The sequence below is a fragment of the Alexandromys fortis genome, unplaced genomic scaffold, assembly GCF_014885135.2.
Source record: "Alexandromys fortis isolate MF-2015 unplaced genomic scaffold, M_Fortis_MF-2015_v1.1 scaffold_31, whole genome shotgun sequence".
Taxonomy (NCBI): Eukaryota; Metazoa; Chordata; class Mammalia; order Rodentia; family Cricetidae; genus Alexandromys; species Alexandromys fortis.
The window spans coordinates 11,406,344-11,477,421 of record NW_026067974.1 but is presented as its reverse complement, the minus strand read 5'-3'; the positions used below and the strand labels follow the sequence as shown (position 1 = coordinate 11,477,421).

Below are 71,078 nucleotides of genomic sequence, written 5' to 3'. Positions count from 1 at the left end.
AGAGATAAATTGTCATGTGATATTAGGAGTAGCATTTTTAGATACTGTACATTTGTAATCCTGTTTCTATTATAAACTGTTAAGAAGGAAAAGCAGAGTTATGTAACAAAGTAAAACAAAAATTTATACTTTGAATATTTTGGTGCTAATAATAGCTAGGAATTATAGATGCACACCTTAGCATGCATCAGGAATTTTATAAATTTATTGTTTAACTCTTCCCTGTCTCACAATAACTCTCTGGGGAAGAGAACAATATTATTACAGTCATTTTTCAGATGAAGAAACTGAGTCACTTGAATCTAGCACGGAGAGTGGGCTTGAGAAATGGCCCAGCAGTTAAGGCTGCTTCTTGCTCTTCCAGGGGACCCAAGATTAGTACCCAGCACTCATAACTGTCCCCAACTCCAGCTCCATGTGGCAACAGACATAGACATGTAAATTTTAAAACTCTTCCTTAAACAGAAGTAATCAAAAGAGATTCAACCAAGAGAATCTGAGCCAAAACTGCCCAGACTGTTACCCCCGTGCCAAAAATCAAAATAGGATTGCTATTTTTTTTTTATCAAATTGACATCACACACACACACACACACACACACACACACACACACACCACTCTGGCATTCTTTACCCCATTTCCACTCTCAGGAGGTCAACGTGCTTCGTGAGCAGCTTGGAGATCGGCTCAGCGTGGAGCTGGACACTGCCCCCACCATGGACCTCAACAAGGTCCTGGATGAGATGCGATGTCAGTATGAGACCGTGCTGGCCAACAACCGCAGGGATGCGGAGGAGTGGTTCGCGGCTCAGGTCAGTGCTCACCGGAAAGGGCGGACTTCCTGAAAGGAACTGCGGGCTTCCGGTAAGGAGCACCCTAACCCCACTGTGTTTCAGACTGAAGAGCTGAACCAGCAGCAGATGTCCAGCGCCGAGCAGCTGCAGGGATGCCAGACTGAGGTGCTGGAGCTGAAGCGCAAGGCCAACACTCTGGAAATTGAGCTCCAGGCGCAGCAAACCCTGGTGTGTGGGACAAAACATGGCATCCCGTGTCATCAGCATGCCCAGAAAAGTCCAGGGAGATGCCCCCAGTTCACACAGCAACTCTGAGTGTCCAGCTAGCCAGGGTGGCAGTTCCCTGCCTTTCTCCACATACATTGATAGTGCATATTGGAAGCAGAGTGACAGATCAACAGCTTTCTTGGTCTCCCCAGGGTGTCTTGCTGGTGCCCCAGGTCTAAGTATGTCCCCAATACCACCCACTAGAAACAAAAAGAGTCTCAGAACACGGTGGAAGCAGAGAGTTGAGCGGAAGGCACTTAAACTTAACAACAGATTTTAATTTCCTTTTATCAATGGGCAATTTTCCAGTTTCATCGTCGTGTCTAAAACACACACACACACACAAATCATTTCCCCAGTGTTCATACTACAGCTGAGATCTACACATTACCACACCCCTCCCCACCCAAGCAACAAGAACGCACCATGCAGTGAAAGTCACATACACCAGGTTCCATCAGGCATTCGCTGGGTTAGGTCCAAGGAGTATACCTACCTAGATAAGCCACACCTGAGCTTTCGGCACGGTTTAATCTAAGGCAGAAGACACCTTCCCTAGCCTCACTGGACAGGGTGAGGGGGAAGCTAGAGTCAAGAGAAGTGAGTTCCAGAATGTTCTGCTGTTCTCAGTGGCAATGGAATCCAGGTGGTTGAACCCCCAATCTGCTGTCATTGCAATGACACTGTGCTGCTCGTCTCTGCCAGGGGCTCGGACCCAGAGTGGCTTCCCAGATGCTGTCAACCCTCCTTAAGCCACACAAATAAGTCCTAGGGGACAGCAGTCATAAAGATAGAGGTGACACATTTAAAGGCCTTGAGTAGTTTTCAGGGACAGTAAGTGTTCCCAACTCATTTCGCCCTCCCAGCCTCCCCATGACATGGCTATAGAATAAAACCGAGTCTCTGAGAAGTTAAGTAACTGAGTCTCAGAGCTGGAAAAGGGGTACTGCAAAGGTCTGACACAGGGTCCTTCTGAGAAGGTCTTCCTCTCCGCAGACAGAATCTCTGGAATGTACCGTGGCAGAGACCGAAGCCCAGTACAGCACACAGCTGGCCCAGATGCAGTGTCTGATTGACAGCGTGGAGCACCAGCTGGCTGAGATCCGCTGCGACCTGGAGCGGCAGAACCAGGAGTACCAGGTGCTGCTGGATGTCCGGGCCCGGCTGGAGTGTGAGATCAACACGTACAGGGGCCTGCTGGAGAAGGAGGATTGCAGGTAAGTGCCACGGTTCTGCAGTCCCCCGAGTCCTAAAGGAGAATCCTGTTTCCATGAGGTCTGACCATGGTCAACCCCCACTAACAGATTTGGGGGGTTCTTTTTTAAAAAAAAAAAAAAAAGAAAAAGAAAAGAAAAAGTGAAGAAAAGGCTTGGCTAGGTGGCTCAGTGCGTGTTTTAGTTACTTCTCTGCTTCTGTGACCAAATACAAGTTAAAGACGAGAGTTGATTTTGGCTATGCGTTACCAGTGAGCAAGAGTCTGTCGTGGCAGGGCAAGATGGCAGCAAGCCTCAGGCCAGATAGCAGGATAAGGAAGTTTAGAGATCATATCTTCAACTACAAATGCAAAGCAGGGGACATAAACTGGAAGTGGTGCAAGGCTAAAAACTCTCAAAGCCTACCCCCAGTGACGTACTTCCTCCAGTAAGCTGCAACCTCCTCCCCACCACCACCAGAAAGCCACACCAATCGGGAACCACCTTTTTAAATATCCGAATCTATAGGGGACATTTCTCATTCAAACTACCACAGTGGGTAAATGTCCTTACTGCCAAGCCTGATAATTGGTGGTCGGTGGTCGATCCCTGAAACCTACGTGATAGAAGAAGAGAACTGACTGACTCTATGTGACCTACACACACACACACACACACACATCTCTCTCTCTCTCTCTCTCTCTCTCTCTCTCTCTCTCTCTCTCTCTCTCTCCCTAAAAAGAAAAGGCTGAGGCTGAGTCTATGATAGTGGAAAAGCCCAAAAATATCCTCAAGTTCTGAAACAATAATTTTCATAGATGACATTCCCACAAGAGGAAATTGGGACGGTGCGTGATATAACATTTGACAAACTACAGACAGGGGGTTGCACAGCAATCCCTACTGCAGAACGTGTAGCAGTACTGGAGGTGGAAGTAATGACTGTCCTGGGTCCAAAGATAGCACAGGAGAGAGACAAATCCCAGGCCTCTCCCAAGCACCATTTGTAAGGCAAGTTGTGTTCCTGAGACAGCATGCTGCCAAGATCCTCTTGCTAAACTTAGTTTGAATTGGTCTTCCCCAGGCTCCCCTGCAATCCATGTTCTACAGTGCCCACAGCCAGCAGCACATGTGAGCCATGTTCAGCCTATGTGATTTGCACAGTTGAAAACTGTTGTGCGTGAATATTCCATCTCCAGCAAGGTGGGTGGAGAATTGCTGTTGGTGCTCAAGAAAGAAGTCCAACCTCAGCCAGGCCTCACTCAGTAGGGACACGTGGATCCTCCTCGGAGTCAAAACCTCAGCCTGGCACACCCAGTGCAGAAACAGGGATCCGCCCAGTTTATAGTGCCTGACAATCAGCCCTGAGCGTCTGGGTCTGTTGATGATGTCTTCTAGCTTAAGCAGGAGTGTGGTATTCTGAAAGCCCATAAAGCATTCTTGCAAAATCTCCAAATAAAACTTGTTTCTTTTCTTTAGGATGGTTAAGTGTAGTTTAGTAACTCATTGCCATTGGTCATAATGGCCTTTTAACAGAAGAGAATTTGTCTAAACCCATGACTCTGGTTTGAATTTGCATAAATTCAAACTGAAAGTATCTTCAGCCCTCAGATTAGATAATCCATGAGAAATGTTGCATATCTATCTAAAAAAAAGGTATTTGTATGTATCTTTCTCAGAAATAAAATAACATTTATTTTACTTTTAATTCTAAATGTGCAAGGTTTTCCTATTTTATCTTTTGCATATTAAACAAAAATACTCTTATTTCCATCCCATGAATGGCCAGTATTTAGTCAGGACTTCCAGTTTTCTTCTTATAATTGGTTTTTCCACATAGGGGCAATTATACTTAACAGTTCATATGGTTATATAATTTTCCCCTTGTGTTATCTAAGCATTTTCATCCTAATTTAAAAGAAAACATTTTTTGTGTTTATCATTTTAGTGGTTGGGTTGCTTAATATATGAAATGTTACACCTAGGTATGAAAACAACTATTTTAATGCATTTTAAAAGCAAAGTAGAGCCAGGTATGATCTACTCCGATTCACATCTGCAATCTTAGCAATCAGAGGGGAAAAAGCAGCATCAGCAAGATTGCTTCCATTCAAGACCAGGTTGGTGTAGTATGAAACTAAATCTGGTGTCCATAGTTTCAAGACTGTAGAGCAAGGAATACATAATGGGCTTCGAGACTATAGAAAAAAGCTATGCAGAAAGAAAGAAAGAAAGAAAGAAAGAAAGAAAGAAAGAAAGAAAGAAAGAAAGAAAGAAGGAAGGAAATGTCCAGAAAGATTAAATACATGTTCATTTCTTTATTCTTCCTTCTAAGAGAAATCCCCAGGATTCTTTTAATGTAATGTTTTATTAATTCTTGGAGAATCATACATGAATGTGATCATATACGTCCCCACCCCTAACTCCACACAGACCCTTCCCACCTTAGTGTCCTCTATTTTCTTTTAACCCACTTAGTCCAGTTGCTGCTGTCTGAATATTCACGAGTGTGGGGCCATCTACTGGAGCATAGTCTGCCTACCAAGGACCACACCCTTAAATAAAACTGACTCTCCCTCCTGAAGAAGCCATCAACTGTCCATAGCTCCTTGGCTAGGGGTGGGGAATTGTGGGTCCCTCCTCACTCCATGGTGCAATGTTGACTGACATCCACAGCTGGAGCAAGCTCACGAGTGCAGCCATCCTTCCACGCTCAGATGATGCTTTTGGCTTCTGGACCTCGGGCTCTTACAATCTTTCTACTGTCTCTTTCATGGTAGCCCCCGAGTCTTGGGGGCAAGTTCATGTTGTAGATGTCTCATTTGTGACCACACATTTCCCTGACACATATTCTTTGCACTTTGCCTAGCTGTGAGTTTCTGTGTTGACCACTATGCACTACATAAAGAAACGTCTCTGATGAGGCCTGATAGCTGCACTCGTCTATGGGCACAGAGATGTGAATTTAGAGGGCAGGCTGATAACACATCCATTTAGCAAAATAGTGGCAGGAGATACGCAAATTAACTAACAAATCTTCTGGTTAGTACCAACACGATTTCTCTATGACCTGTGACCATAGGGTCTTAGTGTCTTTGGCAATAGGATTTTATCATTAAGTCCGGAGAACCCCTGCAATTCTACAAGAAACAACTGTAATACGCTGAAAAGTGGAAGAAGTTAAACCCTCTGAAAATTAGAGGTTCAAAAGATGACTTTGAGGTGGGACTCCCAGATTTCCTTTTAGCCTCTTATATCCCAAAGCAGGAGCTGGGGGTGTGAGGTAAACATCCCAGTAACATCAATAAGTATAAACCAGAAAATGATGTATCAATGGAGACCTTGAGCTCTCGGGATAAAGAACCAGAAAGGGACCACCTAGAAAGATATAAAACCTTTAGATACTCAGATATAAAACTTTAGATACTCAGCCCAAACAAATGCCACAGGGACAGATCATTTTGTCTGTCACCATGCCCACCAGGAAAGGCCAAGTGAAAAATTCAGACTTCTGTCTTTTCCAGGCCACTAAGGCCACTGGAGTGAAGTCAGAGAAGGCTAAGGAAGGGGCCCAGGGCTTTCATTTTCACTGGGTAATACTGAGAAGACTATATGGTGAGCTTGGACATGATGCCTCATTCTAGCTGTGAGAAATCTTCAGGGGTGATATCCAAGGAAGTCTAGAGATAAGGAACAAGAAGGGCACACAGGAAGCAATAATGAGGCGCTATCCCACCCAGCCAGGTAGTACCTGGAAAGGAGCCTGAAATCTCAGCCTTCTGGCACTAAGGAAGAGACTTCCCATTGGGTGTTAAAATAGGAAGTGGAGAACCCAGGACTCCATGCCTCTTTGGCAGCATGAGATAGTATCTCCCATTGCTTTTGAAATGATGTCAGGGAGACCTGTTTGAACAAGATTGAAATGACAGCCAGAGTCTCACAATAAAATATCCCAATGTTCCTGTGTCTATCAAAATTTATTCGTCATTTCAGAAGCCAGGAAAATGTCAACTCAAGTGAAAAGGTGCAAACAATAGATTCCAAGGTGCCCCTGGAGATGCTAGAATAGCCCAATGAGGGATTCAATGACGTCATCATAGAAATGCTTCCATGACTGTGTTCTGACTAGCTTCTTCAACCAATGGAACACACAGCAGTGGCTCCGTGAAGACATCAGGAAGAGCAAGAGAAAATTTCAGAACTGAAAAATGCCATCAGTCCAACATGTGACTCTCTGGATAGGCTTAGCAACAGAACTTCGTTAGTGTGCCAAAAAGAAAAGAGAAGAAAAATCTTATCACAGAACAGGGAAACACCAACCAGCCTGAGCAACAAAGAGAAATTAATCCAGAAACCATGGAGCAATCTGGGGAGCTTTGGGACCAGATCCGAAGGGCTAAGCTTCATATCCCCCATCTCAGGGAGGGGAAGGAAAGTGTATTTGAAGAAATAAAGGCTGAAACTGTCCCACATTTTACAAAAGTCAAACAGATAGACTTGGGAAGATACACCAACATCCTAAAGGATAGATTTAGAAGCAAGAGTTCACGCATGATATACGATGACAAACTTCTGAATACCAAAGAGCAAGCGTTAAAATAAGGATGAGAGAGAAATAAAACTTCACCTACTGGAAGAAAAACTGTTTAAATGATGGTAGATTTGACACCATAAACCATTGTGCAAGTTTTTGTCATGGATATGAACACCTGAGAGTCAACAGCTTAAAGTAGGAGAGATTTATTTCTGATCATGGTTTCAGGGTTTCAGACCATGGCCAGCTGGGTCCATTGGGCCGGTAAGACATGCTGAGTGTGCAGCAGAGAATGGTCAACTCATAGTGACTAGGGAGTGGAGAGACAGACAAACAGGAAGATGCACACCACCTCCAGTGACTTCCTGCAACCCGACCCTTCCTACCTCTTCAAGCTTCCCCCACTCCTCAAAATCTTGGCACCGCATGGAGACCAAGCCCTCAACACCTGAGTCTCTCCAAATCAACACAACCATGGAGGCCAGTAGGAAGAGGCACAATTTTTTTTCAGATGCTAAAAGAAAAGAAATTATCAACACTTATGTATCTCTATGTTTATGTGCTTATATATTCGGTCAGAAGATGACCGCTTTAGAGGCTGGGAATGGAGCATGGTGGATAGAGAAATTGACTTGCATCCCCAAAGCTCTGGATTTGATGACAATACTGGACTTGGTGGTGCATGCCTAGAATCCTGACACTCCAGAAGTGGACAAAGGAAGGCTCCAGAGATCACATCTACTGTAACTACAGAGCAAGTATAAAGCCAGCCTGTATATCCAGTTGTAGCAACATATATGTGTGTCTGTCTGTATGTATGTATACATATATATGTGTTATTAATTTACATTAAGTGTACAAATTGGTGGGTCTCCTTGTAACATTTTCACACATATAGACAATGTATTTTGATCACACTCAACACCCTTACTGACCCTTACACCCTCCCCCAGGTCCCTTTCCTCTTCCCAGATTGCTCTCTGTTGACTTTCATGTCTATTTATTTCTAGATTCCACACACTATGAAAGAAACACGATCCGATCCACCCCCCAACCCCAGTCTGACTTATTTTGCTACCATGGTGATCTCTAACTCCACCCCTTTTCCTGCAAATGACAGCATTTAGGAGATTGCACAGAACTAAGATGGCCCAATGCTTTGATGTTAATTTCCTGATTTTACATCTGTAGTCTAATTAAATAAGATGTAAGTACTGAGGCAGCAGAGTTCCCAGGTCCTTGGCATGTTTTCCTCCTAACTTCCTGTGCATATGGAATTAATTATTTCAAAATCTAATTTTTAAAAAAAAACTCAGTAGACAGCTAAAAGATAATTCCTCATTTTTTTCTAGTTCTCTTTTGAACACTCATAAAAAATATACTAATAGTAGTTAACATAGGTTTAAAGTAAAATCAAATTTCAGACCTAAAACTTTATATCAAACTTATTTAGACAACACATCTCTTCTAACAATAAAAAGTTGTGAAAATACTTAAAATACTTTCCAGACAAATTCACATCCCAACTCTAGTATTGCTCCGATGATAAAACTGGTAAGAAACACAAAGCGCAATGCTAGAAAATCGCAAACTACAGCCATTTGGAAAGTTCCAGCAGATAAGCGTCTTCACAGGTTGTTTGGCTATCGCCCGCCTGTTCTCTGTCTTCACCATACTTTTGTTTCAGCTGTAAGATTATAATATATAGAGTATTATTTATATGTAGTTAATTTCAATATATCTTATATAATGTATTTTTATTTATCATAAATGTCTATTTCTGTATGTTTGTTTAACATTTTTCTCAGTACCTATAAACACTTCTTGGAGAACTGTATGAGTTTCCCATCAGAAAGCTAGTCACAGCTAAAAATCTGTTTGTCTTTGGAAAGTTAGAGGCTGTCTGTAGCTGGGCGCATGTAAACTCAAAGCAGGAAAGTCTTTCTCATGGGTGGTCACTTGGGGGACCCCACCCAGTTGCCTTTAGGAACTCACAGCCCTTTGCATAGTATTAAACTGGCATTATTCTAATGGTTAGCCCCAAATCTAACCTGTTTTTGAATGCCCCACCCACCCCACCATTTACAAATGATGTTAAGCTTGGAGAGTCGAGCTTTTTTGGCGATAGCCCACTTGCAGAGGCCGAATGGCCATGCCTTTCTATCTCCCCACAGTGATTTAAAATCTCTAAAATTGTAAGACCTTTTTTATCTTACCTCACAGACATATAATTACATTTGTACTGCAACTCAAATACGCTTTTTTAATACTGGAAACTTATAAGCCAATATTTATGACTGACACAAATCTAGATCACTATGCACTGTCCAGCTCACCCGACACCCCACAACAAATTAATTGATGCCAATGATGCTGAGGCTGCTGACGATGTTGCTGCTGCTGCTGCTGCTGCTGCTGCTGCTGATAATGATGGTGATAAACCAAGAGCAAATTCTACACAAAGGGCAGGGATGCCTGTCAGTCCTGGGTGCCTTCACATCTCAAAACAGTGCTGAGGGGCCTTTCTCCACCGCATTTCAGCACTGCGCACGTGCACATTACACAGTAGGTGTTCTGGATTGTCAATTAGCTAATTGACAATTAATAAAAATTTACCCAGTGGAAATGTAAAAGGTTTCTCATTTTTGTTAAGAATATAATGTTTCCATAGTATTCGTAATTTATTTAACAGACTGCCTGGAATTTTAATACTTAGTGTTACATAAAAATTATGGCAACCTCTCATCTGTAAGCACTCACACACACACACACACACACACACACACACACACACACACACACACACACTTGCATTCTATGGTCCATGGCAGCACACCAGAAGGACTCTAATGAAGAACAGTGGCCTTGAACCTCAGCTCTAAGAAGTATTCATGACTTGTGGAGAACTCATGACTGAGTTCCTCTCAGCGTGTATTTAGGACAGTCAGGTCTTACTTCACAGCGGGAGTTATGTTTGAATAATACGTTGCTAGGCAATATTTTTCATTTTGTGAACATCAGAGTGTAGTTATGCAAACTTGGGTGACTGGCCAGTCAGGCCTCTTGAGGTAATAAAAAATGTGGGAAACATGAGCTAAACGAGGCTGCTGCTGTGTAACACAACATCCTACTTGATGGGAGTTTCACAGTTGTTCTGCCCTTGAGACAGGGTATAGCCATGTAGCCCTGGCTCTCGTCAGACTCACAATCCTCCTACCTTAGCCACCCAAGTGATGGAATTACAAGCACGCACCATCATTCCTGGCGAGCATAAGGCTTTATAGTAAGCTGTTCTATAAATAGAAAGAATGTATTCTAAAACGATCATTAAAGAAACAGGATAGTAAATCGGTGAACCAGTGAATAGTTTATAATCATGCCCTACACAGAATTGAGTATGCTATAATGTTGATAACACCGTCTGCTTGCACCAGCGTCAGCACAAACACTGCACAGGACATCCCAGTGGCCACGGTGTCACGGGGTGATGGGAATTTTTTAGTTCCAATGTACTATGATCCCATCTTCGTCTGTACAGTCCATTGATAACTGATAATATTTTTTATGGAAGACACGATGTGTTTGCCATTCGAGGAGCCCTTACTTGGCTCTACAGAAGGAGCGAGGCCCTGCTGAGCCCTCAGCTACCCACCACAGGCTGACTGTTAAGCCATGTTCCTCTGCCCTGCACAGCCCCACACCCGGAGGTCTCTGCGCAGGGCACGGCTGTGAAGACAATGCCTGCCATTTCTCTCAACTGTGCTCTTACAGGAGAGACATTGGACTTAAACTTTACTACTTTAAAACCCCAAAATTATAAGACTGAAAGAAGAGAAAATACATAGAAGCCCAGAACTTGGAACATACTTCAGGATCTTGAATTCGGGTCTGGAAAGATGACTCAGTGGTTAAGAGCACTTGTTGCTCTTTCTGAGGACGGGGGCTTGGCTTCCAGCACCCACATGGAGTTACAACCACCTGTAACTCCAATTCCAGGGGATCTAATGCCCTCTTCTGTCCTCTGTGGGCACCAGGCACATGCACCTTGCACAGACCTGCAGGCAGGCAGAGTACTTGTGATTTTAAAAAATCAAAGATTTGATAACATTTTATCTAACTGTCATAGGACAGGAATGTCCATCTTCCCTTGTGCCCCATAGAAGAGAAAAGGTAAGCTTCTCTTTGGGATAAATGGAATATTTAAGTGCGATATTAACAAGCCAAAGCTTTAATAATAGGCAAAGACTGCTCGGCACAAGAGAACACTATTAAATGTAGATTGGACTCCATTGCCCTTAAAACATTTTATGGATGAAAACAAATAGCTAAGAAAATTAAGAAGTCTTAGACTGAGTGAAAACACTCCCTCCTTGTTCATTTCTTATTAAATATAAAGTACAATTTATTACATTTTAAATATATAATACATAAACATATTTATATATGTTCTGAATTTCTCATTTAGTGTGTTTATAATGAAATTCTATTCTTCCTAGAAGTGAAACAAAGACTTAATATAGTAACATTATATATAAACACATATTTGTATTTTGAATTTGTACATATATCAGTATCTTTCTGGCAAAATTCCTGTCCTAGGACATCTAGCTAGGCTCCCAAGAGAAATGAATAAATGCACACACAGAGAAGTCTTGTTCAAAACATCTCACAAAGGCTATATTCTTAATAGAAGAAAAATAGAAATATTCCAGCTGTTTACACAGAGCACCATCTAAGCTGAGGCAGGAGAATAGTAGGCAGCAGCAATAATGAATTATCAGAGCATGGATGAATCTCGGATACCTGATGAGAGGAAGTTCTCAGGGACAAGGAAGTACAAACAATATGATTATATTTATATAAGCCTCAAGAACACACAAGGCTTGCCTACAGTGTTGAGCATCTGATGTAGGGGCCACTGTGAGGGGGGTGGTTTAGCTGGAAAAAAATACAGAAAGGAAGTTACAAGGCTGGTGTCTGCTGTTTTATCTCTTAATCTGGGTGATGATTTTGTGTGTGTGTGTGTGTGTGTGTGTGTGTGTGTGTGTGTGTTTAAACCTCTGTGGGCTGTAAAATTATAATCTGTGTTGCAACTGTACATATGAACCTTCACTACTTTTCTCATATATTCAAATTCCAAATAGATCAAAATTTCAGATGTGAAACGTAAATCACAAACAGGCTAAAAAGAAAATGAAGAATTCACCTAACACTTCAGAACAAGGAAGGACTTTGTAACAGCAACTCAATATTAAGAACCTATAAAATATTGATAAGCTTGACTTTAACATTTGAGTCATTTCATAATCTCAAAGTTGTGTAAAGTCCAGAAGGAGACACATAGCAGTGCTAACAGTAGCTTTCTTTCGCAATCTGTAGATCTGCACGATAGCTTCTTTCTTTCAATGTACTTTTATATAAAGTCCACAAATTGATTTATTACTTTCAGGACCAAAATAGGAAAGTCCGGAAGTTAGTGCTTCTCTTCCTCTTACTGCTTCTCTCCTTGCAAGCTGATTCTCTCATGACTCACTTCCTTATTTTGCACAATCAGACGGATTCCCCTTTGATTCCTGCAAAGCCGCAATCCATCCATTAACTCCTAGTCTGGACTCTTCCATATCTTAGTTATTAAGTGGTCAGTTTTCCTTTCCCTGTAAGCACGTGTGTTTCCCACCCATGATATCCCTCTTCCTCATAGTTCTGAAGCTCTTCTTCCAGAGAGGCGCCAGCTGCCCTCTTTTCATTGTCAAAGAAGAGTGGAGATTTGCCACTATCAATTTTCCACCACCTGCTCATTTTTGTTCATTTTCAGCATTCTGGCTATGCTGTGGCTCGTCTTCATAATCTATCTTGATGCGTTTCTTTATCAGTCTTGAGACAGTCAACAAGCAAAATTTTGGGGACTCTTAAGATAGCCAACAAACACAATAGTTGAACATGCAGAACTTTTTAATGATTCCTGTGGAACAAATTCAAGTTTTTGGTTGCCTGGCAATGGTTGCCAGCATGCCCTTGACCTGGCCAGCCTTGTCCTGTAGTTCCTCTTCATTCTGCCTAGGCTGGATCCTCAGTCACCTTCCATGCTCTTCCTGCCTAGTCCCTCCACTGAGTTTTACTGTTGGAGATTTCTGCCATTTTCCCTTATCTGTGTGTTTCATGTCTGCTCCAAGGGAGACTGCATTCATTGTCTCTGCGTGGTGATCCAGAATTGTCCCCAGAGTGTGGCTGACTCTAAGTGACTTCAGCATTTTCCCCATTGGTTTTAAACATTCTGTTTATCACACACTAAATCCAAATCTGCTTGGGACTCTTTTCACAGGATGTCCAGTCTATTGTATTGGTCTGACTATTCACACGTCAATAACATGCTATTTTAATTACTAAAGTTTTGAGTTTTATTGTAATATCTTGAAAGGGCTATTTCTATTTCCATGACTGATGTCTCTCATAAATCTTCAAAATATCATATCTGGTTGAGAAAAAAAAACATTTATTTTTGAGAGGATCTGAATACATTTTTGGTATGTGAATTAAACTAACACAGACACAGTTGAGAGTTTATTTAATGATGTAAACTCTGTTTTTCATCCAAGAGCATGACATGCCTTTCTATTTATTCCGGTTTTCTGTCCTTAGGTGAAGCTAAACATGCTGTTCATGCAAATATTGTACCTTTGAAACAAAATGGATTACTATAATTTTTTGTTTGCTGCTACTATTCAGAATTATGGGGTTCCTTGCAAATATGGCCATGACCTAATCTCGGAGCCTGTTATATATTATGCTATGTGGCAAAAGGGACATAAAGTTGCTAATTATCTGATTATGCTGAATTGTTTGGATGACCCCACTGTATCAGAGAGGTGGGTCAGAGAGGCGGAAGCTGTGCCAGAGTGGTGTGATGCTAGCAAAACTCAAGGGTCCCTTTTGGTTTTGAAGCTGGAAGAGGACCACAAACCAAGGATGTTATAGTCATCAAATTTCCATCACTGTAGGGAGAAAAATACTATGTGAACCACCTTGAAGGAGGAAACGTTTGTTTTGCCTCATTCTTATACAGGTTGCAGTACATAGTGAGTTGTCTCGCTGTGGAGCACGTCAGAATGGAAGTGTTTGGTGGAGGAAGCTGCCTGATTCATGGCAGCCAGGAGGAAGGGGCGTGTGCTGGTTCATTTTGGACACCCAAACAGCTATTGTCATCTAAAAAGAGAGAACCTCAACCGAAGTGCCTCTGTCAGATAGACCTGTAGGCATGTCTGGCGCTCATTTTCTTGATTAGTGATTGATATGGAAGGGTCCATCCTTCTGTGGGCAGTGCCTCTCCTGGGCAGGTGATCCCGAGAGGTATAAAAAGACAGCTTACTGTAAACCTAGAGAACACGACAGTAAGCAGTGTTCCTCTGTGGCCTCTGTTTCAGTTCAGGCCTCCAGGTTCTGGCTTGAGTTCCTGGCCTGACTTCCCTTCATGATAGACTGTAAGATGTAGGATGAAGCCAGGCATGGTGGAGCACACCTTTAATCCCAGCATTCAGGAGGCAGAGGCAGGCGGATCTTTGTGAGTTCGAGGCCAGCCTGGTCTACAAGAGCTAGTTCCAGGGCAGGCTCCAAAGCTACAGAGAAACCCTGCCTCAAAAAAAAAAAAAAAATGTAAGATGAACCTTTTCTTCATCACCTTTGCTTTTGGTTGCAGTGTTTCCCACAGCGATAGGAAGCAGAAAGGACAGCGCTAGGGCCCAAGATCTCCTCCACATACATGCCCTCATTGATCTAACTTCCTCCCTACCTCCTAAAGATTTACCATCTCCCCATAGCAACCACATTGATTGACCAAGCCAATGACACATGGACCTTTAAGTGACATTAATCCAAGCATAGCAGGTGTGGATCACCTCTAGAAGATGGGAAAAGTAAGAAAACCATTCTCTCTTATAGCCTCCATGAAACACGGGAATCAAGTAACTTCTGAGAAATGATGAAATGCTGTTTTCCTCAGGAAGAGCACGCCTGCCTTCAACATCAAATCAAGCCCAACAGAATTTATGTAATGTGTAAACACTGAGCAATAAAACTGCTATAAAATATGGGCTGTGGGCAATCAAAAAATTCTCAGTGTCTTTCCTAAGAAGCACCTTGTTAGACTTGAAGCTTATCAGGAAAGATCTAACATAATCCCAGCAACTGGACCTGCAGAGCCCTGATTGAACATTTTAATCCATATTCACCATGTCTGAATTATAAAAGTAGAGAACTGAGTTGGTCAGATCAAAATCAAAGTGAAATGCTGGTTTCCGAGTTCTCCGATAATTATCCGATATTAATAGTTTCCCTTTTCTAAAGAAGAAAGGAAAAGAGGGTTGGACTCATTCCTGGTGAAGCTGAATGTCAGCTAGAGAGGTCAGCAAGGATTTAAAGATCGTAACACACTCACGTCTGCTTCATAAGGGCTGCTGGGAAGAGCGTGAGGGCAGCTCCTTTTGAAGACCCGGATGACAGGCAGTAGTTGCAATGGGTAATAACTTAGTAACCACCTAAACGCACATTTTAATGAGACAAGTAACTCTTCCCAGGTGAGTAAAAAGCAGATTAATGAGACGTTCCTGTGGGGTTCGACATAAACATTAGAAAGGAAAACACCCCACCTCCTGTGTCACCTCCTAGAAGGAAGGCTATATAAGCACTTCAAAGAAGAAAAGCCACAGGCTTGGCATTTAGGACCAGTTGAGGGTGCTTCGGGTGGTGACCACAAACTCTGAGACAACCCAAAGCTGGACACACACCATGGATACCACGGGCTCCACAGTCTTGATTTCTTCTTCAGCTGACCCCCAAAACTGCCCTGGGAATACAAATTTTCTGACCAGCTCTTCTGACAACAGCTGTCGCCATGGTGGCCAATCAACTGGCCGCGCTCAAAGAACTCCCCAGGGCCAGGGCTGTCGACGCACCCCTTGCCTTTATCGCACCCCTAACTACTTGACAAGAGTCTACGACTTCCATCCCTGTCTGGAAGACTACGGTTGGTGCGGGGACGGCATTAACAGCCACGAGAAAGAGACCATGCAGATTCTGAACGAACGCCTCGCTAGCTACCTGGAAAAGGTGCGGATGCTGGAAGGGGAGAACTCGGAACTAGAAGAGAAGATCCAGGAGGAGTGTGGCAAGGCCCTCCCTGTCCTGTGCCCTGACTACCTGTCCTACTACACCACCATCGAGGGCCTGCAGGAGAAGGTAAGAACTCGGCAGAGTGCTGAATCAAACTATGAGTAAATGGTCTCTAAACCGTGGTTATCTGTTAGATTTTAGTCCTTCTAGAAACTTCTATGCTGATATGTTTTTAAGAATGGAAAAAAAAAAGAGGTTAGCTGTTGTGGTACATGCCTTCAATCCCAGCACTTGGGAGGCAGAGGCAGGTGGTTCTCTGAGTTCAAAGTCAACCTGGTCTAAAGAGTGAGTTTCAGGATAGTCAGAGCTTCACAGAGAAACCCCTGTCTGGAAAAAAAATAAAATAAATGAAGAAGGAAAGAAGGAAGGAGGGAGGGAGAGAGAGAGAAAGAGAGGGTGAGAAGAAGGGAAGGGAAGGAAGGAGGGAGGGAGGGAAGGAAGGAAGGAGGGAGGGAGAGAAGAAGAGAGGGTGGGAAGGAGGGAAGGAAGGAAGGAGGGAATCAGGGAGGGAGGGAGGGAGGGAGGAAGGGAGGGAGGGAGGGAAAAAAGGAATTCCTTCAGTGAAATTCATCTTGAGATAATACGTATGTGTTCTATATCTTTTTTTATTGTGTGTTCTGCCATTTTATAACTCAGGATTGAAAGCTAATAAGATTTCAATGGCCATATCTTAAACAAAAATAAGAGAACAGGTCTCTGAGAAGTTATTTTGCTTTTTAAAGTCTCCAAATAGTTTTAGCTCTTTATCTGTTACTGCTTTACTGGAACCTTTAATATCCATCTTGTCATCTTCACGGTATTTAAATAGTGTGTCTCTATACCAGACCTCAGTTTCCTGCCCAGTGCTTGCTGCTACACACACGGGTTTATTCAATTCTTATTTTTTTCAACAAATATTTACTGAACACCAACAAAAATGTTCCAGCCACCATTCTAGACTCTGAGAAAATATGCCTCGACTCTTTGCTTTTTAGTATGTTATAGTAATGGGGAAAAATCAGAAAAGAGGCAATATTTTCATAGGAAAAAAAAACAACATACACAGTATTTTTCACGTCTCTTCAGTATCTCTCTGAAGATTCAGGAGAATTCTAACTAGTCTTCTGCTAACTGGAACACACTGTTCTTAAAGTGGGGCATCTTGGTGTTCGTCTCATTTGTGTGTTCAATCTCTTAATTCTAGATCTTGTGTACCAAGGCTGAGAATTCCAGACTGGTCTCACAAATTGACAACACCAAACTGGCTGCAGATGACTTGAGAGCCAAGTAAGCCTGCCCAGCACTGTCGCCGGTGACAGGGTTCACCCCCGAGTCTGACGTAAACATTCCCCGTGAGGCTGTCCCTGCATCCGCTAAGCCATAGCCTATCAGCGCCAACCCAGAAAAGACCTTCAGATTCAACCGTTTGAGATTAACAGCCCTCACACTGCACACAGCACCTGCAGGCATGGCACGCAGCCCCATAAGATTGCCCTCAGGGAGGCAGGTAGGGCCAATAGCTCGCAACCTTGATCCAGGCAAGAAAACCTAGGTATAATGAGGAAGGAACTTACACAAAAGTTTGCAATATGAGACAAAGCCAAAAATACAAACCAAGTTTCGTGAACCCAAGCCCAGTGGTTTTCTTATGCTGTGTCGCCTTTGGGAGCAAAGGAAGGAAAATAAACTCCCTCTGTCTCAAATGGCAGCAAGGTGGCACCAATCTGGCAGACTAAGTCATGATATGGATCAAATGGTTTCACTTCTAAAAAGGAACAAAGTCTCCCATAGAGACACACTCAGTGAGCGTCCCAGAGGAGAATGAAGCCGGAAGTTCTGCTGAGCTTGTACGTCTGCTTTCTAATGCCTTTTTTTGTCTTTCTGGCCTTTAAAGCTACGAAGCTGAGTTATCCATCCGCCAGCTCGTGGAAGCCGATGCCAAGAGCCTGAAGCAGATCTTGGATACGCTGACTCTGAGCAAGGCTGACCTGGAGGCGCGAGTCCAGTCTCTGACAGAGGAACTTCTGTGTCTCAAAACCAACCATGAAGAGGTGAGAAAAAGGCCAAGAGTTAGCACAGGTTAGCCCCTACATTTAACATCAGTTTCTCTGAGTTGTGTATAACAAAGTGTATCCCCACTAGACACGCCTCCATTTCTTAGCCACGATTATACTGCTGCAGCCCATACCATCAGCTTACTATGCTACATCTAATGCCATGTGGGTAGAATATTCTCCATCCTCCCAATTTTCTCATCTTCACTAGCTTTTGTAGAGATCCTTGAACAGACTTCTGCCACCTCCTTTTAGAAAAAAGCTCATTCTGGCACAAGCCAGTTCTGGCACAAGTTCATAGGGCACCCTGGAGATGGTGGTCTTTCCATACAAAGCCCACCTCCATGTTATTGTCCCCATTTTTCATCCCTAGCAATGATCTTAAAATTTGTGAAACTCCGATCTTGTTAGTCACAAGATCTTTTTCTGTGCATATTTGTGCACAGAGTCATACCTGAAATCATCGCAGGGTCCCTCAATAACACCTATAAATCATGTACCCCTTTGTTGTGAGCTGTTTTCCAGACCCAATTAAACTAAATTATTTCTATCAGATTGAAACAAGAACACAGTGGGTAAGGGTCATCAGTTCACTAAACAACTTCACATTCTTTCTCTCTCCATAGGAAATCAATTCCTTACAATGCCAGCTCGGGGACAGAGTCAACATTGAAGTAACAGCTGCCCCTGCTGTTGACCTGAATCAGATTCTACAAGAAATGAGATGTCGGTATGAGTCCATTGTGGAGACAAACCGTAGAGACGTAGAAGAGTGGTTCAACGCACAGGTAAGGGGAGATCAAACAAGTCAAAAACAATACGCTGACATTTCTAGGAGTCTGTCTGCATGTCCTGCTTCCTTGCAAAACGCCTGGAATCTTTGTGTTTCAGATGGAGGAACTGAACCAGCAAGTAGTGACCAGCTCTCAACAACAGCAATGCTGCCAGAAGGACATCATAGAACTGAGACGTACCATGAGTGCCCTCGAGGTTGAACTGCAGGCCCAGCACCGAATGGTACCCAGGAGGTTTTACCAAGCCTAACCTTACACTGGTGGTGACAGTCCCTGATGTCTGAGTGTTCCACTATTTCTCAGGCTGTGTCCTTGTCGGTTAAAGGGTCTGTAGCTAGAAAAGACCTGCATGGTCAAGTCAGTCTTGGAAATGTTGGGTGAAACAAAGGTTAGGTTCTCCACAAGCTAGCCTGCAAGGTGGCTCACGCCATGGATCTCCAAGGAGATATGCAACACTCGGCATTCCAGAACTTATTTGACTGTGAAAGCTCTTTCTCCCCCAGGGGTGTGTCGTAGTGATCATGACCCACAGAGCACCCATTTGGAAACACCAGGAGAGCACTGGATTTATTTTACGTGAGGCATTACTATAAAGTATCATATTGGAATTCTGAAACAAAGTTCTGAAAGAGATGGTATAAATCACTATCCAACTTTATTGATGAGGTCCCAAGAACGTGGGGGACTTTCCCAAGCCAGCTCCACACCTAGTTCACGGATAGAGACGCTGAGGTCGAAAAGCAGTGAGTGACCTTCTCAAAGCCACCAAAAAACTGAGTTCTGCTCAGATCCCAGAGCCAGCACCACCTCTGCTTCCTGAGACTGCGTCTCTGAAACAAGATAGAGCTCAGTTGTCCTCTAGGAGGGGCATTGAGAAAACCTTGCCCCGGGTTTCATCCCCTATTAGTCCGGTGATGTTGTCCAACTCATTGCACGTCATGTTTCTCATCTATAAAAACTCAGATAATCATATGAATAACCAGGGTTATTAAAACCTAAAATCGCACCATTATCTTACAAGAAAGAACTTGACACATTCGAATTCCAACATTCATGTTTTATTTATAATGGAACTGACCCACTGAGGGAAATGCCTGTAGTTAAACATTGCTCACTTCCTTTGAAAGACTCAGATACTGGCTGAATGACGTGTCCTGGTATGGTTTTAATGCCTGAGCTTCAGTAAAGTGAGGCAGATTTTTTTTCCTCTCTCACCAGACTGATTAAGTGGCAAAGTGGAGGGGGGGGGTGGCTAACCAGAGAGATAAAATGAGAAGGGATAAAGGAAAGCAATATTATCATTTTTATCTTGGAGGTATTTGGCTAGGATGTGATTGATAAAGGACTCAGAGAGCCACTAACATGGTCACAAAGTAACTATTGTTTAAAATGGCCTTAACAATGACCTTAAGGGAATTTGAAGAGCATCATCTTTTAAATTTATCTTCCACCCCTCCCATAGAGAGATTCCCAGGAGTGCATCCTCACTGAGACTGAGGCTCGCTACACAACCCTGCTGGCTCAGATCCAGGGTCTGATCCATAACTTGGAAGCTCAGGTGGCAGATATCCGGGGTGCCCTGGAAAGACAGAACCAGGAATATGAAGTTCTGCTGGACACCAAATCCCGGCTGGAGTGTGAGATTGCCACCTACCGAAGCCTTCTGGAGAGCTTTGATGGCAGGTATGTAAAATTAAAACAATATACATGAGCAAGCTACACACACACACACACACTCGCAAACATGCACACACACACACACACACACACACACACAGGAGGGGATAGGGGCTGGGCTTGAGAGAACAATGCTTTGATCTCCTTGTCAATGATGGGAAAATCTGGAAGGTGATTATCAAATATTCTCTAAAGACCTACAGTTGTAACCTAGTCCCAGTTTAAGATGGAGATGGAACCAAACTGGTCTGAAAAGCAGCATACCGAATTAGTTCCTTACAGGTTGCATCCCACTAAGACAGCAGTTCTTAACCTCTGGGTGGGCTGTGATCTCTTGGGGGCCAAGCAACCTTTTCACAGGGGTCTCCCAAGAACTCAGAAATATCAAATATTTACAATAAGATTCATAACAGTAACAAAATTACAGTTATGAAACAGCAATAAAACCAATTTTATGGTTGGGGGTCACCACAAGAGGAGGAACTGTACTAAAGAGTCACGACACTAGGAAGGTTAGAACCATTAGTCAAAGATGAACATGGTTCTTTACTGAAATGAGAAAGAACAACCCCTGGGGCTGGAGAGATGGCTCGGTGGTTAAGAGCATTGCCTGCTCTTCCAAAGGTCCTGAGTTCAATTCCCAGCAACCACATGGTGGCTCACAACCATCTGTAATGAGGTCTGGCGCCCTCTTCTGGCCTGCAAGCATANAGCAACCACATGGTGGCTCACAACCATCTGTAATGAGGTCTGGCGCCCTCTTCTGGCCTGCAAGCATACACACAGAAAGAATATTGTATAAATAATAAATAAATATTAAAAAAAAAAAAGAAAGTACAAGCCTAGTCCCATATGAGACCACAGAGCTCAGGCTGAAACCCCCAACTCTGTCTAGATGTTACCCTTCACCCCAACAGGAGCATGCTGACATGTGTGTTTCAGGATCCTTTCTTTTACAAATAAACTTTTTGTTTTGTTTTAATGATAAATAAGCCAACCTACCGACTCATAAAGAACTCAGCTAGCCCCGAGTTCTTTGAAGTAATACAGGCCAAACGAACCCCGCAAAAGCTTCATTAAAATTGCAAAGGACACGACAACCCCAAAAGAACCCGTTGCCTCTGCCCACTATACTCTCATTATGGGCATGCGCACACCACACAAGTGCAAACGCTAACTGGTGCTTTTCCTTTAAGGAACTACAGTATGCCAAAAGGCCACCAGTTGTCCAATAAAAATCACCTATTGTAAGAGTGTACTGCAAACTGCTGGCCACTCCAGTTTTCTAAAATCAAACAGACAAACAACAACAACTTAGAGACACTCAATGGGTACTTTGACACTTTCTGGTGATGTACTCAAGACTCCCCCATAAGTGGGATCCAGATCACCACTAACTGTATGAAAACTTTCCCCACCCAAGAAAATTATCTGGCTCATCTCCATTTTCCAGATAGCAAGCCCCTCCACTTGCTGCGCGCCCGTGTTGATCTGCGAGTTTAGTTCCCATTATGTCCACTCTGCCCGCGCAAAACTAAAGTTCAGGAGGGCTGACTGGTTCGCCCAACATCTCCCACTAGCAAACAAGAGAGCAGAGCCCCGCCCCTGCCTTTGACTGCTGGTGCGGTGCGGTTGCCATGGGGCTAGCGTATAAGCTTATCCCAGGTGATACTTCTCAAGCCAGGAGGCTGTCTTCCAAGAGATCTGCTCCGATTCTGGTTCTTCTACTAACCACAGCACGAAATGAATGAATAGGCATTTAGCAGTGCTTATTTTGAGTGACAAGTATCGAAAGCTTAGCCACTCCCATCTTCTCCATAGCTAGCATTGCCCTTCCTTAATCGTTGCTGAAATTCTGTTGTTGTTGTTGTTGTTGCTGCTGCTGTTGCTGTTGCTGTTGCTGTTTCTCCTTAGGCTTCCCTGTAACCCATGTGCCACCAAATGCGAGCCATCCCGTCAAGCCAGAGCTATGGAGTGTTTCGCCCCAGTTTACACATCGTCTTCACTCCCTGGGATGCACAAGCCCTGCAAGGCCTCTGGACCCCCATCCCGGATCCTGGTTAAGATATGCACCCTCACCAAGGAGATCAAAGACGGGAAGGTCATTTCTTCTCACGAGCATGTGCAGCCTTGTTATATCACCAGGCTCGCCAAAGTCTAACATCCCAAGGTGATGAGAGTGACCCACATACATGAAAGAGAGGCCAGTGTATGCTCCTGTCCGAAAGGTTTAAGAAACCCCCAGTCCCTTAAGGTACTTAGTTTCTTACTACTACAGTGGGTCCCCATCTTTTATTGTTCTCCTTCCCTGAGTCGCTGCTACCACCATGATAATAAGGCACATTTCTCTGGAAGGATATTTTGCATTATCGTTGGGATGGGAACTGATTTAGCGAGTGCCCACAAAGACATCCTACCTTGCTTGCCTAGCCACGTGATGGACGGACGGGCAGGTTTTTCTTTTGTTTACTCAAGCCTTGTTTATCTCTGTGCCTCCGTAGAGCCAGTCAGACAAGTTCTGGGATTGGTTTTGGCAATTGGCACGTGAAGGTAAAAAGCCACAGCCTTGCCTTCTAGATTCCTTCTTTGGATATAGCATGAAGCCAACACAGGAGCAGAACAAATAAGGAAGACTCAAGAAGTCTTGTTTCCGGGAATGATGCAATGACAAGCCTGGACCCTGCTGACCTTTGCTACCTCAACCATTGTGTATCTGTACTAGTACATATCCCCTCCACCAAAAGTAACTTTGGGGGTACTGGGGGCTTTCCTGCATGCTCTATGCTCTTCCCCCACCCTTATTTGTTTCATCCCAGGTGGGACTTAAACGTGCAATCTCTCTGCCTCGGCCTCTGGCATATTTGAGATTACGGGTCTATGCCTTCACGTATGGCAGATACCCATAGTCTCTGAAGCTGTGGGAGCCACAAGGCTCTTCTCCAAATAGCTTTAAGAATCAAGACTGATTGTATGGGATGAATCTAGAGCTCTCTCTGTGGAGTCGTTTTGAAGCAATAGCCTGGGTCCTTTCATTAAATGTTGGCTATTTCTCTTTCTATCCCATAGGGTATGGGAGTTTGAGCCGCTTGCTTGACAAGGGGACTAGAGCTGGATTTCTCAAGACATAAGGCCTGATGGGTAACAATGACAAAGTAGCTTAGATCCCTGCTTCAATCTGTCTATCAGAGAAAGATGGAAGTATCATCCACAGACTTCCCCAAAGAGCATTAGTGAGTAGTCTCGGCTTGCAAGCAAGCTCCAAACGCCGGCAGCCACTGTTCTACACCAGCCAGCCTCGCAACTTATAGAACATGACCACAGAGTAGGGAAGACACTCTTTGAAAAAGATTATTGAAGCTTTTCAGAGGTTTTAGGAAAAAAAATCTAAAGCAAACACAAAATGCTGAGTCCAAAGACCCGACATCCTAAATCTACCCATTTCCTATCGTGACCCTGCACAGAGCATTCAGCCTTCAGTCTTCGACAAATTGACTCCCTTGTTTGCTCAATGAGAACCGTGCCTACTTCACAGGGCTGTTGTGAAGACCACATGGAACCCCCTCTGTGCATGATCGGTGTGTGTGTTTGCCCTTAGCTACAGCCTAGACTCAAGTTTCTTTTGTCAATTTAAAATTGTTTCATTTTTAAATTCTTTCTCTGTGACTTTAGTTATCCAGTCATGATTTGGATATTTTAACAATGTTCAGTGCTGGGGGGAGGACGACAAAAAAGAGAACATTTCCTGTGATTATACCCACAATTATATTAATAAAGCATTTGAATTCTTTTTTTTTTGTTTTTGTTTTTCTTTTTTATTTATTTTATTGAGAATAAGAAAAAAAAGTATCCGCCTCCTCCCAGCCTCCCATTTCCCTCCCCCTCCCCCACTCTTCTCCCCCTCCCCCCACTCTTCTCCCCCTCCCCCCTCTCTTCTCCCCCTCCCCCCACTCCTCTCCCCCTCCCTCTCCTATCCAAAGAGCAGTCATGGTTCCCTGCCCTGTGGAAAGTCCAAGGTCCTCCCCCCTCTTTTCATGTCTAGGAAGGTGAACATCCAAACTGGCTAGGCTCCCATCAAGCCTGAACATGAAGTAGGATCAAAACCCCTTGCCATTGACCTTGGCTTCTCATCAGTCCTCATTGTTCGCCATGATCAGAGTCCGGTTTTATCCCAAGGCATTTGAATTCTTAAGAGTATGTATCGGATACCAGTTGACGCTCACACCAAAGACGCTTGCCTTGTTGAGCTCAAGGTTCAGCCATGTACTTCCTCCAGACAAGCAACAGCTTACACAAAGCAGGCATAATGCAAAACTCCCAGGACGATCTCTTCTGCTGTGAATTTTTCAGTGAAATACACAGAGTAGCTGCTGCCTGCATCTCCCTGCATAGTAGCTCAGCCTGCAAGATGGAAATCTGGAAAGAGTAAAGAACTGGAGCTCAGAAACCCAGGAGCACTCTCCACCCAGTCTGTGTGTGACCTTGAGTAAAAGTGATTTAACCACACTGGCCTTGCCTGGCATACAATGGAAGGGTTCAGTGGGCTAATGATGGTGACCAGGTTCTGTAAATGGTGTGTAGTGCTAGGCAGAAATGAGTTCGCAATCCCTAAGATAGAGCCTAGACATGTGTCATTTCCATCCATGGTGCTTTCCTTTTGGTTTGACTCAGTGCTGGGCCAGGTAGATCCTGTCTGGTATACACCATCAACACTAACTGGAAAACCTTTGGGCAAGAGGTGAGAGAGAGCTACTCACCTTACTCTGGGAATTTGATTCTATTCGAACCCAGGGCTTAGGAATCACTAACCTTGAGCTGATGGGTTAATGACATTCTCTGTTTATGCCAAAAAAAAAGACATCTTTCTCCTACTCCAACCAAAATACCCTCCATGCCACCCATGCTAAAAATAAAATATTATGACCTGCATAATAAAGAGAGAATCTGGCACCTCAAAGGCCTATAATTTTTAGTTGTCTCCTTAGTATAAAAGCGTGTTTAAAAAAATCTTCAGGATTTTGTAGACCTATGACAGGAAAAAGGCAGTACAAAGTCCAGATTTTTTGAGAAAATTAAATAATTATCCTATATACAGTCAAGGTGGGGGGAGTAAAGAACTCTTTGTGTGCCTGTTGTCTGTTTTTTACATACTTCAGTAATAGGTCAGCAGTGTGAGAACCTGAGTTGGGATCCACGGAACCAACATACAAAGCCAGGTGCTGCTATCTGCACCTGTAATCCCAGTTCTGGAAAGGCAAAGACGGGAGGATCGCTGGAGCTTGTGGCTAGCCGGCCTAGCCAATCGGTGAGCTACAGGTCCAGTGAGAGACAGGTCTTCTAAAAAACTGAAATAGATAGAGATAAAAGAAGACTTGACATCTACCACTGCTCTTCCCATGCACTCATGCATATGCAGGAATGCACACACACACATGCATGCCTTTCCCCGTCTTTTTAAGTGAGCACAATAATTGTGCAGTAATGAGGATCCACTGTGATCTTTCTATATGTGCAGACATCATGAACTAATCATCTCCATGTGATCTCTCCACATATGCAGACAACATGCACTGAACATCTCCATGTGATCTCTACATACGCAGACAACATACACCAATCATCACCATGTGATCTCTCCACATACGCAGACAGCATGCATGTATCATCTCCACATGATCTCTCTATATATGCAAACGGTACACACTGAGCATCTCCACCCACCCTTTTTCCTTTTTTTTTTTTAACCCTCTCTTTTAGACTCTGACATTTGCCTGATAGATGACCACTCTCACAGACCTCTTCCACATGTCTGTCTACTTGACTCTAAGCCAAGGTTAACCAATAATAGTCAACACATTATCAAGTGCTTGAACTCAAGTGATGATCACACAACCACCATAAAGTAGCTACTAATAAAAATCTCATTTAACCCCCGAAGAAACCACAGGTTACAGAAGTTAGCGCTCAATGCCACACAATGGGGAGACTTAGTTCTAAGTACTTTAAATTCCCTTGGTGAATTATATATTATGTAATCTCATCTAGCAGAAGTACACCATAGCGTTGATGCAATTTCAGTTCTTCAGCGTTCCGTTCCCAACACTTGCTGCCTCTAATGCAAAACCATTTAGGAGCCTCGTGTCATCAGCACCAACCATTCTCTTTATCCAAGCTCGTGGGCTAGGTGACCTTTAACATTAGGAAGGTATTTTGTTAGCAGCTAGTTGCCTTTTTCATATCACAGATAGAGAGTCTAGGGACTGGATGAAAAAACAGTTGGTCAATGAGAAATCCAACTCTTTCTTCTACTTCACATCCTAACACATCTGCCTCCGACAGCAGTAAAACCCAAACAGGGGATCTAAAGGAACAACCATGGACCAACTCTAAGACACCGACCCCTGGGTTCAGTCCCAGAGGCACCATTTGCCTTCTCTCCATTTATTCTTGAGTGCTCACCATAGACTCTTCAAATCTAATGTCCTTGCTTGGTTTTTCTCACAAAATATCACAGTCGCATGTTGCTGTGATGTGACTCACCCAGCTGTGTCTAGTCATTTATCTATAAACAGGACATGATGCCAGAAATAACATCCTCAAACCCCTCCTCCAAGTATCTTTTAAAGAATAGAAATGACATCGGTGCTCTCTAGATGATTCTAGCAACTAGCTACTGTAGCGTCTTACTAGGAACTCCCATGATTCCCATGTAGCAAACAAGGAGAACTGTATCTTACTCTGGGCAGAAATGAGCCATTTCTTGGCTATGTTTATCCTTATGTACTCGTTTTATTTAAAGAGAAAGTTTTTATAACAAAAAGGCATTTTAAAAGCAAACGACCTCTTCAAATAAGAGGGAATGAAGAGAACAAAGTCCAGAAACAAAGGAAAGTGTGTCACACACACACACACTCACTCACATACTAATTTTAGGAAGAATTCATAGGCTGAGTCAATCAGCATCTACAACACAGAGCCCTGGGTTAGCATCATCACAGGCAAGCCTAGAATGTGTGCGTTGTTTCAACACTGTAATCAAGAGTCTTTTATAGGAAATGAATCCTTCGCCTATTTGGCTGGCTAGAAATACCTGGTCAATGTGTTCATGCAGGATTCACAGCTTCGTGGGAACTACCCACGCACCCAGCCAAATGGGAGCAACCCTGTTTGGCAACATTGGAAAGGCTTGTTTTAATTGGAAAGATCCTTTCAGGTTGAGCATCATGCGTGGAGGGTTTTGCTTAGGCAATGCCTTGAAGCTATAGGTTACCATTTCCAGGCATATAAGGATAACATGGAAAAGGCCAATTTTCTAACCATCTCAATAAGATGTCACAGAAGCAGAGTTTCTGAACAAGTTTTCCTTATTGTCCTTTCTCAGAGTCCGTTCCTTTTCCTTTTCCCTCTCCATCTTTTCCACTCCCTAACCTTCTCCTGCTTCTCTGTCTGACACCATGAAGCAACCGAGGCAGATATACCGGTATTGCCTGAAGAAACTCTCTAAGGTTGCGAGTTCCGATATTTCTAGGGTGAAAGCAGGTCAGGGGTTCCTCTCCCTGTGTCCTTCTTAGAAGAAAAAAAAAAGTCAAGAGGACCTTCCCTCTAAATCAGAAGCAAAAGTCTGATATCATAGCTCTGTATGGTGGCCTAGTGGGACCAGCAGGTGCCTTGGGAGTCACCCTGGAGAATGTTATTCTACATTTGGTATCTAAGGCCTTTGGAGAAGCCACTTAACATACTGACCTAGAAAATTTGGGAAGAGACGGAGTTTCTCAGAAGGTGTGTCCTTGGTCATAGAGAACTATCTACCCCAACAGTAGGTAAGTGTACAAGACTCCTAGCTGCACATCAGTGAGGACTGTCAATTGGCCTATGTTTCCACTGACCCACTAAAACAACATGACTATGCCCTCCCCCTTTACTGTCACCACCCAAGAAAAACCTGCCCTACATTCCAGCATGATCTTGGTTGAAGAGGGAAGTCTCACGGTGGAAGGCAAATACAACTATAGCCTATCCTAGAGGAATCTGTAACCTGAAGAAGCAAAAGAGACTAAGATGAAGATCCAGAACAAGTGCTCTAGAAAAAAAAATCCAGAAGTGGGGCATTAGCAAAAGCTAGTAGAGAACTTGGGCATGTCTGGTCAAGAAGCAAAATTGTGAACTGATTAAGAAAAATATTAGCCAGTCATGGTGGCACAAGCCTTTGATTCCAGCACTCAGGAGGCCAAGGCAGGCAGATCTCTAAATTCAAGACCATCCTGGTCTACACAGGGGGACATTGCCTCAAACACCAAACGACAAGGAAACAGAGACCAAATACTTGAACCTAGACCAAGCTGGATCTGATTACCCAGCTGTGAGATCCCACAGGAGCTATTTAACTTCTCTCATGCCACTTCCTGGTCTGTATAATGGGGTTAGTAATGGCATGTACTTCATAGTGTTGAGATGATGACATTAATTAGTGCATGCAAAACACTTAGAGCATCATAGGCACCCCATAACTTTGTGGGTAAGCTGCCCTTATGATGTTTTGAGGAACTTACATTCAATTGGTAAAACAATCACACTAATACTAACAAGTTATCTCACTTAAGCAAATGAACAATAGAACAGCTGTCCAAAGTCATCCCAACCACCTCCTTTCAAGAGAAAGTGGAACCATGGAGTGGCCCATAGTAAAATGGAGCATAGGTCCAACTCTTCCAGAATGCGTGGAATTCAATTAGAAAGGCCTATGTCTGTAATAACTAGCCCTCATATTTCCTATCAATCAACAGTAAGAAGATGTCCCTTGGTCAGAGAAAAGAGGGAGACAAGCATGTAGTCAACCTTGTACTTACAAGATCAGAGTTGTAGAAGCGGGAAACAGAAGGGCAGTTCATATGAGTCTGTCATATGAACTCTTCCCCTAGCACAGTACCTAGTGTCCTTGTTCTTCATGGTCTCAGTGTTCCCCAAAACCAGGTTATATGGTTAGGGGGAAATTAGTAGAAAAAATTCTGCAAAAACTTCAGAGTTAACAAAGAACAACTAACCTATAACTAAAATCATTACCTGTGTGCAAAAGCCACGGTGCCTCTTAAAGCCAAAAATAGAAAGAGTGGGGCAATTATAACTTGACATTGTTCTAAGTACTTTGCATGTATTTTCTCACTAAATTCCCATGATTACCCTGCAATGCTATCAGTATTTGCACAACTAACAGCTGAATCAGGACTTAGAGAAGTCAACGTCTCCATGTCTTGTTACTAGGGCATTGTAAAACCAAGATTTAAGCCAACTCACATCTTCTATACTCCATATGCCTAGTTGTGGGAATTGATGAAGTCCTGGGTGAATGTGTATTGCTGACAGGAGCACAGCCATGTCAAGGACCCCAGTGTCTCAGACCCACGGGAATGACAAGTCCTTGGTCCAGAAAAGGATGTTCACAGTTTGTGCAAAAAGTATCAGCTAGCTTCCTCCTCCTTGATGTTCCCCTACAAAGACCCCACCCCACCCTACGGAGATTAGCTGACCCTCCTCCCGTTCAGCTGTATATATCAAATGTGCTCAGTGTGTCCCTCCATCAGAGCGAGCAACCCACCTGATCCCAGCCTTCCATATGTGTGTCTTTCTTCATTCCCCCCTTGTCCTAGTCAGGCCAATCCCAAAGTGTGGAGGTCACGGCATCAAATGATTATTCAAGCTACTGTAATATTTGTCAATTAATCAAAGGCAGGAAGGTTTCAGAAATGTTTTCCATTAAAATCTAAGAAAGTGAGCCCTCCACACGTGTCAGCATGTGGTTCATTCCAGGAAAGAATAAGGCAGAAGAAAGAACACTGAAACTTAAGAGTTGGCGCAGCACTTTAGACCTCGTGCCTTAAGATCTGGGATCTCTCTTATGGCTCCATCTTTGCCAATTAATTAATTAATCTATTCTCAGTTGTGATTTAAAAAAAAAAAAAAAGGTACTCCGAACTTCAGGTGAAAACTATTAGGCGCAGATACTTTGCCTCCAAGTGGTATTGATCTGGCATTCTGGCTCACGTGACATTCAAAAGGCATTATTGTGAGTTGGCTTCTGGGGATGCCTTTGGTTCTTGGACACTAACACAGATAGTACGCTGAACTCACCAGCCTGAGAGCAGATACAGGCTACTGTAAACCGAACAAAGGGCTATGCGCTGGAGACCAGAAGCCTGCACTAGACAGCATGCATCCCACCTCGTTCCCAATGTAGAAGTCGGGTTGTTGGACTCAGGCAGTTTATTGCTTGAATACTGGCTCTCTCCTCTCCTAGCTACAAAGCTGAGATCTCTTCGTTGGAAAAACAAGAAGAAAAGAGAAGATTCATCTCCAAGCTCCTTCATGACAAGTGCAGGGTTAAAAGAGTAGCTTCCAGACATCCATGTTTCCAACACACAACTCGTGGTTTCCCCAGCGATGTGGCTTTTCGGATCTGTAGAGGACTTGCCGGTTCAGTCTTATATCACAATTAACAGGACACGGAGTAATAGGATGGACAGGCCCGGGATCTAATTGTGCTCGCTTCGGCAGCACATATACTATAATTGGAACGATACAGAGAAGATTAGCATGGCCCCTGCGCAAGGATGACACGCAAATTCGTGAAGCGTTCCATAAAAAAAAAAGATACAAATTGGATGACAGGGACAGGTGACAGCAATGAGGAAACACAAAATTGCATGCCCTACGGCCACTGAGTAAGGAAAGCCGAGAAGTCATCTGGGGCTCACCCAGTCAGGACAGCAGCTCTAGGTCACAGACACGATGGCCATTGTTCCAACTACAGCACCATCTCTTCATATTAATGTTAAGCCTGTGTAGTAAACAGCAATTAGTGATGAAGAAACGCAGGGCCCAGATGGCCCTGTCTGAGAGGAAGGTCCATAAAGGATTTTGAGAGCTGTGAACCAAGGATGAGACTGGGAGAGAATGGGCTTTAGTCATAACGAAAAGATAACATATTCACTCAAGTCCTAATTGCGGTGCCTGGGCTGTCCAGGATATTCAGAAACAGCTACGACTCTGCGTAATTCCAACCTTTCCTATAAGGATGAATTAAATATAAATGGAAATTCCACATCTGTGTGATATCTTTTTTTTTTTTTTTTTTTTTTTTTTTTTTTTCTTTTTCGAGACAAGATTTCTCTGTGGTTTTGGAGCCTGTCCTGGAACTAGCTCTTGTAGACCAGGCTGGTCTCGAACTCACAGAGATCCGCCTGCCTCTGCCTCCCAAGTGCTGGGATTAAAGGCGTGTGCCACCACCGCCCGGCATCTGTGTGATATCTTATAGAAGTGCATGTTCTAATTTTTTAAATGCCTATAATTTGGGTAACTCTGGATTCGGAAAGTAAAGCCGCTATGAGCATCTATGCTATTACATCAATAAAGATTCATACTAGACACATGTATTGAAACTTTTATTTTAATAAAACAGAAAATTCTAAACACTTTAGTTGACTTCTCGAAAAAATAATCACTGGGGTTCCTTTTATATGCATGTAGACACACGTGCACACACACACGCACACAAGTTACCACGGACTTAGTGATTCAAACCCACACTGACTTTTTATCTTACAGCTGTCTGTTTTGAGCCCAGCATGGGCCTCCAGGCTCTAAGACCAAGAAATCAGCAGAGCTAGGTTCTATCTTGAAGGACCCCAATGAGAACTGGGTCCCTTACCTTTTCCACCTCCTAGTTGCTGGGAGCTGTCCTTGGCTTGTGATCTCCTTCTGATGTCAAGGTGGAAGAGCGCATCACTCTGAACACCACCTTTCTCTCTTCTCCTTCTCCAACACCGAGTGGCAATTCTTTCTCCCTTCGGCATCAGAGATGACATGGGACCTTCCTAGATGACTGAAGACGATCTCCTGACTCTGAGGCCGGTTGATTAAGAACTTGAATTCTAGCTACAACTCCGATTACCCTTTGCCACGTAACACAGCCTGTTGGCAGGATCTGGGTGCTAGGATGTGGACATCTGGGAGTGGGTCATATTCTGCCTACTGCACTTACACTTGCTAATCATAACCCAAATGAGGGGAAGGGGAGGAGGAAGAGAGTAGATGAAAGGAGGGGAGAAGCACAGAGAGGGGAGGGTTAGGAAGGGAAGGGATGGGAAAAGAAGGGAAGGGAACAGAATGGAACGGAATGGAAAGGAAGTGAAGGGGAACTGAGACCCCATTGTTATCTCTCAAAACCAACACCTAAACTGGATACTATATATACGGTGATGAAGATATGTGTGTTTAAATCCTCTGGCCAATCAAGTTTCCGTGCAGTCCTTCAAGCCTCGGGGAACACAGCCAATACAAGGATAAAACATGTTTAAGGACATATTGTAACTAATAGTTTGCAGGTGTAAACATATTCCATAACCTTCAGAGGGCACCTTGTTATGGCAACAACAATAACAATTAACATTTATGGAGCCTTTATGGTGTGTCAAAAGGTTAAGTGCTCTCTGTGTGCTTTTTCCAACAACTACTCATTTTACAGACAAAGAGCAGGAGGCAGTAGAGGCTCATAACTCCTGGGAGTCGTTGGGACAGTGGCGGAGCTAAGATTCAATTCTAGGACTCTGTGACTCCAGGCTGTGCACTTCCAAGCACTGTGCAAAAACAGTCTCTTTCTTTTAGGTCACAATATATATTTCAAAATAATTGATTCTCTAACAGACTTTGTAATCTTGGGGCAAAAGCAAAGGTCTGAATTGCTGATCTGAGTCTCTCTTGTGACCACTTTTGGCTTTTATCCCTGACCTATCATAATTCTGTGGGAGAAAGAAAAGAAAAGGTCAAGACCATTTAGGGATGACAAAGACGAGAGACTATAGGGAAAGTAATGAGCTAACAAAAGCATGTCTGAATGGCTGTCACTTGCTCGAAAGATGTATGGAAGACCCAAGTTCCCAAGGAAAGGCTGTAAGACAGGTTTATTATGCGCCACCCTGTCCTAATACCTAGTTGTTGTAATACAAGATAACACACAGAATGTTCTGGCAAGCTGAATTTTATTTTAACGTCTTCTTTGTCATAGCAGGAACGTGGTTGATGTTAAGGATTCCAGTCTACCATCTCTGCCTATTTCACTAAATCATTCTGCTGCCAAAGGTCACAGGTCAGTCACCAAGTGCCCTTCTTACTGTCCCCACATGCTTCTTCCTGCTCTCGGTCCCTTTCCACATGGCACAGGAGCTAGCCATGTGGCCACAGCTCAGCACTGCTTCCTGAGAGCTTCCTGTGATTTCCCATGACACTGACGCTGAAGAACAAAACACACCACAGAGCCGGAAGAGCCTGGGATCACCCCTCATAGGTGTCTTTTGTTCTTTAGGTACTTCCTATGAATACAGGGGCCGCAGTAGGCAGTACGCCAAAACAGCATCTTGAGGCATCCCTGGTTTCGTCCAGCTCTGCCTTCTTCTCTGTTCTCTCTGCTCCAGTAACTCAGCACAGGTGTCTGGGTGACATTTGCGGAATGAATGAATGAATGAATGAATGAATGAATGAATAAAGTAATGAAGCCTCGCCCCCTCCCCTTTTTTAGAAGCAAAGTTTTAAAGAGTCGACCAGATAAATGTCTGGTCCCAAAGTGTCAAGTAGGGATGGACTCCGGTACAAAGAGTAAAGCAGGGACTCTCCCCAGGTCGCACTGGCCCTGATACCACAAGTACCTCTGGGCTAAAGGTAAAACCTACAAGAACAAGAGTTTAGGCAGATTTCATGAGGTAATGCCCCAGCCAACCAACACCAGGGATACTCAGGACGTCACATGAGGATGTGGCAACAGAAAAGGAAAGTAATACCCAAGGAGCGTCGACGCTAACGTGCTGGCTAGCTCAGGGATTATTCCTGACAGCAGCCTTTGTAGACAAGATTTGTGTGATTAGCTGCCATGCCTGCTGGATTAAGGAGAAAAGAGAGGATTGAAACCACTCTGGTCTTGCGATGGCACACCCCACCCACTGGTGGGCATCTGCCGGTCTTACTTCACCTGCAATGAACACAATCACCTCAGCAGGCCTGGCGCCATGTCAAAGTGGTGCAAAGGGACTCTGCGTTTCTAAAGCCAGGCTTATGGCATGGCGTCTGGCCACTCCTCTCCAAAAACTTACACGGCTGCAACTTCTGCTGTCTTCTCTGAAAGGTTCGGTGTCAGCAGGATGGTATAGACCTTCTTTTATGGGGTGAAAAGGACAAAGGACGCACAGTTACATCTGGTAGGCCAGGCCACTCCTCCTTGGCGTAGACCCAGGTATAGAGTGACAAATATATTGCCCAGAAGATGGTGACAAAGTCAGTTGGTAACTAAAGGACAATGTCGGGGAGAGAACTCTAAAAGCTTTGCATGGATGGATTCTAACTTCTTCGTGGCATCTTTTCCTTTGGAGAATCAAAGTCACGGTGGACCATGCTGTGATCCCAGCCCCTGGGAGGTTGTGGAAGGAGGACCTCTGGGTTCAAGGACACAGTTAGATCCTGTTTAATAAATAGAAACAAAAGGCAGATGTCAGTGAACACTCCAGCACCTCTGAGGTGAAGTGGGGGAGGAGAATAAAAATAAGGGAAGAAAAAAAAATCGCATACAGTTTCACATGTATCATATGCAAGTGACATGGGCGTTTTGTTCCCCTGTGAACAACAGGAAATACACAACACTCTCAGTGAGGTATGCTCGCCAGAAAAGCCAAACCTAAATCTACTAAGACTACTCGAGCTATTTGCCAGCTTACAGAATCACAAGGGTCTGATGCTTTTTTAAACTAATCCAAAATTTGGAGAGATTCCGCTGAATTTGAGTTTCCAGCTATTCTTTCTGGACACTGAAGAGAGCTTCCCACTCCTTCCCAAGTGGATCTCAGTCTCAGACCAACTGTCAGCAGGTCATAGGGCAGCGTGTTCCCTTGTAACCGCGCCTGCCCACAATCGGCCTCCTTTTCTGCTCATTTCGTCTCACAAAGACTTCTTCACACTCTCTAGCACTGCTTGAGCTCCTTCTCAGCGGCAGCCTCAGCAACCCTTCCTGCCACAGGCTGGAGATATTGGGGAATTAAAGATGAGTCAGACAGTGCCTTGCTAAGCGGTGGGATAACCAGGCAGCGGTTTGCCGTGTGGCATGTGCAGCAGACATGCCTTTCAGTCATGTTTTCATGTGTCCAGATTGCCTGGAACACAATGCTTCTGGTCTGGATGTTGCACGTACCATCCCACTGCATTAAGGTTTACGTTCTCTTCCTGGATTCTGGTGTCTTTACCGCTCCCAGATTCTTATTGTTCCTCTTAAGTGCCTAGATGCTATTTGTTGGTGGTTGATGGAGAAGGGTCATCTTTCTCTCTGTTGTTTCATTGGTTAAGTAATAAAGAAAACTGCTTGGCCCTAATAGAACAGAAAATTAGGTAGGCGGAGTAGACAGAACAGAATGCTGGGGGAAAAAAAAGCTGAGTCAGGGAGTCGCCATGATTCTCCCACTCCAGACAGATGCAGGTTAAGATCTTCCTGGTAAGCCTCCTCATGGGCTACAGAGATTATTAGAAATGGGTTAGATCAATATGTAAGAGTTAGCCAATAAGAGGCTGGAACTAATGGGCCAAGCAGTGTTTAAAAGGATACAGTTTCCATGTAATTATTTCGGGGCATAAGCCATGCAGGCGGCCGGGTGCCAGGGACGCAGCCCCGCTGCTTGTATTACAACAGGTGGTTACTTGTAAGGCCCTGCCCACTCCGTAATCTATGAGTATCAATATCCTATAAGTAAGTTTCAAGTTATTTCTTGCTTTTGAAGATAAAATTGAGGGGCTGGGGGATGGTTCACTGGGTGAAGCCCTTTCCACACAAGCACGAGGACCTAAGTTCAATCCCCAGCATCCATGTAAATGGCAAGAGGGCGTGACAAACCTGACTGTGATCCCAACACTCAAAAGGCAAAGACAGGAGTTCTCTGGGGCAAGCTGGCTAGGTAGAGAAGCCACATCAGAGATCTGGGGATTAACTGAAGATTCTGCCTCAATATATAAGAGGGAAAGTGGTCAGAAAATGTATCTGATGTCAACCTTTGGTCTTCATATGCACACACATGCAAATACGCATATATACACGCATACATATGTAAAAATCAAAGTAAGGCTAGTTCCCAGCACTGACAGTTTACCGCTTTATAAAACTTCCTTCTGTGCTCTTAAAACCCTTTTGCTCATGCACGGTTGGGGAATTTTTCTTTTGTTTTTGTTTGTTTGTTCTCGTCCACTCACCACTACGCACCGAAACAATTCGGAAGCAACTCTGACCCAACGCTGTCCGCCCCAGTCTGACATAGCATCCTGAATGCTTCACTGCTCCTATTGTCTCCTTCTACTAGACAAACAGAAGTCGATGGGGATCAGTTTCACTTGGCCCTAGTTTAAGAATCGCAATGTCTAGTCTGTTATCACCATCACCATGGTTACTAGGCTTACCTGTACCTTTTTTTTTTTTTAATGTAGCCCTTTCAAGCATAGGATAATGGCATAGGAATTTTGTCTGGAGTTCTATTGCCATTTGTCCTTAAATATCACACACAGTAAAAAATATGTTTGATGATTACTGTGGCCATTCTGCCACTAAAAGGAGAAGAGTATCCTGAAATGTTTCGATGGTGGAATGATTGTCTTTAAGAGGCACAGACAAGCTGTGCTCTGGGTCAGGGCAGCTCCCTGCTGGCTTCTGAGATGCCCACATGCAACCCCTCCCATTCCCTCACCACCTAGCCTCTCCAACAAAACACTCTGTGCCTCTACGTGACGGTGTCTTAGTCCATCAGAAAGACAAAACAAAGTCACGCCGAGGTGGTAAAGTCACGAACAACTAGAACTACACAGAAGACCTTGAAGTCATATTGCAGGTGCAGGTTTGTCCCCTGAACAAAATGAAAAAATAATGGACACCTGCTGGAAAGGCAGGAAGAAGTTCATTCTGGATTATTATATGTCATTTTTCCCAAAATTATTCTAGTCATCCATGTCTTCCAGATGACACAGCTAGAGGGTGTCTGAAAGGGGTTGGTCAGGATTTACCAAGAGTTGCCTCTGTGTAGTGAAATTGGAGTGCTTCCAATCTTCTGTCTTGTACTTTCATACAGTAACTGAATTTTCGTATTGGGCACATAGCACTTTTACACACCCAACGCCAAAGCCATCGTTTCTTTTCAGACCCAATAGGTTCTCTGTGGAAGTTATAAGGAAATTCGCTGCATGGTAAATGACAAAAGACTGCCTGCCTCTCCTCAGGCCTTTCAAATTACGCCATCATGTTTCCCCACCCTGTTCCGGCTACGCAATACAAAAAAAATTTTTTTTGTTTTGTTCAAGGTTAATTCTTATAAATCAAAACCCACACATACTGATGTAAAATGAGACAGGAGCCAGATATATGGGTTAGTAAGTCATGACTTCTCAGACACGCCTGGAACTATTGAGGATGGGATCAATTCCACGTAGATTCTTGTGAAAGAATTTCGGGGTGCAGCCTGGACCTTGTACTCACTGGAGGCAGGGTTGTTCTCCTTTTATTTCTCCTTCCTGAGGCTGGCTCCACGTCAACAAAACCCATATGTAACCACAAACCTGAGTCAAAGCCAGTGATCAAGAACTTTCTGTGTCCACCAGAGCACACAATCTCTGGAGTTCACGACCGAGTACGTCACAAAACCAACATGTGAAAAGAAAGATCTTTTTTGGCTCATGGTATCAGACAATCCAGTCCATCAAGGTGAGAAAGGTGTAATAGGAGTCATGGTGTTGGGAGCTTATGGCACAGACTCCACGGTAGATCAAGTGGAGGAGTGGCCAAACTGGGGGCGAGGTTACCTCTCTAATGCTTTCTCACAGCAATGGCCTTCCACCAGCTTTCCCCTCCTCCTGAAGGTCTCCCAGCCATCCAGAGCAGCACCCCCAGTTGGGAATAGTCAGCCCTTGAGCCTTCCAGGGACCTTTCAAGTTCAAACAAAACCACTTCCTCTATTTTAATTGTCTCTCTGTATCTCTCTTAGTCTTTTTTCTATATACAGAATAGCTGAGAGGGTCATTTCTTACAATTCTCAAGGCTGTGAAGTTCAAGGCTGAGAGTCCACATTTGGTGAGGGTCTCTTTGCCTGCAGAGTCCTGATGCAGAATGGGTTATCATGTGATGAGGGGAGCCAGAGACAGAGACAGCAGAGGCAGGCTGCATTTTACAACAAATTCACTCTTAAGAGAACCTGCTAACCAACCAACCCATTAATATGTAGAGATTAATCCATCCATGAAGGCAGAGTGGTCACTATCTAACCATCTCTGAGATGGCTTGCCTGGTCCCGCCTCCCCCTACTTCACAGTACAGATCAAATTCCAGTGTGTGTTTTGAAGGGGACATTGGAAGCAAAAGCATTGCCTTGGTTCTTTCTTCTCATTGGAGACCTACGTGGTCCCAAGATCTCCTTCTAGGAACCATCGAGCTTTCTTTAGTCACAATTTCAGCTTTCCAGTATTTCTATGGTCAAATAAGGAAAATGCAGTGAACATTCTTGGCTCCGTTTTTGATGCAGGGCAGAAGGAACAGAGCTGATGTGTTTCAATGGTTTTACTTATAATTGAAACTCAGGTACTCAGGTTCTGTGGCTTAACACCAAAGGGATGGGAAATAACGGCATGGGAGGGCCTGAGCTAAAATTCTTACTCTAGAAAACCTCAGTACTGAACTTATGAAAAGGCACCATTTACGAAACCCTTCATTGTTTCAGTGCTCCAACCAGACTGGGTACTTAGAAGGCAGAAGACCTAATCCTACTTTCTAGAAGACTGCATTCTCAGAGACATGTAACCAGTGTGTTAAGCAGTGAAGTCAATAGTGAGAGGGCTGGGACCAGCGTGGCTGGCGCAGTGTTTGTCTACTGTCTAAGAAGCTCTGAGAGTGATTCCCAGTACCATCCGTATAAAGAGAGTAGCAGGTCCCATGACTATAGCGCCAGCACTCAAGAGGTGGAAACAGGAGACTCAGAAGTACAAGTTCAAGGCTCTCCTCAGCTACATAGAAAATTTAAGGCCAGCTTTAGCTACATGAGACCCGGCTTCAAGTTCGGAAAGAGTTAAGAATGAACTTCACTTACCACAGGAAACAGCTGGATCCTGTGGGTGCTTCCAACATCTGTAGAAGAGCAGGGATACCGAGTGGCCCATTCTCCTGGAAGACCTTGGATCTAGAGGAGGTCATTCCCTCCCAGCAGAGCATCAAATTCAGTCCAGAGAATTCAGAAAATGATGAAGGAAGGAAGTAACCCTTGAACCCACCTTTCCAAGGAAAAGCCAAAGTCATGCAGTCAATTACACTGAACCTGCATATAACTCTGAGTCACTCACCTCTACAAACACCTGATCCTTTGTCTACAAAGTGTGTTAGACCTGGGCATTGCACTGGGAAATAGAGGTCAGTAGTAAAGCATTTGTCTACCACTGGTCCTGGGTTCCATATTCAGTACACACACACCCTACACACACACACACAGAGAGAGAGAGAGAGAGAGAGAGAGAGAGAGAGAGAGAGAGAGAGAGAGAGAAAAAATAATAACAAATTATAACCTTTCCCTGGAAACAATCAATTGCTGTTATAAATGTTAAGTTGGGAGCATAGCCCCCAGCCCCCAGGCCTGAGAGTTGTATTGGTCTGGACTCCAAATCCCAGCATGCCAGGTCCTGACCCCTCCCTGGGTATTTAAGTGAACTCCCAAAAGATGAACACATGGTCTCTTTTCCTTCCTCCTGGTGGTCGCGTTCATGGCCTCCTGGTTCCCCCTCAGGGCCACCCGACATCACAGGAATCCTATTAAACCTGTATATTTTTTAATTTGGCTTGTTTTGATTTGGATTGATTGGGATTTTGAGTCGGCAGAGAGCTCGTGTTAGGAAAAATTCCTAACAATAAGGATCAACAAGGTCTGTGAGGCTGAGCAGGCCCACTACCATTATGGGAGAAGACCTGCACAGGACCTCTTCATGCCTGACAACAGCGCTCTGTGGCAGGGAGAATCCTGCTGTAGCTTCACTAACTCCAAGTTCATCCTCCCCACGCCCCCTTTGGGCTCATTTCCCCTTATCTGTGCAATTAGTAGCATTGCATAGTAACACTAAAGTCTCTTCTGATAACTGATACTTTATTTTTTGTTTTGTGTGTATGTGTGGCATATGGTACATGATTGCCTGTGTGGCGAGAGGTTGAACACACCAAAATACAGTGAAGGACACTGGGCGTCTTCCTCTGTCACTCCACCTTATTCCACTGAGACAGTCTCTGCTGAACCTCAAAATGGACTGGTGGCCACCAAGCCCCAGAGATCTTTTTGTCTCTCTTCCCACTCCAACAATGGCGAGGTTACAACAGCAATATCCCACCTGGCTTCTCACATAGGTTCTGGGGATTTGAACTCTTGTCCTCATGCTGGCACAGGAAGGGCCCTTAACCCACTGAACCATCTCCAGAGACCCTGACATTTTGTTTCTCAGTCTTCTTTAAATCAGGTCACCAATAAGGGCAGCACACAGCCTGTGCTCCAAACTATATCCTTTTCATTCCCAACCTTTACCTTGGCAGAAAGATTCATCCATCTCATCAAACAATCATGGCAGGCTTCCTGTTTCCACAGTTTGTGCTGTAGGCTGTAGGTCACATACAAGCCAATGGTCTGCAGATTCAAGGAGAGAGAGAGAGAGAGAGAGAGAGAGAGAGAGAGAGAGAGAGAGAGAAAGGAGTGCTGAGCAATTAGCAAAGCAAAGCTGTATTTCTCCTTGGAGCCCAGGGACATTCTAGGGACAGGCTGGGTTGTTTGGTTTTGTTTGAGGTGTGCTGGGATGAAAGACATCCTGGAAGCGGAAGGCCAGTCATTCATTAATTAATTACAACTGTAATTGAGGGTTTGTTCTGAAGAGCGATTCCTTTGAAATTACTTTCCATCAAACAGCAAGAGCCACAAAGGAATCAGATATTCTGTGCTCTCTCTATTTCCTCCTGCACAGGAGCAGTTTCTTCTAGGACCTGAGATTCTGGTTTGTTCTGGCTCTACCCTTCCTTATATGTCTTTCTTACTCTGGCTGTAGAGAGTTTATCTGGAGAGAGAGAGAGAGAGAGAGAGAGAGAGAGAGAGAGAGAGAGAGAGAGACCGCATGCGCGCGCTCACGCACGCGCACTTGATTAATGTTTAGTTTTTAAAAAGAAAATCTGTACTACACAAGATAGTCTTAACTGTGGACTTTAATCTGACCTTTTTTGGGTGAGTGTACATTGGAAAAATTCCACTGCAAGATTAGAAAGACACCTGAGATGGCAGGTTACCCACCTGATGTCGTGGGCCACGCCTCCGGGTTACCACTGGGAGGGAGGAGGTAACCGGCATATTCATGTGGTTCTAAACAACAACAGCAAAGTGTGTTGGCCCAGGGGCACCTCGGGATTGACCAAGAGGAAACACACATTGCACAATGATAGGATCTTGTCGGTACAGTTGTCAGAGGAGGAAACTCCCACAGCAAAGGGCATAAAACCATCCCAGGCAGTCTGGAGCAGCTCAGTCCTGTGGTGTCAGAGAGTCTAGCCCTGCTCCATACACAGATGGAACCATGAACTCCAGCCAGGGCTTTAGCCAGACCTACTCGGCCTCTGTCCACGGCCTTGGAAGCAGCTGGAGTCAGTCTGGGAGCTTCCACAGGACACCTAGCGTCCATGGAGGCGCAGGGGGTGTCCGCATCTCCCTTTCCTTCACTACACCAGGCTGCCTGCCTCCTGGAGGATCATGGGGGTCTGAACGAGGCAGTCCCCTGCTAGGTGGAAATGGCAAGGCCACCATGCAAAACCTCAACAATCGCCTGGCCACCTACCTGGAGAAGGTACGGGCTCTGGAGGAGGCCAATTCAAAGCTGGAAAGTCACATCCTACAATGGCATCAGGAGAGAGAACCTGGCAATAGAAAAGATTATTCCCAATATGAGGAAAACATCAGCCACCTTCAGGAGCAGGTAAGACACTGAGAGACTCTGAAGCTGACCATGGAGGATGGGGGAGGAAAAAAAAAACCAGCTCACATGACAGTTCCAGGGGAAAAGAGCAAAAGAATTCAAGTCTCAAGTATTGCTCGTGTAAATCCTACTGTCATATCTTAACCATAGACTTGGGGAAACTCGTTTGTAAAATTAGTTTTCTCTCTATAAATAATATAGAAAGTAAAGACAGCAAACATTTCGGAATTATTATCGAGTGTCTTTTAAAAAGCAAAACTGCCTGGGTTTCTGCATGCTTTGAAACATAAAAAAAAAAGTCTCTAAGCCTTAGAAATGCCAGGCAGCCGGGCACCGTGCAGTATCACTTTAGATCCAGCAACGTCAGGGAGATGATAAGGGCTGGTATGCAGGGTGCACCCTCGGTACACAAGGCACAGGAGAGAATTTACTTTCTCACGACATCCGTCTACTCCACCTCAGCGTCCTGGCGACAGTGTGCCTCTCTAGCCACAAAAGACTGAGTTACACTGTGGTGCAGATCATGCCCAAAAAGCTGTCACACTCCACCGGAAGATATGCCACCGTGGCATCCTTGGCTATTTTTCTAGAAGTTGCTAGAAGTTAAAGTTGCTCACACTTCTGAGAATGACATATTCCTGTGGGGGTGGGGGGGAGTGATAAAATGAGAGTCAATTTAACTATGGAGATATGCTTCAAGAAACAGCATGCTTCTCAACCAAGCATCTCAAAAGCTAAGGTCCCACCTTCTGGGGTGTCGGGATGCAAGTAGAGAGAGGCATCTCACAGTTACGCACCTCCCCTTTGTAGGAAGGAGTTCCAGGAAAACCCCTGTGAACTCACGATGTAGCCTACCCTGGAAAGGCCATCGCAGGCTTCCAATATGAATACCATGTTATTTCACAACACTCAGCCATCTTTGCTTGGATGTAGGAAGGACCAATCAAGATAACATAAATCTGTCCTTGTAATGACCCCTAATTATTGAATAATCAGCCTAATAACTGAGTGTGTAATTGCCTTAACTACAGAGTGCACGGCTGTCTTTGTGAAGAAAACAAGGTGACTCAACGTCCACACAGGGCTTTTCGTTTAACGAAGCTGCTTTGGCTTTAGAACGGAGGGAAAAGATGATGTTTGCCAGTGGTCAGCCGGGAGCGTGGATCCCGAAGAAATGCCAGGCTACAGCTGACCCAAAAGCATGGATCCCAATAGCAGAGACAAGTAGGGAGAGGGAGGAAGGAGAAGGAAACCAATAGTGGGCACTTCCTGTATGCCAAGCCCGGGGGGGGGGGGGGGGGGACAAAAGCATGGATCCCAATAGCAGAGACAAGTAGGGAGAGGGAGGAAGGAGAAGGAAACCAATAGTGGGCACTTCCTGTATGCCAAGCCCGGGGGGGGGGGGGGTCAAACATACATGTTGGTGAGAAGGGCTTTCTGCAACGGTGGAACTGATCTGTATTACCTGGCTTACTTCTCACACCAATTGTTAGGAAATTCAAGTTCAAAAAATGTGAACTAACCCCCGAAGGCACCAGCAAAAGGCAGAGGTGGGACTTTCACTCGGGTCTCTTTCAAATGATCCGGCCTCCACTTCAACATGGTGCCAACTTGCCAGCCTAGTAGAAGAACGAAAAGTGTGTATTGTTCTCAAGAATGAGGCAGCAGGTTGGCAGAACTATTCTTGCCACCCGTGTGGTTCTGAACGTATCGTTCAGTTCTTATATATCTCTGCGGAACAAATATTTTTATCCCCAGCTTCCACACCAGGAGACTGAAACTGGATACTTCCTTTCGGCTTGCTTTTCTAAATCCCTTAGAACAGAAATGAGAGGGGGGAAATGAGTGGATTCAGCTGTGAGGATGGGCAGCCAGCTCACTCCCTGCCAGGACAGAACTCTGGATTCTGAAGCCAAACAGGTCAAGGTTCAAGTTTTTCTAGACCGTACTTTGGATGTTTCACTTTCTCTGCTTTGGAAGAGTGTCACTCTTGAAGGTTGAGGTTGTCTGTCATACCTGACTTCCCCTGTTTGCAACTGAGGTCCTAAAAGGTGCCTCAGTCCCCTGGGGGCTTGCTCTCCCTGGGTCCTGCTGAAATAATTCTGAGTAAATACAACATTTTCCCCTCATTTTGTAATGTCAAGTGCTACTCCAAAAGTCCGGGAGAAATGCAGTTCAAAAGTGATTCCAAACCTTTCAAAACACAGAATTGGACATAGCCATAGAAATATCATTTATAAAACTCCCTGGTGATTCTCAGCATGTGACATTTGGGAGCATGGTCAAATTGTCTACTTTCCTCTACTGAGTAGGAGATTACATGCCTTGGGGCAAGGATACTATGCTAACACACTAACTAGATTTTTTTCAAAGAATGAACTCAGAACCTTGGGGAGAATCTAGACAATTATTACAACATACAGTTTAAAAATCTATGCCTCATATACTATTTCTCAATCCATCCCAATCCATTTATGACTATGAAGGAAGTCTCAGAAATAATGGCTGCATTATAATACCATATTAAGTAAACCCAAACAGTGAGAAGTTTCAAATATGAGATGTGGGTGCTGGAGAGATGGCTCCGTGGTTAAGAGGATTTACAGTTCTTGCAGAGGACCTAAGTTTAGTTTCCAGACCTCACAAGATGGCTCACAACCACCTGTAACCCCAGTTCCAGGGGATCCAATGGCCTCTCTGTTCTCTTTAGGCTTCTGTGTGCACACATATATACACTCAGCCACACGCACATAAATACACAAAGATAGATAGATAGATAGATAGATAGATAGATAGATAGATAGATAGATAGATAGAAGAAAGGAGAGAGAGAGAGAGAGAGAGAGAGAGAGAGAGAGAGAGAATTGGTTCCATGTAGCCCAGATTGGCCTTGAACTCACTGTGTATCTGAGGATGATCTTGAACTCCTGATCCTCCTGTCTTCACCTCTCCTGTACTGGGATTTTAAGAATGTGCCATCATGTTTCATTTATGCAGTGCTGGGTATTGAGCCCATGCTAGGCAAGCATTCTGCAAACTGAGCTACATCATCCACCCTACATGTGCTTTATGCCACGTACACTCCAAGGCCTCACTCACATGGACTGCAAGAATGCTGGCTGGGGAGGAAGTACATACCTGATGTTGGCTTCTCAATGGAGAAGTGATCACTTTAACTTGGAAAAGTCAAAAAGTCAAATAAGTGAGTTTTTACTCCTCTGGTTTTGATGTGTGCACTGTGGGGCTGCTAACCAGCCCAGTAGTGTGGATGACTACAGTCACTCAGTGCACGAGGAAGAAGGTGCTCAGGGTACTGAGCTTTGGGGATGGAGCTACTTTTACTTTGCATGAGTAAATAATACCAGGAATAAGAAGCCTAGAAGGCAGAATTCTGGTACTGTGGGCAATCAGCCAGGATGGACCTGCAGTTTTCACTTTCAGGGCAAAATTCAATGAACCTTCCAGAATCCCTGGAGTATGACAAGTATGTGTGCAATATTATCTCATTTACCGTCTCCTAACACTCACAATGCATGGGTGAGTGGCCATTATTACCGTTCTCACCATTTTACGGATGCAGAAACTGAGACTCTGATGGGCTCAGCCAGCCCTGCTCTCTGAGCGCCAAGCCCAGTGTTCCCCTGACTTGTGAAGGCTGCATTGTGCATTCACAGGAGCAAATTCCAAGTCCGTGGTGAAGCTTTAAATAGGACCAGAGTTTTAAAAGACACCTTTGTATTAAGGAAGAGCTTTGCCTTAAGAAAAATTCTCTCTAAATAAAAGGATTAGCTGTACAAATACAATGGGAATGCCACAGGGTTCTATGACTCCAGCTGCTTTGCAAAAGCTTAAAGCAAGGATCTCCTGTTTAAAATTAATACAAGTCCCTTATTGAACAAATGGTGGGACGGAAGCACAAGGATGGGATGTAGCCTGATGGGGAAGGAAGTCAGGCCAAAGAAATGCTACAGTTTCTACTCTGTCACAATGCTTCGTATAAAAGATAGAAACTTTCAGACAGTGAGAAATTGATGTGGGTCCTTTCTCCAATCATAATGTCCTGTATAACCAATTGCTCAGACAAACAGTTCCAATGGGTGTTTTTTTTAATGTAAATAAAAATTATGGGGATATCTAGTGACCAGTTTTAGCTGGAGGCTTTAATACTGTAGAAACTTGTTAAGTAGCATCACTTGATGGTAGAGAATTCACTCAGTTCTTGTTTCAATAGCTTCAATAGAGGCAATCTCAACACAAATATATTACAAATGCATTCATCTTCCTGAAGTTTACATATGTGGATCTTGTCACTTTGGGCAAAATTATAATGATTGTTTTATATGACGACTATCTGAAGTATACTTCAGATTAGCAATCATGGAGGAAGGGTGACTATGTCAAGTGTAAGAATCACACACATTGAAGCTAACACCTGTACTTTAAGAAATCTTTTTTTAAATATTTATTTATTATTTATTATGTATATAATGGTCTGTCTGTGTGTATGCCGAGGGCCAGAAGAGGGCACCAGACTTTATTACAGATGGTTGTGAGCCACCATGTGGTTGCTGGGAATTGAACTCAGTACCTTTGGAAGAGCAGGCAATTCTCTTAACCACTGAGCCATCTCTCCAGCCCAAGAAATCTTACCCTATAGTCACAACCAGAAAAAACTCAGAAGCTGGGGGATGGTTCAGTGGGAGAGGGCAACTGCTGTGCAAGCCTGAAGACCTGGGTTTGGATCCTCAACCTTAATGTCAAAAGCCAGTAATAACTACACATACCTGTAGCCCCAGGACTAGTCGGGAGAAGTGGGAGACAGGAGGATTGCTGAGGGTGCTGGTCACCGCCCGAACTCCAGGTTCGGTAAGAAACCCTGGCTCAAAGGAATAAGGAAAGAAGTGACAGAGAGGGACACTTGAGGTCCTCCTCTGTCCTTCTGAAGCCCATGCATGAGCACATGCATGCAAACACACCACACACACACACACACACACACACACACACACACACACACTACTTTCTTTCGAAACAAAAAGTCTCATAACCCAAACTCTAACACTTTCAGATTGTAAGCAAAACACTAAGTCATTTTCACATCACTAGACAACTGGAAGGCATTACCAAGAGATGCAGCCCATAAGTTTTATTTACATTTAAAAAAAAAACACCCATTGGAGCTGTTTGTCTGAGCAATTGGTTATACAGGACATTATGAATGGGAAAAGGGCCCACATTTGATGTAAGGAAACGGGGTCAATTCCTCACTGTCTGAAAGTTTCTGTCTTTTACCCCACTTCACTCCTCCAGTGGTCACATCAATCCCAGCCTGTCAAAGAGCTATATAAACTTGTGCTGTTCTCTGTCTCGTAAGAGAAGCTTCTTACCACAATGGATAGCAGCTAGCATAGACTCCGAACAAACAACTGTGGGTGCCCAGATAGAGACGGGGCATCTATTTCTGTCTGCCCTGCTCCCCGAGGCACAGGGAACTGAAAGGGAGGGCAGAGAGAATGCAAAAGGCAGAGGATGGGGAGGAGAGTTGCGAAACGCTCCACATTTGAGAAACATGACCACTGCTTCAGCACACAGGAACTCACAGCAGCCATGGTACCTTCGCGAGACCGGCACGAGACCAAGCCAGTTAAAACTTCCGGCACAGGTGAAATGGGATCATGAGGCCCCACCCCTAGCTGGGGAGCTACTGGCAGTCAGAGACTACTTGAAGGGAGAGAGTTATTTTTCTTTGGGGTAGGGATTGGATAGCACTAGGGCTTAGTGAGTTAAATAATAATAGTAACAGCAATAACAATAAAGAAAAGAAAGGGAGCCGGGCGGTGGTGGCGCACGCCTTTAATCCCAGCACTCGGGAGGCAGAGGCAGGCAGATCTCTGTGAGTTCGAGACCAGCCTGGTCTACAGAGCTAGTTCCAGGACAGGCTCCAAAGCCACATAGAAACCCTGTCTCGAAAAACCAAAAAAAAAAAAAAGAAAAGAAAAGAAAAGAAAAGAAAAGAAGGGGAGAAAGATGAGAACATAAAAAGACACGGAAACCAACAGCAGACGTATTCTTTCTGTGTTTTTCACCTGGCACACGTGACTTGATTCTCACCACTCTGCTAAATAAATAAATAGAATTTTCCAAGAAGGAAAAGGATATTGTCTGTGCTGCAAGCTTCTGGCAGAGGAAACTGGAGCTTAGACACGATGCAGCTGTCATGGGTGGATCTGTTCCGCTGGACTAATTCTTACCTTACCCATTTTACAGATCGTGGAAAGTAAGATGACCAACGCTCAAATTGTTGTGCTCATAGACAATGCCAGGATGGCGGTGGAGGACTTCAACACCAAGTAAGTCCCGTCTTCACAGAGTCCCACAAAAGGGAAGCTCGGCCTGCTGCACCCGGCTGCCGAAATCCTACTGGATTATACTTAAAAGGGCACAGCGAGAGTCTTGCGCAATTTAAATAAGCCAGCTATAAAGTGCGCATGAAAGCAGTGAAGATCCGAATATGAATTAAGAATCAGACTCTATTAAAAAAAAACTTTTCATTTTAGGGATGGTAATTTTGTTTGTACTTATACAGGAAAAAAATATCTTTTTTATTAGATGCACTCTGCTGCAGTTAGGGTGAAAATGCCATAATGTCCATAATTTGCTTTGAACATTTTCAGCCATGAGCCATGTATATTGGTGCTCGCTTGCAATCTCAGCTCTTGGAAGCTCTTGCAGAGGCAGCAGGGTGGTGCATTTGAGAGCAACCTGGGATACATATTGAGTTCAAGAGCATCCTGAGCTACTTAGCAAGACCTTATCTCAAAAATAAACAAACTACCAGTTACCACAAAAAAAAATTTTCAGCAATAAATCTAGATGAAGCAAATACGCAAGATATTGGTGGGTAACAAAGCTAGGTGGCAGGTCCAGGTCTGTGCGTGTTCTCTCCTGTACTGCATTTAAAAGGAGGCACCGAGTCACCAACACAGACAAGCACAGCATGGAGCAGTGTTCTATACCCCTGTAACCCCTGTATATGCCGTTTCAATGTATCAATGGCTGATGATGTCCTGCATGCCTCTTGCTTCCACCTGGAAAGTAAGAAAGCCCCTTCTCAACCCACGTGGACTCCGGCCAAGCCCACGGCCTTCCAACAGCAGGAGTTTTCTAACCCCACCTCTCTCACCAAAGGTTTGAAAGTGAACACTCCTTTAAGAAAGAGTTGGAAATTGAAGTCGAGAGCCTCCGAAAGACCTTGGATGATCTGACCATTGTCACGACAGACCTGGAACAGGAGGTAGAGGGAATGAGAAAGGAACTCATCCTCATGAAGAAGCGCCATGAGCAGGTGGGACTGCCCTGGGCTCCTGGGAACCAGGTCTGCCCCTAACGTCACCATTCCAGGGTGACCCCATAGTAACAGATGAGGCCACCACCTGAGTGCCAGTTCCAGTGCCCCTCATACGGAACCGTAGAAACATCGAGTTCTTTCTAATTTCACGGTTATCTTCTTAGACGTCAAATGTAACCTAGGACAGTGATAATGAACAGGAACTGGCAACAACAACAATATTAGCAGTAATTTGTTATCACACACTGGCTTCCCTGACTCATTAGTATAATACTGTAAGAATCAGGACTGGGAAGATGTCTCAGTGGGGATAGTATTTGCTATTTAAACATAAGGATCACAGTTTGGATTCCCAAAGCCCCCCAGGCAGATGTGGTGCTTCCTGTAATCCCAGAAGTGGGAGGCCAGAGATTGGATCCACAGGAAAACCTGGCTGGCTAACACTAATCAAATGAATGAGCTCTGGGTTCAGCGAGAGACCCTGACTCAATAAAATAAAAAAGTGGATAACAGTGTGTTGCAGGGAAGGCCTGCTTGTTCGACCCAGCTGCCCTGCTAGCTTAGCCCCAAAATAACCATACAGAAACTGTATTAATTAAATCACTGCTTGGCCCACTAGCTCTAGTTTCTTACTGGCTAATTCTTACATCTTAATTTAACCCATTTCTATTAATCTGTGTATTGCCAGTGGCAGTGACTTACCCGGTAAAATTCCCAGCACCTGTCTCCGGGGGATCCATGGCGTCTCTCCAACTCCACCTTCTTCCTCCCAGCATTCAGTCCAGTTTTCCCGCCTACCTAAGTTCTGCCCTATCAACAGGCCAAGGCAGTTTCTTTATTCATTAATCGTTATCAAGGCACACAGAGGGGTCTCCCACATTAACAGTGAAGGAAGACTTATAGCATCAGCATTGAGGTACCATACATATGAACATGAATGTGCACGTATACATGTAAACATGCTTACACACATGTGTGCACAGGATGCACTTAAAGATGCAAAACTATAATAATTAAGAGGGTCTGGGAAGAAAGCTCAGTCAGTACAGTGCTTGCTGCAGAAGCTAAGAACATAAATTCAAACCCCCAGCACACACATAACAAAACCCTGGTGTGGTGGCATGTGCCTATCACCCCAGCCATAGAAAAAACAGAGACGGGAATGCCTGGAGTTGACTAGTCATCCTGTATTGCCAGATTGTAGAGCTGTATGTTCATTGAGAGACCCAAAAATAAGGTGGAGGGCAACCTCTGGCCTCTAAATGCATTTGCACTGGGTACATGTATTTACACACATGTATGAACGCATGCATTGAAAGAAACAGAGGCAAAGATAGAGAGTAAATGTGAGAGCAAGCTTCCTTCATTGGTAATGTGCAGAAAGCAAGGACAATGGTAGAAAGTGGATGCCAAAATGCAAAACTCTAGAATCCTCAGCTACAGAAGCATGTAACTGAACTGCAAAAAATAGCTGTCATTCATATTAAGTCCCTGAGACTAACAAAAGGGCATAAAAACGTGTTGGGCAAACCCAGTTGCTTCTAAACATCAGAGCTAGGTTTCTGAATAGCTGTCTAGACAGTGATCGCTAGTCAAACCTTTCCTGTGGCCACTTGGTTTCCATGAAGCATAAGGCACAGCATTTTAAAAATCTCTCTAACGTCTGACTTTTGGTGCCTGAACTAACTGCTTCCCCAAAGCTTTGGCCTAGACCTGAAAATGTTGGCCACTTAAATACATAGACACATTAGCAAAGAATATTTGCTGTATAGGAGTCTATTTGCTTCAGACATGTAATTGTTTCTGGAATATTCTCAACCAAGGTATTAAGTCAAAGAAACCATCTGACTATATGTTATAGTTTGAACACGAATTGTCCTCTGCCGGCTTGGGCTTTGAATGCTCTGTCCCCATTCATGGGACTTTGGGAGAGGAATACATAGGGAGGAAGTAGAATGCAAGGGGTGGGTCCTTGTGGGTATTCGTTCCTGCACAGGCGAGCGCTCTCTCTCTCTCTCTCTCTCTCTCTCTCTCTCTCTCTCTCTCTCTCTCGCTCTCTCTTTCTCTCTCTCCCTCTCTTCTCTCTTTTTTCTCTCTCTTCCCCAACCCCTTCTCCCTCTCCTCCTCTCTCCTTTTCCCTCCCCCTTCTCCCTCTATTTCTCCTCTCTCTCTCTCCTTCTCTGTCTTGCTCCTCTCTGCCCTTCATGAGGTGAGGAAGCCCCTATACAAGTTCCCAGGTGCTTTCTGAGTATGCTATTTCTCATTCCTATGACTCTAACGGGAACACCTTAAGGATTGGGAAACAGAGTTTTGCTCAGCTTCAGAGGCTCAATCCATGGCTCCTGGGCCCACGCACTTGGGCAATGTAACACAGCAGCAAGAGTATAGGACAAAAGATTTTCTTCACTTCATAGCTAACAAGAAATAGCAGACAGGATGGGGCCAGGGATAAGCTCTCTCCACGGACCCACCCACAGGTATCTACCAGCAAAGCTCCACCTCCTGAAGCTTCCCAAAGCAACCAAGAAAATGCTATTGGCTAAGAATCAAGCCCTCAGCACACGGCCCTTTGCAGGGGAGACACTTTATCCCCAAACATATGTCTTTATTTTATAAATTTTTAGAGAATATGCACACAATGGTTAATCAATTCGTAATAACTATGAAGCTGCCCCACCAATAATCAATTCATAATAACTATGAAGTGAGAGTGGAAACCATATAAATAGAACAATGTACCAGTGCCAATCAACACAACCATCCAGCCTTCTGATTGCCATGGGCCACTTCACTGTCTTTCTGTTATTAAACAGGAAATGGAGGAGAATCATCTGCCAAGTGACTTCAAGGTCAACGTGAAGGTGGACACCACTCCAGGGGAGGATCTCATTAAGGTCCTGGAAGACATGAGGCAGGAATATGAGCAAATAATAAAGAAGAAACACGAAGAGCTGGACACCTGGTTTAGAGAACAGGTAAAGGAAAGTGCCCTGACTTCCCAAGCCTTCCATGGCCACACACCACCACACCAACGCATCTGCTTATGCTTGGTTCACAGGCAGCAGCCATGTCCCAGGAGGCGGCCAGCCTGGCACCGGTACAGGGCAACCAAAATGACATCCATGAGCTGAGGCGAACGTTCCAGGCCCTAGAGATTGACCTGCGGGCACAGCACAGCAGGGTGAGTTGAGCCCCAGGTCCCCAGTCTCCTTGGGACTTCTCTCATTCTCCACTGTCCATCCCAGTTGTTCGTGATGAGTAATGTGTGCAGAGTGTGGAAACACAGCTAGACTCTGAGTGAGTGGTGAGGGGCTCGTTATGTCTGATGTTGTTAATCACATTATATTCACCTTTCTGGGTAGGTCTTAGCCCCTTCATTCTAAAGATAAGGAAACCCAAGCTCCAGACAGTGAATGAATTTGGCAAAGGTCACACAACTAGTGAGCTGTTGGTGGTGAAGCTGTGATTTCAGGGATGATGGATGCTGGACACCTTCACCCACCCCCCCATATTGTCTACCAGTTGTCACTCCACTTATAACCGGTGTGTTCCCCAAACTCCGATAGACAGACATTCCGGCACTAGCATGGTGAGTGGCAAATTTAGCCCTCGCTGACTCCAATGGAATGCTCTATTTATTATACGTGTGACATAGCACCCACTATCCTGCATATGTTCTTGAGGCTAAGCCATGTCTATCTTCATCCTGGTTTAAGATGCTGTGCACGAATGCTGCTCCCAGAGCTTGTTGTGTATAATCTATCAGGCAATTCCCTGCATATAGTGTAAATAGGTAATACAATTAGGATTTTTCTCCTTCATTTTAAAGTAATATGGTTCCCTGCGGGCTGATGAGGGAGGGGGACTTAATGGGGGAGGGGGAGGGAAATGGGAGGCGGTGGCGGGGAGGAGGCAGAACTCTTTAATAAATAAATAAATTAAAAAACAAACAAAAAAATAACAAAAAAAGTAATATGGTACAGAAATTTAGGTGGTAAATCCAGACAACATGAGGACTTGATCTCAACCCTAGCTGAGAGGCTTCATTCTGAAGTTTCAGAACTTCCTAAAAAAAAAAATGGCCGCCTATCAGTGCTGTTCAGAAATTATCACTGAAGACCAAGACCAGATTCACTGAACAACTGGACACTCAGCTATCATATGAATTTAAGATCAGCATCTAAGTCATTTTTAAGTATATAGGAATGTTCAATGTTATAGAGGGATGATGGTTGTGGGCATATTTATCCTAAAAAGTGATCATTGTTCATCTTTAGTCCCACTGCACACAGCATCCCTGTATCAGATTGCTCTCTGAGGATGCAGTCTCTCCCTCCTGGAGTTTTTCATCCAACCAGAGATAAAAAAGGAAACATTAGGAATGGTTCAGAGCCAGGCAGCCTGTGTTCGATCCCCAGTGGGTAGAGTAACCAGCAGTGCTAGAAGGCAGTGGAATTGTCATGAGTCCCTGACAGGACAGCTTCATGCCCCAAACATAGCATCAGACGAGCCAGCACCAACCCCAAGTCCCAACTCTTTAAGTCAGCCTGTTTCTCAAGACACCTAGCAGAGTGGTGGGGAGTAGTTGGCACTGAACAAGCCCGTGTTGCCAAGGTCCCCATTGGACTAGCGAATGGGCCCTTCCTTGCCTCTTTCAGAAATCTGCTTTGGAAAACATGCTGACAGAGACGCAGACTCGGTACGCCTGCCGCCTCCAGGACATGCAGCAGATCATCTCCCACTACGAGGAGGAGCTGATGCAGCTACGGCAAGACCTGGAGCGTCAGAACAATGAGCACAAAGTGCTGCTGGGCATCAAAACCCACCTAGAGAAGGAAATCGCCACCTACCGCCAGCTCCTGGAGGGAGACTTTGAAGGGTAAGGCGGGCGTGGATGGAACATGCTGGACATGACGCTCCTGGGCATGGGAATGCATCCTCCCCGGGGTCTAGGCCCGCAGTGGCTCTAAAGAGAAAGGCTAATTTTTTTCTGGAATATTCCTCAATTGTGTCTCTCATCAAATATGAGCTAAAAGGCTGGTTCTCCCTGCACTCAGAACAGCTAATAAAGTATTGACTCCAAGCAGGGATGGCTGAAGGGCAAAAAGATTTGACTACTGTGTTTCTCCAATAGAGGTCATACAATTTGAGCTCAGAAATAAAACACAAAAGTCAGAGGAAATGTTTTAAACTACCAGCAGAAAAAGATTCCTAAGACAGTCAAGATTTTCAAACTATTGCTTCCGACCATCCAAGGGAATACTAGCCATGAAGAGGTCCACACATGTTCTATGGCCCGACAAATGGGCCAGAAGTTTTTTTTTGTTCAAGCATATAAATAAAATGTGAGGGGGTGAAACTATGAGCAGTTTGAGTCTCTCATGGTCCAGACTGAGACCCATGAGGCAAAGTCTGCAGGGCCCTGGAAAGAGAGATAGAAAAACTTGGGAGAATTCCCTGACTCCAGAACATCTATGAGGTGGTCCTCTCCTCTGAGGGACCCAGCTAGCCTCTACAAACTCATAATCTTGCATCTACCAGGCTCAACTACCCTCTCTAACCAGCTGAAAAGTAACACTCAAGGAAAGGAGTCAAGGAAGGGCTGACGGTTGCTAAGGTGACTTTCCATCTTTCTCTCTTGCCTCCATAGGACAATGGATGGACCGGAGTCGGGAACAAAAGGTAAAAGAGCCCCTGTGTCACTGTCATTGCCTACATTTGCCAGAATCCTTACTCAGCTCCCAAATGTCCTGAGCTCAATTTTTATTTTCCTCCCAGATGACCAGAAAGAAATCTTCAACTAAGTTAACAAGTTTGGAGCCACAGAAAAAAAGTGAACCCTGGTTATGTTATCAGTAGAGCAGTAACTGAGCAGCTCTTAGGAATAAATGAATTAGGGGTTTGAATGGGGTTTTTTTACTATATATTTTAATGTGCATGATGAGATATCTTGAGGACGGAACCCGACACTAAACATGAAGTTCAGTTATTTTTCATGCATATGTAGCCTATATACAGACCACATTATAACATATATTATATGTACAATATATATAACAATATATGAAATAACTTTTGTATGAAGTAAAGTCTTGGAGTGTATAATGTCCTCCTCATAGCATCATGTCTCCAAAAGCTTGAGAATTTGGATCATTTGGGACTTGGAGATTTTGAATGGGGGGGGGGGGGTTCAGCTTATATATGCAAGCTCTTTACAAGAGAACACAGATTCGAGTGATGTTTGAGAGCGTTCTGTCTCTCCTGAATAACGAAGTCTGTCCCTTAGACTCCTAGGAAATATCATCGCATCAGTTCCCAAACCTGACTCTGTGGAAAGGCAGGGCTACCCGTGAGATTTGAGTAGAGAGCGACCTATGCGGTGCGAAGCCAGATGAGGTGGGAAACGAGGCACACGTTTCCTTCTCTCGAGTAGACATGCGGTCTCGTAGTGTCCTAAAGACAGAGCAAACATGTCTGCAAGGAAGAAAGAGGACAGGAAACCGAAGTTTTTACTTTGCCCAATTCAATATTCTCACATTTTTGACCCAGGAATCATGTTTTCTCAGATTATCATGAATATACAATAGAAAAGTTCGGGACACAGGCATGTAGGTTATGCATCACTTTCTGATTCAGTTTTTAATAAAATTATTTAAGGCATTAGAGATTCAGAGAATCTGAGTTGAGCTAACCATTCCAGAGCAGCTGGCCTAACCGCCCTGTTTCTGCAAAATTAGACGGGTGGTACAAAACTCCTTAACTATACCCGGGGGCGGGTAGCCCAGTACTTGATCAACTGTGTTCTTCGCAAGGGACTTGATTTTTCATTTGATTTTTGCATTTCTCCTTATACCTATATTAATAGTTTCCATTCTTCCCTGTGACCTAGAACCAGTTTGTTCATGTTTCTGCAAAGCGCTTATTCAAATAAGGGAAGATGTCTTTGAAACAGTGAAGTGTCCCGGCTTCTCCCCATCCATGCCATGCTTCTAGAACTTAAAACAAGATGTCCTGCATGGCATGGAATGCTCTGTCAACTCACTATCTGTGGTGAAGAGCCGCAGAGTCCTCGTGAGTAGAAAGCGCTTCTCACGAGCTGCTGGCCAGAGGTCAGCTTCTGCACCAGGCTCCAGAGCTCCAGAAACTGGCAATGTTCAGAGGCCTTTGCTTTCTGGAGGAAGTGGGTATTTCCTCCATGCTAAGACCCTTTCTCCCTGCAGCAGAGTGAGCATTTTGCAAGACACAGGAACCCTGCGGGGGGGGGGGGGGGGGGGGGGGGGGGGGGGGGGGGGGGGGGGGGGGGGGGGGGGGGCGGGGGGGGGGGGGGGGGCATGGAAGTGAACATGAACACAGTTCACAGGGTAGGGGGAGCCTGGCAGTGATTTTTTGGGTACTCTTTCCCTCAGGATCTGCAACTTCAATGATCAAGGCCATCACTCAAGAAAGCGTCAATGGAAGAATAGTTCTTTCTCAAGTGAATGAGATCCAAAAGCATGTGTGAGGCCAGGAAGTCTCTGGCCACTGTAAAAGCCCTGTTCCCCAGTGGAAAATCCTTGCCTAGACGCTAATGGGTGAGTCTCACTGGGAATCCTTGGAGTTTTCGGATTCAGAAACTTTTCTCCGTAATGGTCTCACCCGACTTCCCATAATGCTCTTAATATATTGCCGGAATATTTGAGTCAAAGAAGAAGTTTATAAATTAAGGCTCTACTCTCCTGCTCTCCCAGGGGCCCACCGATGTGCATCCGGTTTTGTAACCAATAAACCTCCATACAGGTTGCATCCTGTCTTTTCTTACGTCACCAGACAAGACAGGACCTCAGTGTTTTTCTACTGAGATGCTTGTGGAGCACTTCCATGAAAGATCCAAAGGGATCTTCAAATGTCAGACGTGTCCCCAGTATCTGAGCCCTTGTCCGAATGGTCACCCCGAAGCTATGCAACCCAGGGATGAGGTGTGGTTCTGAAAGCCCTCAAGATGCTGCTAACAGAAAAGAGGGTGAGGGATGTGGAGGAAGGAATCTCTGAAAGCTCTCCTGAGGTAGCCAAATGCATGTAAGAAAGGAACTGAGTGTGAAAATTAAAGCTAAAATGAAGAAAGAAAATGAGACTTGAGGGGCTAAATGTCATTACACAGGAACACTAAGACCCAAATTGCAAACGTCAGGATCCAGAGATTTCTGGGGACTCTATGACTGGTAGCTAAACTACTGGTATGATGACCCCGTCCCCTTGAGAAGAGGCCATATTCTCAGGTTCTAGGAGAGTAAGTCGTTCTTCTGTGTCTGGATTGGAGGGGCTCTGATGGGGGGGGGGGCTAGAAGAAGTTCACCTGTCTGTTTTAGACATCATCACAAGGTGGAAACATGGAATGCTGAGCTATCATCAACTTAAGAGATGGCGAGCACAAATGGGCAAAGTCATCCATTTTACAAACGAATAACCTGATGCTCAGAGAGGTGAGAGTGTTGAGCCAAAGGCTCACTGGGCCGGTACTGCTGGAGAGAGGTCTGTTTCTCGTGGTCCCTCCTGTAGTAGCTCATTAAGCTAAAAGTAGATGTGGTGGGTGCCTCTGTCATCTGCCCCGTTTGCAGCATCTCATTTTCATTAGTTTTCCTACTCTCTTTTTTAAATGTTTTAGCTGTTAAATCTGCATGTATCTTTGCATCATTGCATACAGTGACTGAGGAGACAAGAGGGTGTCAGATCTCCAAGAGCCGGAGTTACAGACAGGTGTGAGCCACCATATGGGTGCTGGAAATGGACCGGGTTCCCCTGGAAAAGCAGCCAGAGATCTTAGCTACTGTGCCATCTCTCCAGCCCTTAGCCACTGTGCCATCTCTCCAGTCTTTACTAGTCTCTTTCAAAGGATTACAGTTAATGATTTCTAAACTGATAATCTCTTAAACCTGATTTTGTTTTCCCTTTCATGCAATAATTAGTGTTTCTGAACTTTAATACCCCAAGAATGAAAAAAAACTAACGATCTAGATGAAAAACAAACAGAATAAGGAAAATAGGCTAGCCATATCACTAGGAATAAAAAAAAAATACTGATTCAATTAAATTCCATGAATCCAGGTGCGAAGTTTTAAGTTTGTCTTTCTGATTTGACTGTTTCAGAAAGGCTGAAAGATAGCAAACACACAGGTCTCTCCAATGACTCTTCTGTGTTCTGTATTTATCCATAGTGATGTGTGTAGACAGAAGTTTCCTGTCCTGACTGCCTGCTCCCAAATAACCAGCAGTTGCTTCCAAAAAAAAAAAAAAAAAATGACTCGGAGACTTAACATAAATGTAAATGCTCAGCCAACAGCTCAGGCTTCCTACTAACTAGCTCTTACAACAACCCATTTCTATTGACCTTTGTGCTACCCAAGGCTCATGTCTTCTACCTCTGTCCCATTTTGTGTATTCGACTTGTCTTGTGTCTGGTTGGCAATTCCTCTGATTCTGTCCTTCCTCTTCCCATCAGTCTCGGTTCAACTTTCCCTCCTAACTTTATCCTGTTCAGCTATTGGCCAGTCAGCTTGTTTATTAAACCAATCATATGGACACATATTCACAGAGTATACAGAAGGGTAATTCCACAGCAGATGGGATTTTGAACGAATCCAAGTTAGAGACAATTGATTATCTTTTACCATTTCATTCTACTCAAAGAATCTATGTTAACAGGGTACCAATCTCCAAGCACATCTAAAAATAATTTTTTTCTATTTTAACACCCACTCATTCTGCTACTCTGAACATTCTTCCTTAAAATATAAAAAAAATGTTCACAAAATTTTTATCCATCCCCTCCCACGCCACTGGGGCAGGCATCGACAGATTCTGCTACTCCCATGTCAAAATTATTTGGAAAACTAATTGGATTTGTATTGAGCATGTACAGACTTTTTTCTTTTTCACAATTCCTTGAACAATAGTTATAACAATTTGCTTTGCAATGGGTATCATAAGTAATGTATAGGTTATACTAAAATACTATGACATTATGTATGACGAACTTGAACTTCCATGGATTTTAGTAATCACCCCAATCTACTCCTCTTCAAATGCCAAAGGACCACTGTACACGTTCTTCTCAAGTTGAAGTCTGAATGTTCCTCAAAAAGTTCCTGAGAGAGGTGAAGGGTGTAACCCAGTGCTAGAGTGTCTGCATCCCACACACAAGGCTGTGGGTTCGATCCCCAGCACCAACAGAAAAAAGAATGCCTGGAAGAAAGGCACATGTCAAGGCAGAGTAAAACCTACAAAAAAAAAAACCTCAGAAAATAATCACTAAAGTTACAATCATAGTTTATGCATGATTTAGAACCAAAATAATTTTCATATACTGACCTAAAATCTTCGTTTTAACGCTATCAGTTAAAGTAGCCAATGTACCCCAGTTTTCCCAGTTCCAAGCAAACCGCATCAGTGAATGATTGACTCCCTTTCACTAAGAGGCAAGTAGAAAAAAACTAAACCTTCTAAATAAAGAAACAGTTGCATGAGTTTGGGTTCTAACTCACATAGACTAACCTTTATCCTGAATTTAAATCAGCCCGAAGCTCTTGCAAAACACCCATTACAAATCGATTAATTCTTGAGTACTGAAGTAAGCCGCCAACTAGAGAGGTTTCTATTTACATTTGGTTTGGGCAAACACACACCCAACCCACGTGAAGGAGGCGGTAATGAATTCCACTGTTTTCATTCCAGAAATACCTGGAATAAATAGTGATCGTTACGCTGCTACCACACCCTAGTGAACGAATCATTGCCCAATCCGGAGATGTGGGAAGGATTGTTTTGGAATTTAATATTTGTGTTAACCTAAAGTATCGTAAAATGGTTGAATACATAGATTCATTTGATATTATTCAAACCAGTAAGTATGTACAAAACTGGCATCTAAATTTCACAAAATGTCAGCAGGGTGTGGTGGCACCGCCCATAATCCCATCACGTAGAACGCTGAGGCAGGAGGACCACAAATGTGAGGCCAGCTGGGCTACATAGTGAGACCCCATTATAAATCTTTTTATTTAAACACTCACTCCTTTTTTTTAATATTTATTTCTTATGTATACAATATTCTGTCTGTGTGTATGCCTGCAGGCCAGAAGAGGGCATCAGACCTCATTGCAGATGGTTGTGAGCCACCATGTGGTTGCTGGGAACTGAACTCAGGACCTTTGGAAGAGCAGGCAATGCTCTTAACCTCTGAGCCATCTCTCCAGCCTCCCCCCATTATAAATCTTTAGGAAGTACTTCATAAAAATTCATTGGTCAGGAAAGCAGCAACTATATTCTGAAGGAAGCTGCCCTAAAGTCAAGGGGAAAGAACTAGGGTTATGAAAGTCAGAGTTACATACAAGAACCCTAGACAGCTCTTTTCTGCTGAGACCTCTCAGGGGTGGCTGTCCTCAGGCTCTCTAGAGGAGACTTGAAAATTCTAGTGCTTGGGGAACAGCCTGCACCAGCTAAACTAAGATCTGGGATGAGTGGACTCCTGCCTCTGCACCTTGTCCACATTTCCACAACCCAGCTGCCTTAGCAACTTCAGGAAACTGTGTTTTTGTTTTACTTAGCATGGTTCCCATGTCATGAATTTTCAAGAAGCTCCATACACATTAGCGACAAATGATAGAAAAGTAAAAACCCCTCTGTGTCCCCTTTAAATGCAGACCCAGTAATACCACTTTTGGGTATATATCCAAAGGATGCTCAATTGTGCCACAAGGACATGTGCTCAACTATGTTCACAGCAGCTTTGTTTGTCATAGCCAGAACCTGGAAACAACCTAAATGCCCCTCGACCAAAGAGTGGATAAGAAAAATGTAGTACATTTACACAATGGAGTACTACACAGCAGAAAAAAATAATGAAACCTTGAATTTTGCAGGAAAATGGATGGGTCTAGAAAACATCATTTTGAGTGAGGTAACCCAGACCCAGAAAGACAATTATCACATGTACTCACTTATAAGTGGTTTTTAAACATAAAGCAAAGAAAGCCAGCCAACAAACCACAATCCCAGAGAGCCTAGACAACAATGAGGATACTAAAAGTGATATACATAGATGTAATCTACATGGGAAGTAGAAAAAGACAAGATCTCCTGAGTAAATTGGGAGCATGGGGACCTTGGGGAAGGGTTGAATGGGGGAGGGGAGAAGCAAGGGGAGCAGAGAAAAACGTAGAACTCAACAAAAATAACTAAAAAATAATAAATAAATAAATAAATTTTTGTGGTTCGAGTTCCATTGACAAAGTTCAGGAGAAGAGATTCCAGAAGCCGCCGCTGAGGGAAAAACACGTAAGAGAGATGGCACCCGATTTCAGAAAGTGTTTTCCCAAACTCTGCAAAAGCGCTCCCGCCTACGTGATCAAGTATTCGGCCAATGTGGTAGGCAGAACTTGCGAAAAGCTTCTGTGAGAAAACATGTCTTTAGCTTCAGCCTTTTCATTTCTGTTCATGTTTGTTTGTTTGATTTTTTTTGTTTGTTTTCACAACTAAGTAAAATATAACCTATGCAAACCAGAAACTCAAGGGAAAACATCTGACCAGGTTTTTAAAAAAAAAAAATCTTTCTGTTTAAGAGATTAGGAAACTAAAGTCTAGCCTCACAGAGAGGCCTCTTAGGAAACAGCCAAAAGCCATGGGGAGCTCCCAAGACAGGACTGGGTACCCCCTATTCCAGCTAGATCTCAACCAATCAGCTGAGGTCCCAGACATCATGGTGCAGGGACCAGCAAGACAGTCCCAGTACAAAATTAGATTGAGAACTCAGAAAACAGTTGGTTCAAGCCAGGAAAGTTTAAGCTGTTTCTTCTATAGCAATAGCAAAGTGGATGGGCAAAGCAGAGCATCTTAAATACAAAAGTATCATTGGCCCCGTGACAATAGCTGATTGAAGGCTAAAAGGCCGCTTGCATCCCATTCAGACTGAGGATGACCTTTAGTTGTTTCAACCCTTGGATGGACCTTTCCGGAAGTCTGGTTTAATAGCCACAGATGAAGCGTCCAAGAGAAGCTAAGATCGGCCTTCCTCAAAGACTGCAGAGAATAATGCCACTTCCTCTGTGTGTTCACAGATGCCCTCACTGCCTTGTGGCATGAGGGGACAGCAGTGTAGACTCCAGCCTGAGCAGGAGACAGAACTCTTGCTCCTCACGGAGCATGCTGGGATGTCCAAGTGGATTCTTATCCTTGAGTTTCAATGCCTTTTGGCTGTGTTTACCTTCCTCATTCCATGTACATTAACAATTTTCCTATAAATATTCATGCTCATGGTGTCACCCAGATGGAGTTTCATTGTAAGGGTGACCTATTTCAACACAGGCTGCCAAGGCCTCTTTCACCTGGAGGGTAATACCATCCAGGGCTAAGGTGATCGTGACCATCAATGGCTCCCACTTACAATCTTAAGACCTTGTTAAAACCTTGGGATGAAAAACCGCCTTCATCCTAGGCACGACTTTTCCCAATGGCGTGCTTCAAAGGCTAGACTCTTATGGTCTTTAATCAGTAAATGCTTTTAAGATTTTTGGTGTGAACATATGCCCTGGAGTGCTTATGTTTCCTGACCGTGTTGGTTTCCTGACTTGACTATACATCTGAGTTCCTCGCTGGGTGTGACTCATTCCATCTCATGAATGCTCTCATAGCCACTACCTGCCACATCTTCCTACGGAGGATGAAAACGTTCCCAGGACTTTCAGTGAGATCCCGCAGAGAGGAAAAGAGCACGGCCCTGATGTGATGTAAGAAGCTGGCTAACTACGCTTAGATCACTCTAAAATCTCTGTGCATGTGTCTGTGTGGCCGTTTGTCTGTCTGTCTGTCTGTCTGTCTAATCAGCCCAGTGCTCCCCACAGTCTCTCTCAGAACTTTAAATGAGAATTCCTCCAATGGAATTATGAGTCATTTAATGGAGATTACATGTCTATGCTGATTTCAAGACGCATGTACACAACATAGCACTCATGCTTGTGACATGAAAATATTCATACTAGAAAAATGTTTTTAAATAACCATCTACAAACTAGGAGGATGACTCACTTGGTGAAGCGCTTGCCAAGCAAGCACAGGGCCTGAGTTCAGAGCCCATATAAAGATGCCAAGTGTGGTGGCACCTGCTTTAGTCACCACACCAGGAAAGAAGAAACAGTGGGATCCCAGGGCCTCCGTGTCTAGCTAACCTAAGCCTCGTTAGTAATCTCTAGACCAGTGAGAGGCCCTGCCTCAAAGGATATGAATGTTGTCCAGAGGATCAAACACACTGTTGTCTCCTGGCATCTACACACATGTACATACATAAACATGTGAGCACACATGCATGCACACATGTGCCCAAACACAGATGAATGTGGTTGTGTGCACTTGCACATACATGTACACACACACACACGTGCATAGACAACCCTTAAAAAACCTGTGAGTCCTTTATCCATGGCTTTATTTCACTTGGCAGTAGCCATGCAAGATTTCTTGTCTGCATTTTTGCCTGCAACCATACAGTCATAAAATGATGGCTCCAGAGTTTGTACCCAATATGTTTCTGCATTAAACCACAAGAGTTAAGAATGGCTGCCAAAGAGTTATGAAAAATCTAAACACACATGTTATAGTGTGATGGACATGCGCTGAATGTTTTCATCAAAGCTGTGAAACCAGGAGAGAGAAACCTGAGGTTTCGGTTTTGAAGGCAAAACTCACATTTTTCCAGGGACCATAGACCTGACCTCATTTCCATGGTGCCAGCACAGTATGTGTGAGTCAGACAATCAGGACTAGAGAACCACAGGATTGTATGGCCTTTCCATTACCCAAAACTTGAAGCATTCATTCAGTGCCCTGTCTACAGACAGGGTTTCTTCTCTTGCAACTGCCCCTAAAATTGCATCAACTTGCAGAGATGTTTTACTCCCTGAAAGCCGGCAAGTGTTAAAGCCAGAGGCCTACTGGGTTAGACCACACCACACTCCTAGTTTGAGCATCCTCTCTGCCACACCCTTAGAGAACACCAAGGACCAAGAAAGACGTAGAGAAGGAAGCAATGGTGGCAGACCACGGCTGCACCAGACATTTTCAACAGCCATTGGGCAGAAGTCTCTTACTCGGAGTCCTATCACAAAGATGTCCATCCATCATCTCCAGCAGCTTAAGAGCACTGGTTTCAAGTCACCGCCCAGCCACCAGCCCTGGGAACAGGTGCTTCTCAAGTCCTAATGCACATATCTATAACCCGGAGAGCTTCTTACAATGCAGATTGTGACCTATTAGCTCCGGGTGGGGCACGGGATTCTGCATTTCTAACAGAGCCCCAGAAGATGCTGAGGGGGATGACCCAGGACCCACATTTTGAGTAGCAAGGTGATGGGTTTGGATGATTTCCATCTGTCAGTCATTTGACGGGTCTCCACCACTGAATGCCGCATCTATGAGCCAGTTTCAAAAGCTGCGGTTGAGACTGAGCTGGGTGGACGCACCGCAGGATTGATGGCCATCGTTAGAATCTCATTAACGCAGCCTTGGTCAAGCCAAGCTAAACTTTCTAGAGCCCTGGTTAAGGCAGGCCTTGACGGGAGGGTATTTCTTAGGGTCTCTCTGAAAGCAGAAGACAGGTCTGGCTTGTCCCAGTCATTCTGGGCTGTGATGCACGCCACACCACAGTCTAACTCTAGTGGGGAGGAAGGAAAGCATCTGTCCTGGGTTGTCTATTGAGTCAGCCAACACAGTGAGCACTAAAAAGTGTACATCCAGGAGGCTGTTTGCTCACACGAATCCCCCTGAATTCTTTTTGGAATTCTATCTTTATCCAGCTAGCCAAATTAGCTGAAGTTCTGGGGGATGGGGGGCAGGGCTCTTAAAAACTGGTTCATTCGGTATAAGCACTTGCCAAGCAATGGCCTGAATTTGACCCCAGAACCCATGGAAGGAAGAAAGAAGGCACTCCAAAAGGTGTTCTCGTCCATACATTCACATAACAGGCATGTACCCATGCCCACACACACATCATACACACTCATGCACACATCATATATACTTCATACACAAGTTAATGTTAATAATTAATATTGAAAATACATTTTTATTGTTTCTTTGTATTATTTTACTATGTGTGGGGGTGTTTTGTCCGCATGCATGTCTGTGCGCCATGCGTATGACTGGTGCCCATGGAAGCCAGAAGAGAGGGTCAGATCCCTTGGAACTGGAATTATGAGCCACCGTGTGGGCGCTGGGAATTGAACCTAGCTCCTCTGAAAAAGCAGCCAGTGCTCTTAGCCACTGAGCCAGCTCTCCAGCCCTAAAATCAAATTTAAAAAAAAAAAAAAAAAAAAAGCTAAGAAACCGTGTCCTAATCCACATTAAATGAAGTCTGATTGCCTGGCTGCATTCCCAGCTGTCACTGGTGCCGTTTTTCTGTTTTCAGACGGTTTAGATTGGCAATGGGGTAAACAGGTAGGTTTACCGTGCAATCCTAAAGACCAGAGCTCAGTCCTCAGACCCTACAAAATACTACTGGGTAAAACATCATGCTTGTATTCACAGTGCTGGGGAGGCAGAGACAAGATCTCTGGGGCTTAGTGGTGAGTCCCAGGTTCCAGGGAGAGACATGACCTCAAACAAAACAAGGTGGGTACTGAAGAGATGGCTCTTCAAACTCGCCAAGCAAGTGTGAAGACCTGAGTTTGGATTGCCAGCACTCACGTAAGAGAAACAAATCGCAGGCGGTGTGACCTGTCTGTAACCCCAGAGCTCACAAGCCGGAAACAGGAGACCTGAGGGACAAGCTGGCCGGAATCAGGAAGCTCCGGGTTTTGTGGGACACCTTGCTTAAGTATATAATGTGGAGAGCAACTGAGAGAGACATCTGACATAAATCTCTGGCTTCCACATACACTCTCATACATGCCTGTGCCCACACACTTGAAAACATGAACACACATACAAAAAAAAAAGTATTATGTGTTTTCCTTGAAAAATGACATACATTTGGCCTGTGGCTTCCACACAGATGTATACACGGGTGCATATACACCACACACACACACACACACACACACACACACACACACACACAGTTTACATGGAAACAGGTAGTTGTAATATAGAGCCTGCGCACCTACCTCATGCCTCCTACAGACCCAGTCACTACTAGGAAGACAAGATAAAGAAGATCTTGAAATTCAGAGAAAGAAATTAAAATATACGAACGGGTCTCTGATTCCTGTCACCTACCACCATGATGTGATCCTAATAATCACTACCTTCAGCCATAATATCATGGTGAAGAAATTATTCAAGCCAGAATAGACACAGCAAGCATGTCTGTCCAATAAAGCTTTTTCTGCCCTCTTGAATTTTCTCCCACACTCAACAAAAGCTGCAGAAGGCCACCTGTGACCTGTGACTGTGACCTGTGCACCCAGCTCTACGCGCCAGCTGCCACAGCTGGTCCCACACCTCACACCCTTCCCAAACATCCAGGTGGCGGCAGCCCCTAGCAAGACCCAGCTTGTTTTTCCAGCAGGCTGCACTCATCACCGGAAGAGCAGGTTTGCCACGCAAGCTGCCTTAATATGGGCTCTGCAGACACTGCTTCTGGGTTATTAGTGTCCTCGGAGAATAATAATCAGCTGACAGACCAAAGAAGGGCATTCCGAGAAAACTCATGGTGCAAAAATGCTTGGACTTCTTTCTTTTTCTTAGTTACTCAAAGAATGGGCTATTTTTGTATCGAATGCACAAGAATCACACCCAAATTCAGATGAATACACTTGGCTATAGGGTAAGAGCTGGGGAATGGAGGACGCTTAAGGGATGGCAGCTGCGTGGGAAGGTGGGCAGCTAGTCATTCTCGTAGACGCAGGAGGCTGAGCCAATAGCAGGCAGCGTTATTGTGGTCACATGGTTACTGAATGCCTCATTTACTATCCTAGCCTCCCCCCCCACCCCCACCCCCGTGTTTAGAGAGTTCTCAATAGGCCAGGGATGGGCCAATTCAAGTCTTTGCACTTCCATCCCACCCATGGGATCTCAGCCAGCCAGAGGCCAGGGAGACCAATCCAAGCCACAGAGACTGTCTCAGCATGTGTCCAGAGAATAAACCCCCTAGTTAACAAGTCACTGCCTGCTAAACATCTCCACAATGGCAAAGGGCTAACTACATCTTCTAAACTGGTCCTGTTCAGCCAACGACCCAATGGCCAAGCAGAGCTGGAAGCCTGCACCTCCCAACAAACCCCATCCAGGGCCCAGATCCTCGGTGAGAAGGACCCGCAGACACCTGAAGCAAATTGAGTCATGGAGTTGGAGAACTGGGCTGGAAGCCTAAGGCTTTGTCCATCTCTCAGGTGTTCCCACTAGGGGTCTGATTGATCCATTGGAAGTACATGAAAGTCGGAACTCAGAGCTGTCTGAACCTTTAGAAAGGATGGTTTTCCCGTAGTACCTGTTACTCATGAGCTAGTTCCAGATCCCTCTCGGCATAATCCCTACGATGCTATTGCTCCAAGACCATACTTGTAGAACCACTGTTCTAAAATCTAATTGAGAGAGGCAGGCATATCTCTGTGAGTTCAAGACCAGCCTGGTCTACAAGAGCTAGTTCCAGGACAGGCTCCAAAGCTACAGAGAAACCCTGTCTCGAAAAAAAAAATCTAACTGAGTAATAAGTAAAATTGGATATGATTGGAGACAGTATTGAAAGGGAAGACAAATTAAGAGAGGACATAAGAAGAGAAAGAAGCTCCACCCCTAGAAATATAATTCTGTTTCCCATTGGCTTAAAGTCAAACACAAACTAAACAAGCTAAAAAGCTTAAATCCTAGCCAGGAGGTGGTGGCACACACCTTTAAACCCAGCACTGGTGGCAGAGGCAGGCGAGTCTCTGTGAGTTCAAAGCCAACCTGGTCTACAAGCGCTAGTTCCAAGACAGCTAGGACTGTTACACAGAGAAATCCTGTCTCAAATCAATCAATCAATAAATCAATAACTAAATAAAGCTGATAAAGACAGAATTATATACAGAGATAATTCTAGTTTTCCTAAAGATATGTCAAACAAAGATTTTTTTTTAAAAATGTCAATCAAAAAGGTGAAAAGCAACAAAGTCTGCCTACACAGGGCCAGGCTGCTTAAAACCTTGGTTTTCACCATGGTGTCCCTGCTCGCGTCCCCAAACCGAAACAATCGATGGTCTAAAACTACCTTACAATTCGAGATAACGGAAATAAGCAGACTAGCTCGTATTCCTGTACGTAATTCTAAAACTGTATTTCATTGTTAATCTTGTTGTAAATCGCAGCCTTTAGACACTGAAACTCGGCCATCCCGTCACACGGCCCTGGTAAAGACACCTTAGGGTCACTCTCCTGAGGAGGCCACGGCAGCACACGCGTATAGTCTGTCCTTTTCTTGAGATCTCTCTAAATACAGGAGCTTAAATCTATATTGTGGGCTAGCTCTCACTGATACAAAATTAAACCCACTAACGTTCCTTCAGAACAATCCAGTGATCCAGTGGCATGCTTCCGGGGTCCTATAGCAGAGGAGGTGATCAAGGGCCCCTGGGACACTCTTTCCTGCCCCTGGTACCTTCCCTAGCCTGGCATTTGCATTAAATCACCTGAAGGGGGCAAAAGTCTCATTTGTTATCTTCAAGATTTTCTTTCTCTTGGCAACTTCTCATTTTCTTCCCTCTATTGTCGGCCCCAAAACAGCGCCCTTCTCCTTAGATGGGAAGGAATGAACTACCTACTGCTGTCAGCATCCGAGAGGGACTTGAGAAGTTCCCAAAGTGGGGCGGGGGGGGGGGTATGGGGAAGCTGGAATTTAAAGTGGCAGCAATTGCAGTGACTGAGTTTCCAACTTGACTGGGAAAGAAACCAGCTGCTCAGAGACTGGTGTACAAAAGAAAGGCAGATTCACTGAGGTTCAACAGTACACAGAAAGGTTCCTGGGGACCCTAGCAGCCACCCCTTCTCTAAGTCCTGGCTCCCTGGAAGACCCTCATCAAAGAGTGTTTCATCCTAGCATTTGTGTCCCGAAAGCATCCATGGTTCTTGTGCACCTTTCAACCTATCAAAAGGCAAGAGAAAAATGTTCTTAGATGGACTCAGAGAGAAATCTCACAGCAGATTTCCCTGGGCCATTTCAGGCCAGTCATTGCCTGTTACTTTACACTGTGGTGTCGTTCTTTTCTATAGTGGCTTAAGCGAGGTGATGAACGAACAGATTACAAGTTCGCAGTTCCAGCAGCACTGGTTCCTAAGCTTTCCTGTGCCTGGGGACGTTTAGCATCCTTTGTCGCTCCATGTATGGAGGACAGCTCAGGAGATTTCTAAGCAGATGAAAGACACTTGGCCCGGGGTCGTTGTAAGGGGGGACTTGGCACCAGGAAGGATGTCAAACCAGAGGGATCTGATCTCTGTCTTCTCAGTTAGAGCAGAGTTCCCATTTACAAAGTGTGCAAGGTTATGGATGGCAGGAGGTACTAACTGGTTTTGAACATCTGTAGATGTCTGTAGGTCAGGGAGTGGCCGAAGTAGGCATGAAGTTTTGTTAGACAGGGCACCACCCATTTGTCTACAAGTCATCCATGACAGGTCCTGCAAGGGTTTAGTTACAGCGGTGTTTTTTTGACTCCGGAGATTTTTAAATAATACTTACCACCAGGGACCAGGTGTAGCAGCTCGTACCTACAATCCCTGTCTTTAGGAGGAGGCTAAGACAGAAGAATCACTATGAACCTGAGGGTTCCAGGCCAGACGGGGCTATAGAGTAAAACCCAGTTTCAAATGTGTGTGTGTGTGTGTGTTTTATTTTTAAGGAAAAGAAAAATTGCCACCAGGCCTTTAACTCTTGCAGAAAAAGATTCCCAGTCTCTGCTGTGGATGGAAAAGCAGGACAAACTGAGTTAAAAATTATTGCAGGAATAATTAGAGCTTTCCCAATAGCTCTGCCCTGGGAAAAGTGCGCAGTCTCTTAGTTAAGCCGGGAGGGCTTTGATCCTTCACAGCCTACTAAATGGAAGCAAAAGTACTTTACAAACTACCTGGAGAGTTTAGAATTGGTGTAACAAGCTAAAGGATTGAAAAGTGCCTGATCCATTCTCCTCACCCCACTACTTCCCATCCGTGCAGCAGACAAGTGACAATGAATAATAAGTCAAAAGAGATCGCTTGCAGTTTTCTTTCCAAACTGTGCAGTTTCTGGAATCCTTTTCCGGATGCATGCTC

At 44.4% G+C, this 71,078-nt stretch overlaps 3 protein-coding genes, 1 long non-coding RNA gene and 1 other non-coding gene across 8 annotated transcripts in view; 4 read left to right on the top strand and 1 right to left on the bottom strand.

Annotated features, from left to right (window-relative positions):
- The window catches only part of Krt40 (keratin 40), a 6,415-nt gene extending 2,667 nt beyond the window's left edge, over positions 1-3,748 (top strand). For both annotated transcript variants that reach the window (XM_050156928.1, XM_050156927.1), the window contains 4 exons: positions 652-813; positions 898-1,023; positions 2,059-2,279; positions 3,340-3,748. In XM_050156928.1, the coding sequence (XP_050012885.1) occupies positions 652-813; positions 898-1,023; positions 2,059-2,279; positions 3,340-3,439 (609 nt within the window). In that variant the 3' untranslated portion in view covers positions 3,440-3,748. The remainder of the gene's footprint in view (positions 1-651; positions 814-897; positions 1,024-2,058; positions 2,280-3,339) is intronic.
- An 11,822-nt stretch (positions 3,749-15,570) lies between these two features.
- Positions 15,571-22,619, top strand: Krt39 (keratin 39). Its single transcript, XM_050156933.1, has 7 exons — positions 15,571-16,020; positions 17,138-17,220; positions 17,828-17,984; positions 18,614-18,775; positions 18,879-19,004; positions 20,244-20,464; positions 22,373-22,619. Exons 1-7 carry the CDS (start codon positions 15,571-15,573, stop codon positions 22,617-22,619), a joined length of 1,446 nt encoding a protein of 481 aa, XP_050012890.1.
- Positions 22,620-30,987: 8,368 nt separating this feature from the next.
- Positions 30,988-31,094, top strand: LOC126510576 (U6 spliceosomal RNA). The gene has a single exon (XR_007594433.1). It is a non-coding gene; the product is annotated as a U6 spliceosomal RNA (small nuclear RNA).
- A 2,386-nt stretch (positions 31,095-33,480) lies between these two features.
- LOC126510453 (uncharacterized) lies at positions 33,481-41,865 on the bottom strand. Of its 3 annotated transcripts, none has more exons than XR_007594402.1 (4): positions 41,815-41,865; positions 41,065-41,163; positions 34,591-34,954; positions 33,481-33,935 (listed from the first exon to the last, which is right to left on the bottom strand). It is a non-coding gene; the product is annotated as an uncharacterized lncRNA (long non-coding RNA). The 3 variants fall into 3 exon arrangements; XR_007594401.1 differs by lacking the exon at positions 41,815-41,865 and adding an exon at positions 39,595-39,972 and having other exon boundaries at positions 41,065-41,758; XR_007594400.1 differs by lacking the exon at positions 41,815-41,865 and having other exon boundaries at positions 41,065-41,758.
- A 94-nt stretch (positions 41,866-41,959) lies between these two features.
- Positions 41,960-57,618, top strand: Krt23 (keratin 23). Its single transcript, XM_050157015.1, has 8 exons — positions 41,960-42,490; positions 48,758-48,840; positions 49,679-49,835; positions 52,652-52,813; positions 52,897-53,019; positions 54,497-54,717; positions 55,489-55,520; positions 57,245-57,618. The coding sequence occupies exons 1-8, from the start codon at positions 42,095-42,097 to the stop codon at positions 57,337-57,339; spliced, it is 1,269 nt and encodes a 422-aa protein (XP_050012972.1). The 5' UTR covers positions 41,960-42,094; the 3' UTR covers positions 57,340-57,618.
- The last annotated feature ends 13,460 nt before the right edge of the window (positions 57,619-71,078 follow it).

Coding starts and splice junctions, on each gene's coding strand:
- Krt39 (XM_050156933.1), top strand. CDS start 15,571: ATGGATACCACGGGCTCCACAGTCTTGATTTCTTCTTCAGCTGACCCC. Junction 17,985..18,613: donor TCAAAACCAACCATGAAGAG/GTGAGAAAAAGG, acceptor CTCTCTCCATAG/GAAATCAATTCCTTACAATG. Junction 20,465..22,372: donor CTGGAGAGCTTTGATGGCAG/GTATGTAAAATT, acceptor GTTTCTCCTTAG/GCTTCCCTGTAACCCATGTG.
- Krt23 (XM_050157015.1), top strand. CDS start 42,095: ATGAACTCCAGCCAGGGCTTTAGCCAGACCTACTCGGCCTCTGTCCAC. Junction 52,814..52,896: donor ACACCTGGTTTAGAGAACAG/GTAAAGGAAAGT, acceptor CTTGGTTCACAG/GCAGCAGCCATGTCCCAGGA. Junction 55,521..57,244: donor ACCGGAGTCGGGAACAAAAG/GTAAAAGAGCCC, acceptor TCTTTCCCTCAG/GATCTGCAACTTCAATGATC.